Source organism: Papaver somniferum, chromosome 11 (genome assembly GCF_003573695.1).
Source record: "Papaver somniferum cultivar HN1 chromosome 11, ASM357369v1, whole genome shotgun sequence".
Taxonomy (NCBI): domain Eukaryota; kingdom Viridiplantae; phylum Streptophyta; class Magnoliopsida; order Ranunculales; family Papaveraceae; genus Papaver; species Papaver somniferum.
This window is the reverse complement of record NC_039368.1, coordinates 5,084,814-5,147,576: the sequence shown is the minus strand read 5'-3', so window position 1 is coordinate 5,147,576 and position 62,763 is coordinate 5,084,814. Positions and strand designations below refer to the sequence as shown.

At 36.3% G+C, this 62,763-nt stretch overlaps 3 protein-coding genes and 2 long non-coding RNA genes across 9 annotated transcripts; 2 read left to right on the top strand and 3 right to left on the bottom strand.

Annotated features, from left to right (window-relative positions):
• Window positions 1-12,164: 12,164 nt before the first annotated feature.
• LOC113321265 (major latex protein 146-like) lies at window positions 12,165-18,588 on the bottom strand. The gene is made up of 3 exons (XM_026569165.1): window positions 18,370-18,588; window positions 12,682-12,695; window positions 12,165-12,540 (listed from the first exon to the last, which is right to left on the bottom strand). The coding sequence occupies exons 1-3, from the start codon at window positions 18,555-18,557 to the stop codon at window positions 12,266-12,268; spliced, it is 477 nt and encodes a 158-aa protein (XP_026424950.1). The 5' UTR covers window positions 18,558-18,588; the 3' UTR covers window positions 12,165-12,265.
• Window positions 18,589-36,652: 18,064 nt separating this feature from the next.
• LOC113323973 (major latex protein 146-like) lies at window positions 36,653-38,376 on the bottom strand. The gene is made up of 3 exons (XM_026572318.1): window positions 38,218-38,376; window positions 37,039-37,261; window positions 36,653-36,927 (listed from the first exon to the last, which is right to left on the bottom strand). The coding sequence occupies exons 1-3, from the start codon at window positions 38,374-38,376 to the stop codon at window positions 36,653-36,655; spliced, it is 657 nt and encodes a 218-aa protein (XP_026428103.1).
• A 2,453-nt stretch (window positions 38,377-40,829) lies between these two features.
• LOC113321522 lies at window positions 40,830-41,729 on the bottom strand. The gene is made up of 3 exons (XR_003346724.1): window positions 41,672-41,729; window positions 41,517-41,587; window positions 40,830-41,407 (listed from the first exon to the last, which is right to left on the bottom strand). It is a non-coding gene; the product is annotated as an uncharacterized LOC113321522 (long non-coding RNA).
• Window positions 41,730-44,274: 2,545 nt separating this feature from the next.
• On the top strand, window positions 44,275-44,982 carry LOC113323972. Its single transcript, XM_026572317.1, has one exon. It carries the CDS (start codon window positions 44,275-44,277, stop codon window positions 44,980-44,982), a length of 708 nt encoding a protein of 235 aa, XP_026428102.1.
• A 5,476-nt stretch (window positions 44,983-50,458) lies between these two features.
• LOC113320767 lies at window positions 50,459-54,322 on the top strand. 5 transcript variants are annotated; one of them, XR_003346280.1, is made up of 7 exons: window positions 50,459-50,804; window positions 50,915-51,210; window positions 51,291-51,352; window positions 52,183-52,285; window positions 52,564-52,804; window positions 53,762-53,836; window positions 53,954-54,322. It is a non-coding gene; the product is annotated as an uncharacterized LOC113320767 (long non-coding RNA). The 5 variants fall into 5 exon arrangements; XR_003346281.1 differs by adding an exon at window positions 53,125-53,209 and having other exon boundaries at window positions 50,459-51,210; XR_003346279.1 differs by adding an exon at window positions 52,413-52,467 and having other exon boundaries at window positions 50,459-51,210.
• The last annotated feature ends 8,441 nt before the right edge of the window (window positions 54,323-62,763 follow it).

Here is a 62,763-nt window from a genome sequence, read left to right as displayed (position 1 = left end):
GTCGGTACCGACAGTATGTTCAAAGAGCAGCCATGGAAAAACGTTTTCCATGATTGTAGTTCGCGTTTGAATTTCCATGCCACGAACAATAATTGTTATCTTATAGGTTAAAAAAGCAATCAAAAAAAAGAAAAATAAAATCCACAAACAATAATGCAATACGCCTATACCTTCAAAAGTCTATGATATTGGTCGTATTATTGATATTGGTCGATTGACACAGCGTGAAGGTGCAAAGAAAGTCATAGATTATATTTATTTCAACACATGCAAGGATAAACAGTCATTATAATCTATAAATTTATGACTTTCGTTTCTCGGAGAACATCTCCAACAGTGGATCAAAATTTTAGATTTGGTTGCCAACTGGTAAAATAATATGGTCTTTTGCATATTCAGATCAGTTAGACCAAATTTGAATTTTTAAAAAGTGGGTAAACTCATATTTTCAAAACATAGATGCGTAAGCTCTAATTTGAAGACATGTTACAGTATTAGCTTAATAGTAATATTACTGGCATGGTAACGAAAAGTGTGTTTGAAAATATCGGTCGGGTACGTGTGATCGACAAAGATGATAGATATCACTGTAACTTGCAAATACCCATATAGTCTTTATTTTGAATCAAGCACACACATTCGCGTAGTGACATAGTACAAAGTACAGACCCAAATGAATGCTTCTCGCTTGAGATGGAGAATAAATATCATCTCTAAGTTAGTTTTTTTTGTTTGGTTATGAGGTGATTTTTTTTTTTTTTTCTTTTTATAAGTAACCGCCTTCAAAAAGGCTAACGATCCCCCTCAACAATCGGCATCGGTTAAATTGGAGGAACATACCAGTACATAGTAAAATTGTACGTTTTGGCCCATTTGGCAAGTTCATGAGCCACAAAATTACAGATACGTGGTTGAAAAGTAAACAAACAAGCTACAAGACTAGAAGAGAAAGACTGGATATCCATATAGATAGCATCCGTTTTAGAGTTTCCATCAAACATGCCAGCAGAAAAGTGATTGATCAAACTCTCAGCATCACTCTCAATAATGAGGTGAGTAAGCTTTTGCTCCACAACTTTTTTCAAAGCCTCCCAACTAGCTCTGGCTTCAGCTTCTTCAGCAGACTCCACTCCAAAGACAATAAAAGCACAAAAAGAGGCAGTGTTGGAGAAGTCCCTCATCACAAAGCCTGCACCATTTTCCCCAGAAAATTCATCATAAGCTCAATCAGTATTGCATTTTATCCAACCAGTCGGTGGGGGAATCCATTTGTACAAACACCAATAGGGACCATATGGGAAGCAAGGAGACTAAGTTTTCTAGTTAATAACATGGCTCTAGATCTCGTAAGAACATCAGTACAGTTTTCTTTGATGTTTTGAAAAACCAGGTTATTTCTGTTTTGCCAAAGGGACCAGAGAATAGCAACAAAAAAGCTTTGATCTCCATCAGAGAGATTAGAAACAGGATCCACTAACCATAAAGACATCCAATCAATAAAAGATTTATTGCTAAAATCTAAGTATTACCACAAAAGGAGGAGTGGAACCAAACACGACTAGCAAAGGGACACAGGAAAAAAGTACGCATAATCGATTCATGAGGGTCAGTACATCTAACACAATCAACAGAATTCATAGGCATTCTAATATGTAACACAGTTCTAACAGGTAATGAATTTCTGGTAGCTTTCAGGGTAAAAATTTGAATTCTGTATGGCACATTAGTTTTTCAAATGCGCTTCCACATAGTACTAAATGGGGAAGGCCTGAGCCCTCGAAGTCCCAAGTAAGAAAATTTAGAAGTAAATCTACCATTCTTTAAAAGATCTCAAGCCCTCCTGTCAGGAGTGCAAATCTGATTTAAGGGAATGGTGACAATCTTCTTAACAAAAGCATCATCAAAGTGGGTGTTTAGTCCGTTGACATCTCAAGATCTAGTAATAGGATTGATAAAGTAAGAAACTTTAATAGTTGGATCAGGAGGCATCAGAGGGTTAGGAACAACATAACCCAGTGAAGGAATCCATTTCTCACACCAAGGGTCAAGATGTGATCATCGCCAGCTAAATTTTAATATATTGACCATCTCCAACAATCCAGGTGATAAAGGGTTTAATGAGTTCCTTTATAGCATGAAGATATTTCCAGGTCCAAGAATAGTTAGCAGGATACTTAACATTTAAGAAATCTGTTCTGGGAAAATATCTAGCTTTAAGGGTAATGGCTAACAGGCAATCATGGTTCTCAATAATCCTCCAAGCATTTATAGCTAACATAGCAAGATTATTGACTTCAGCTTTCCTGAAAGCAAGAACTCCTTCAGACTTAGGAGAACAAAGAATATCCCAACCCAAAAGATGAAGCTTTATATCTTTTGGGTCAAGGGTCCACACACACACACCCCCCCCCCCCCCCCCCCCCCCCCACACCCCAAACTTTACATAAATGTGAATCCATTTTTTGCAAAGATGTTTAGGGATGGGAAAGGCACTCATTTGATACAGGGGTATAACTTAACCAATATGTTTAACCAAAGTGGTTCTAGCATCTTGGGAAAGAAGCTTATAGAGCCAAATGGAAATTCTAGCATCAACTGCTTGGAGAATACCCATATGGGTTTGAATTTTAGAGGCCTTAAAGGCAGTAGGAGTTCCCAAATATTTTTCTCTTAAATCCCTGTTACTAATGTCAAGGATACTAGAAAGATTTTGTTTTAGTTGTTCAGGGATTTTTTTACTAAACATAATACCATACTTGTCAAAATTAATTTCTTGATCAGAGGCCAAGCAGTATATTTGAAGATACTCTCTGATATTCTGGAAGTCTTCAATAGTAGCCTTAGAAAAAAGTAAGAAATCATCAGTAAAAAGAAGGTGTGTCATAGCAGGAGAGTTTTTGCACACCTTTATGCCTTCAACCAAACCTTTATGGAAAGAACATCAATGTAATAGGATAAGGCCTCAGAGAAAATAATGTAAAGGTAAGGAGACATAGGGTCACCTTGTCTTAAACCTCTTTCAGGTTAGATAAGACCAGTAGGGCTACCATTAAGAATAATAGGATAAGAAACAGTGGAGATGCACTGATTTATGAGTTTAACCCAATGGTCAGAGAGACCTATTTTTTCAAAAAAAAAATCAAGAAAAGACCATTCCAACTTATCATAGGACTTAGACATGTCAAGTTTGATGGCAAAAACACCAACTGCTTTATTATGATGATTGACAGCATAAATGTCCTCATTAGCTAGAAGGATATTATCATATATACTCCTTTTAGAAACAAAAGCAGTTTGGTTTTGGGAAATGATGTTATTCATAAAAGGTTTTAATCTGTTAGCTAGAGTTTTAGATAGGATTTTGTAACTGAAGTTACAAAGTCCTATGGGTATATATTGAGAAACCAACTCAGCTAGAGGGATTTTAGGGATGAGAGCTATGTTGGTATGATTTAAAACTTTAGTTATGTTACCTGTTCTAAAGCAAGTTTGAGTCATATTAACAACAGCTTCCCCCACAATATCCTAATGTTTTTGATAGAAAAGACCAGTAAAACCATCAGTCCCAGGGGTCTTTTTTCCTCCCATTTGGAACACAACATTCTTTATCTCTTCAGCAGTAAGAGGAGAATTTAGGTAGGAGTTATAAAGTTCATAGAATTTAACAGGAAGGTCAAAAAGGATCTCATCCTTGAATTGTTAAGGGTGTGAAGAATAGATTTCTCTTTCTCCTGAAGAGGGTGACTCTATGAAAATATGATGAGTTTCTATCACCTTCCATAAGCCAAACCTCTCAGGATTTATCTTTTCAGCAGAGTTCTTCCAGATTGTAAAGATATTCCAATCGCTCCGAGTCTTGAAAAGACACTAGAATCTATAGGAGTAGATGTCTGGGTTTCCACCAATTCCTCTTTAGTAGAGATATTAGTTTCTATGTTGCCAAAAGAGAATTTGTTCCAATCACGTAAGACTTTTTTGTATTTAAAAGTTTATCTTTAAGCTTATAGGCAGGAGATTCCACAACATTAATAGACCAAGTATTGGGTATAATGTCTCTACAAGTTGGATCCTCAATCCACATTGCCATGAAGTGGAAAGGCCTAGGCATATAAATATCATCATAATTTAAGCCAATATGCATAGGGAAATGATTAGGGGAATCTCTAGGCAAATTATTCACACAAATTTTAGGAAATAAAATCTCAGCAATAGGATTAATTAATAAGGCATCTGTCAAGTCGTTCAATAATAAGGTCAGGACCTTGTTGCATATTGTACCAAGTAAATATAGGGCCATAGAATCCAGGATCATGCAAATCGAAGGTGTCACAAAAATTTCTAAGGTTAAGAAAATCAAAATCATCAACTTCTGGACCACCATTCGTATCCTCAGTACCTAATAAAGCATTGAAATCACCTATAAAGAAAACTGGTTCATCTACAGGTAGATGAGGTAACTGGTATTGATTCTACCAAAAAGCTTGTCTAAAACTACTATTAGGTTCTTCACATATGAAATGTAAGTGACTAAGTTTGGAATGGATAATGTCAGTGGACATAACATAGATGTCCCTCAAACTAGAAGATAAAACATTGAGTTGAATTTCCTTTTTAAAGGCAAGAACAAGACAACCACTTCTTCCAATTCTTGGAACATTAAAGATGTAGGGGAAACCCATATTTCTTAGTCTTCTAGCAGCCAGATCATTATTCATTTTAGTCTCCGAAAAAAGATAATGCCAGGGTTAATATTTCTACATAACGGGCTAAGCTCCTTATTAGAAGTCTTTTTACCCAAACCTCTAATATTCCATCCAAGCACATCAACATTATTGACATGAAATAGATTGACATTGGTAGAAGCATTAAAAGGATCAATGATAGGAGGGGAAGGATTTGAGTTTACCTGAGTGGTGGTAGCAGAACCACCATCAAGAGTAGTGTCACCAGAAACACCATTTTGAGTAGTCTCCTGGGTAGAACTGAGATTCAGAGATGCAGCCACATGAAGAGAATTATTACGGATACTATCATTGCTTGGGGTATCATCAGTAGGAACATTATAAGTTCCATAAGGATCAACTAGGGAATGGGTATTGAGAGTGCAGTTGTTGAGGTTAATAGCAGGTTGATCTTCTAATTTGGTGATAGGAGAACAAGGTTTCGAGTAATCAGGTTCAAAGTTATCAGATTCATTTGAGATAACCACGATGCTAGCTAGAGTAGAATTGCTTGCTCTGATGCGTTTCCTCAAGTCAACTCTTGGATTGATCTTCCTTTTCAAATTGGACAGGCATCATGCTCAGCAGCTGAGGAGATAACTTCATCTCTATTTATGGCAGGTTGATTTATCGGAATAACAGCCTTTTTGAATCTACTAGAAGAGTTGGTGGTCCGAATCAGGCCCCAATTCGACGACTCAGTAGGAACATTTGAATTTTCAACTGTGACATCCTGAGTAGTAGATTTCTTGAAGAACTGGAAGGACATTATTCAAATGTGTTGAGCTTTGCTGGATAAGCCCAACATGAAATATTTTTAAGGCAGTAGATCGATAATAAAGGGACCCATGTGGAGACTGTTAGCTAAACCTTTTTGAACCACAATATCAATATTCTGAGCTAAATCTTTGGATTATCCTTTGGTGTTGATATGAGCATCAATAGTATCCATTTGAGTTTCTTGAACTACTTTAGTGGGAGACATGATAGTATCTTGGATCACCATGTTGGTACCAGGTGGAGATTGTTGAGACTCTGATTCTTTAGGCACCATTATCTTTGAGACAGCTAGGAGAACATGTTTGGAGCTTGAAGCAGCTTATTCTTGTAGAAGCTTATGTTTAGATTTTCAGGCTGGACAATTAGCATCTTTGTGATCTAATACACGACAAGAAGTATAGAAATATCTTAGGACTTTATAGTATCTGCATTCAATTAGAAAAGGTTGAGCTCTCCCTCAAGTGAAGAGAGGAATTCCAGTAGGTATATATTTCTGAACACACACTCTCACACATACTATAAAATTCTTCTTTAAGGTATGATTTCCATAAGGTGATTGAGCTTTTACTAATTCTCCAAGCTTGAGAGTGAGCTTTTGAGATCCTCAGATTTAGTGCATTCCTTTGGGATGTTGCATAAGATAATCCAAAAAATTCCCCAGTAAAAGAGACTTGATGATTTTATGGCCATCCATTAGGGGGAACAACTTTGAGAACCACAAGCATACCAAGGTCTCTGCTTATTAATCCTGTTAAAGTCATTCTCTGCCAAAAATCTGATAAGAACTTTGTTTCTCAATCCATTGAAAGTAGTAACAAAAGGTGTTTAAGCTAACGGCCATTGGTTACAGATATAGTAAGGAATATAAGAGGTAGGAATAAGAGTTTCACAACGAATGTAGCCAACAATACACCATTTCCAACTATTATCATTTTCAGCTAAGATGACTGTTTTATCTATGAAAACTGGTTCAGTTAAAGATGAGGGTAAGGTAAGTTTTTCTGCCATTTGGGTTGTGAGGTTTTGAATTTCAAGGTCTTCAGGTGAAGTTGTTATCTGAGATGGAGTGGATTCCATATAGATCATAATAGTGATGGTGATGATAGAATTTTTATCATAATAGTGAGAGTTGAAAATTGATTGGAAAGTAGGTGGATGGGGAATAGTATAAACTTATGTAAGATTCCCGTTTTTTGTATTTAAACAAAGAGCTTTTATCAGAGATACTAGATAACTTGGTACCCTTTTTTGGAGCAACAGAAAGGGACATATACTTCGATATCACGTGGGACTTGTAAAAAAGAGCCAAACCAAAGGTATACCAAATCAAATAAATTAACATTTTTCTTGTTACATAGTGTCTACACGTGAGAACGATGGATAGGAAGGTTGGTGAGTATTTAAGAGCTTTATCTTGGCATAGTTGGTGGACGAGAATATCATTGCACAACATTCCAAATGTCATGTACGTTATTGGGGATGGTAAAAATAAAAGGTGGTAATTATAAAATTGGGGTTTGTTGGGGTAATTATCAGATTTACTGGTATTGAGGGATGAGGTTTTTTTTTTAAGGTGAGAAACCAAGTTGACCTGAGCGGTATGGGTAATAATCCGACTGCTCGACGTACCCCAATTAGTAACGGTGCCTCTCAACAGGTGCTCCTTACTATGAATCTGCATAAAACCAACAGTTTTAATTAAAACCCAAATAAACTCTTCAAAATTAGGTGGCCTAACAATACGCCTCTTGATGGCAACCCCTGTAGTTGCAGAAAATCCTACAACCACATCCATATAAGAATCTAAATAATACACTAAGTAATCATGATGAAAATCATTCATTTACTCATTAAAATCTTAAAATGGATACAAGATAATACAATGACTTTACTCGTGACTATGCTGACATCATCAAATACGTCATCTCAGTTTTGCTATGTGCGATAATATTCGCTTGTATTAGATGATATATGTTTCGCATACATAATGAATGTGCGATATTTCACTCCTACAACCCCAGCAGGATTGAAGGCAAATGAAGCGTCTAAGATTAGACTTTGAAAATAGGATTTAATAGAGTAATGATGGTTTCTAAGGGGTTGTGCACGGATTGAAGTGGAGTGAATAGCCAAGCGACAAGACGCTTGACCAAATCCCTTAAAGTGCCATTTATGGTTAATCTACCACCTTTATTTAAAGGAGACATTGTGATAAACAGATTATTTTTCTAAATTAAACCAAAAATATAAATCAAAGAGAAAGAGTTTAAGAGATAAGGAGATGACCGATACTGCAAACAGTTCTATCGGTAGAAGTAACCCAATATCACCAACCGATTCTGATGCAATGTGAATGATAAGCACGTAACTGCCACATTTCATACCCATATTTGTATTATTTGGGACTCAATATTTTTGCTAACAACACTATTTTAGTGCTTTTACAAAAAGTACAAGCAATTCAGATTATCAGGAGCATAAACAGCGAAAGCATTGGCGTATGCGACAAAAATAACAAAATGTAGCTGGCCTGATATTTTCATATATCAGCAGAATTCGCGGCCAGGGAATGATACTAATGGAAACAGAGAATTATCTTTGTTTATTTGGTCGAGCACTTCACAAGTTATCTCTCGAGAAGCAACAACTTCGTTTCTTTTCAAGAGAGGGTTATGAGCATTATTGTTTTGTGAGTGATGCTACTGGTGGAGTTATTTTATATGATCTGGTTGCAACCGATGGTTAATGGGAGATGCAGATGGCGGAATATGGATGACTGCTGGTACCAGAAAATAAAGAATTACAGTGAGACTCTATCGCACGGCCAAAATAATATCTTGAGGAAAAAATAAGTCCTATTAACAGGAGAGGCTGACTAAGACCTCTACTTAGGGAGGCTTAATAAGACCTCACTAACAAACACCAAAGATACCTAAGCAAATTAGCATGCGATTTTATCTTTTGACAATTGTATTCGCATAAAAACATTTTATTTCTTAAGAGGACTCTATTCGCACGACTAACACAGTGCATGAATTCGCATATTCGCGTAAAGATATGACTTGTAATCACATAAAATTCATCCTTTTTCAACGGGCTCTTCTTTTTGAATAATGTATCATAAATGCGTTATTATCTAACATACAAAAAATAGAGGCAAGTATGGGAATTATAAAAAGAAGGTATTATTCGCATGTCTATAAAATAACTTTGCATAGAAACGAATTACAGAAAGAAGGTATTATTCGTATGTCTAGAAGATAACTTTGTATAGAAACAAGTTTGTTGTTCTTTAAGTGTGCAGCAAAAAAGGAATCTGAACAAAGACAAAAAGAAACTAAGGCTCATTCTTGGGAACTTCATCATACGAGCCAACAACTTCAGTAGTGGGAGTGGTACTTGGAACACAGGTCTTCGCAGGAGCTTCAGCGTGACAAATAACATGGGCTTCAATAAAGGGAATCGCTTCAGAATTTAGTACATTAGGAAGATCATTAACAACTTCATCATCCTTGGGATGATATCCAAGAAGAAGGATCTCTTCATCACAGCTATCGTAATCATAATCACAATCGGGTTCGGGAATAGCCCCGTTGTCAGAGATATCGAGAGGTTGCACTTATTCTAGAGGAAGCATGTTGGAAATACATATTTCATCCGCGAAAGCTTTATCCTTGAAGTGAGATTCACGTGCGACATCCTTTTGAGCGTTCTTCACATAAACCCTCATCATATGCTCGAGATATAAGCATCTTATTTCCTCCCTATTACGTGAAGCCGAAAGTGTGTAGGAGAGGTTCCTAAGATCCTTGTGAGCTTTTGCAAAGTCAGACCTTATCTTACGAACAATAAGTTGGTTGTGTTTCTCAGAAACTGCAAAAACAAAGAAGACCAAAACTAGTTTAGACATAATGAAATTGCACAAGACCAATAGTATGCAAGGGAAGTTAAAAGATTAAGAGAGGAAGCCATCTTGAAGTGACTACCTTCCATATGAGAAAGAAAATATTGGGACAAGGCAAGACCGCTATTTTTCATACTCTCCAAATGTTTATCAAAATCATCACCTATCATGCCTTCGAGACAGGAGCGAATTTTCTTCTCATCTTGAGCGAGAGACACATTTTTCTTTTGTAAAAGGTCATGCGAACTTCTCAATCGAGTGTGTTGTTCGTGAAGCTTATTCAGTTCTGCAGTCATTTTTATCTTGCTATTTATAACGTTCTCTTTTTCCAATGACACTTTCTTCATATCTCTGTCATATTGCTTCCGAAGGACGCGAAGGGAATCCTCTTGCTCAGCCAGGTTTGCCAAAGAGCAAGATTATTTCCGAGTAAATTCGACTTCTTTCTCAAAAAGGTTTTCTTTTCCTCCGTTAGTGTAATGTTTTCCTCTGATAAAGTTTGATTCCTTAAGGCAGCACTATACAACAACCCAGAAAGATTGGACATTTGGGAATTTAGGAAGTCATTCTGAGTACTAAGGACTTGGTTCTCATTTTCAAATTATCAATTTGGTCAAGAAAATACGAGTGGTTATTAATCAATTGATCTAATTGATGTTGCAATTCTTTATTATCCGTACAAGCATCCTCAACAGAATATTTATACTCAAATCTTTCCATGACTCGCTTCTGGTTTAAATCTTCATATTCACGCAAGCAAAGGCAAAGAAGGGAATATACATGCGAAAAGATACACGTAACGAAACTCAAAGTAAGAACGTAAAAGGATAAATTCATAAAGCAAGCGAGAGGCAAAAGTGCATACCTCTAATCTCTTGATTTTTTCTGCGAAGTTTCTCGGCTAAGACTTCTCTGGAATGAACATCAACTTTCAACTTGGCATTCTGGCGAGTAAGCTCTTGAATAATGGAACTAGATTCAGAAAAATCCCCCGACTTGAATGAAGCGGCGCCGAGATTCCAGGAAATCGCAGCATTGACTGAGGAGTCTAGTGCGTTCCTAGTTAACTTATCCGAAAGAGAATCACTCAATAGCTTGACAAAGGATTCACATAGGCGAAGTTAAGAGGGATCATTAGGAGCTGAACACGCGATATGTATAATATCAAGGAGAGGTCTAGTACTCGAACCAACAACCTCAGAGGCACCTGACTCAGAAACAGTAATATTCGCCTGAAGAAGAAGCAGCTGTGCGAAGAGGAGAAGTAGTTAATACTATACTCATGGAAGGAACAACTGAGGAAATCCTCGAAGTAGAAGAAATATAACATTCCATAGATAAGGGATGATCGAAGAGACAGAGGGGCATATCTTAAAATTATGCCATTACTTCCTCAGTAGAAAAGGTGATAGCTTGAGTAATGGCACCTAATTCCTGGGAGGTGGATGTCAATTCTAAAAAAGAAAAAAGATTTATAGGAGCTAAGACGATAAGGTCCTTACAGGGATTCTGAATGAAATCACCAGAGGAAGCAGAGGGTAACGAACATGCGAAAGTCTCCGCTTGAGAAGAAATAATGGATGGTGAACGGGTATTAATGTTCGTTTGATCAGAAGCGGCCGCATTCGCTTGAGTAGCAAGGACAATCCTCTCGGAAGACCTCTGTTATACTGATCTAGATTTATTTTTGAAACTCGGAATATCCATGCGAGTATCGATAGTAGGAGGTTGTCTACTTCTTCTAGACTTCTTCTCTCTCGCGTCATTCTGCGAATGACAACGCATATAAGAAACAGAGGAAACAATATTTTTTTAAGGAATAAGATGTTTCTTAATACCTTGTCATGCGAGTGATTCATCTTGAGAGATTTGTCAACTTCGGACCTTGAAGAAGAATTAGGGTCTGGAACGGTAAAACGGGCTCAATAGGAAGAATTTTTGCTGCAGAAATACCAGTATGAGAATTATCAGTAACAGCAGCAGTAGGACAATAACGGTGATATGGGAAGAACAGTAGCAATAGAATGACAATGGAGACGACCAGTTACAAACAACAACAAAGAGCATAATAAAAGAGATAAAACGAACCTTTGGGAGGAAGCCATGGAGTGCATACGGATAAAGAAAAGATGAAGATTCGGATGAGACGAAAACTCGAAGCGGTTTTGAAGAAGAAAAGACTAAAGAAAGAGAAATCTATATCTCACGGAAAGATTAAATAGGGAAGAAGATGACCGGCTGCACCAGGTAGAAGAGGAGACGTGCCGGTAGAAAAGTGGAAAAGTAAGAACGTGTGGACGGTTATGCCAAAAATCCGGAGACCTGTTGGCTAAAAGGAATATGAAAAGTTGATAGGGTGCGGAAAATCACATTGAAGATGTGAAGAGAGTCATTGGAGCAGTTTCTAAAAGAGCGAACTTCTTTCGCTCATAGCATATCCCAGATGACGGAGTCCATGACGTCACAAAGTCACGAATAAGATGTGGAACTTGTGCGAGGTCGAAGAGTTCGTGCGAGAAGGCCCATCCGAAAATAGGGGCTTTATTAGCTGTCTTCTGCTATGTAAATTCCTATATATAGGAGCAACCATCATTGTATTGGGAGAGTTGAGATAGAAATTTTAAGAGAGAGAAACTAATTTGTTCCCCAAGTTAGGGTTTCATCTCATATCTTTATATTGATTTATAAACTTAATAAAATCCTTTTAAGTGTTCTTCATTATGATTTCCTAGCTTATTTTATAGATTACTTGAGGGGTGTGGTAGTGGGATTTTCCGCTACTACAAGAACACTGACTTGAAAATGTAGATAACACACACAACCATTAGCCAATGACACACAGAGATACAGTTTCTATTGTTCATTCAGAGTCGCATAGGTGCTTGCTCATGTCTTCGATGACCTGATTGCAGAAAGGTAGATAAGCAATGGGAGCTGGAGAATCTTGGTTGATTTTCTCATACTCAATAGTCGATGTAACAACGCATCCATTTCCAGTAGGCTTTGGATTGGCTTCGATTATCAAATCAAACTTCTTGTAATCCTTCATCAAGTCTCCTTCAAATATACGGTGATGTAACGTTCTTGTTTCATCATTATGTGTTGTTTCCTCTACTGTATGAAACGTTTTACCCTCTGCGTATATGAGACAGACATTTTAATACCAAGTCGCGAAGTATAAGCCAAATCTAATTAAGCACCTATAATATTATTAAGGAGAACATGAAGTGCATATAAAAGTAAAATGATTAATTGCACTAGTGGGTCTATACATACCATGAATGAAGTTCCTGTTGGGTGCAATAATCAAAAACAAAGAAAAATCAAATAAGCAAAAGTTATTGATACTTAGCTCCTTTATAATGGAATGATTGCTTTGACGAAACGAACAAGCTCCCCGTATCTCCGCAACAGCAACAAGGCAAAACTTTGGAAAATAGAGTGAGTCACGTGTTCAACACGCTGTCCTTAAGACATTAGCGCCCGGCTACACTCAAGAGTGATGCTATAGCCCTCACAGGACGGATATCTCCAGGATAAAACACCCTAATACACCTACTACTAGCATATGTAGTAGATGCTCAACTTGAGCTTGGCAACTCCGAAAAAACCGTTAAGGAAAATCGCGAATGCTTAAAAACCGCTATAAAATATTTTCCCTTAGGGGTCCCTCTAAAATATAGAGCAACCCCTTTCCCATAGATTTTACAAAAGTAGTGAATTTCTTTATATAATTGACAAATACAACTTAAGAAGAAAAACTCCCCGATGTGGGACTAAAAGGTTTATATAGTTTCTTAAAACTACTAAAAATTGGAAACTCCACGATGTGGGACTAAAAAGTTTCATTCACAAAATAAAACAATAAATTATAATTTTTTATTAAAACTTTAAAAAATTATTTTTTTATTAATCGTTTTCCAACAATCCCCCACATGAATGAAAACTCAATAAAACATGAAAACACAGATAGATCTTGGTAAATAAACATCCCAACCTCACGATCCAAACAGACTGATCGTGCAAGTGTTGAAATCATACTAGTCATTTCTACGTCCTCTCCCTCACACAAAAGTGTGTTGACCCCAGGGTCATACTATGGATTGCATAAATCATAATAGTATTGAGAGCTTTCATCTTTAATTCTCACATGGTGAGACTATAGGTATCTTTCACCAAAGTGAAAAAGCATGAACTAGTGAACCCTTAGTGACCTTTAGGTCCTAAGTTCCAGTAATACCAAAACCATCAAAATGAAAATCACATAAAAAACGCAGGAAATACCATTTTAGGCAGAGGTGTCCATGAGGTCTTGAACCTTTGCTTAGTGAGATATTACCAGAATTACTTGCTAGAGACAGTGAACTATGTCTTGAACTGCTAGCATTTGATGTAATTCGTGATAACAACCACGGGTGATATCTCCAAGATTGCTGCCAAGCTCGTGCCGTTTTGTCCGTTTTGGCCCTGGACGTATCCTGTTTCTCAGAATGCTCTAGAGAATCAGCTCATATTCTCACAGGAAGCGACCCACTTCCTCATTCAGATAGGTGAGTTTCCATAAAGAGTGTTACTGCTACACCCCACTTCAATCTTAAATTGAAACTATAGAACTCATTAAGACTTATTAAAAAGTCATCCTCCACATGCAGTCACACTATCACGTCTACACCATAGGGAAGGGACAGAGAATGAAAATCTCTGATAGTGTTTACCTTTACCCACCACAAATTAGTTGTCTCATTCGAAACCTTGATCATGGGATCTCCAGTCAGCAAGGTTGAGTATCCTTCATGGCAAGTTTAATATATGAGCTTAAGCCCCAACCCCCTCGATGCATTTTTAACTATCTCTTTGTACAAACCTTTCGTCAAAGATTGCGCGATATTCTCCTTGGACTTTATCCAATCAATGGAAATAACGCCGATTGAGATTAGTTATTTCTTAGCTTTAACTATTATATTGGCTAACACAATGTATAGATATAGCTGGCACAGGCCTATGCCAAAGAGGAATGTCTTCTAAAAATCATCTTAGGCACTCGGCCCCCTCTCATGCTTTATCTAACGCAATACTCTCAGATTCCATAATGAATTGAGCGATATGTTTGTTTGGAAATCTTCCAACAACAAACCCACATGTTAGAGTGAAACCATATCCACTCGTAGACTTAGACTCCTCTGAGTCAACTATCCAGTTTGCATCATAAAGTCCCAAGGACAACAAGATACCTTTCATAAATCAAAAGAGTATTTTAGGTACCATAATACTCTACTCAGTGCATCTGAATTCTCTTGCTCTGGACTACAATTATATCCACTTAACTTACTCACAATATAGGCAATGTCTGGACTCTTACAGTTCATTAAATTCATCAGACATCCTATAACTTTTGAGTATTCAAGTTAAGATACTCCACTACCCTTATTTTTCTTGAGACTACAAGAATAATCGTACGAAGTACAAGCAGGTTTACAATCAGACTGATTGTATCTCTTAAGCACAACTCAACATAATGAGAACGACTAAGACTTATAAATGTTTGATTATCTTCTAATCCTCATCCCTAAGATTACATCAAAAGGGCCCAAGTCTTTCAAGTCAATGTTCTCATTCAGTGCATGTTTTTAGTGGAATTGATCACATCTATGTTTGTATCAAGCATATCATCAACATACAAGCATACAATTACACAGACATCCTTAACAAGTTACTTGTAGACATACTTGTCAGATTCATTAATTTAAATCCACTATCCATTATCACATGATTAAATTTTCCATGTCACTGTTTACGTGCTTATTTGAAAACCATACAAAGATTTTTCAAATTACAAACTTTGTATTCACAACCTTTCACTACAAAGTCTTCAGGTTGATCTATGTAAATTTCTTTACCTAATTCACGGTTTTAGAAAAAGCTGTCTTAACATCCATCTGATGTATCTCTACGTTCTTTATGGCAGCAATAACAATTAGTATCTCAACGGAAGTAATTTCCGTCACAATTGAATTAGAATCAAGGAAATCTACACCTTCTTTTAGTTTATAGCCTTTAGCTACCAACTTAGCTTAATATTTTTCCACAGTTTCATCTACCTATCGTTTCCTCTTAAAGACTCATTTACATCCCATGGTCTTACAACCTGGAGGTAAACTAGAAAGCTCCCAAGTCTGGTTCCAACGGACTGAGTCCATTTCACTAAATGAAGCTTCTTACCAGAATGGGGTTTCAGTAGATATTAAGGCTTCTTTACAAGTCTGTGGCTCAGACTAAGCTAGGCATGTTATGAAGTCGGTTTCATAAGAAGTCTCAAGTCTAATTATTTTACTTCTCTTAGGCTCAACATCAACTTCATCTTCCTTTAAAATAAGTTCTGACTATTTGAAGATAAATCTAGGGGATCAACAACACATCTCTAATGAGGTACAGGTTTAGAATAAACATGTTCAAAGAACTCAGCATCCCTAGATTCCGTAATAATATTCACACCAATGTCAGAAAAAATCAGAACACACAACCAAAAATCTATTTGTAGAAGTATACTCAATATACCCTATACGAAAACACAATCAACATTTTTGGTTTCAATCTAGTTCTTTTAGGAAGAGGAATTACAATCTTAGTCAAACGCCCCCACACTTTGACACATTCATAAGAAGGTCATCTACCGTTCCATAAACCATATGGAGTTTCATCTGATTCTTAAAAGGGTACTTTATTCAGGATATACTAGTTAAGAGGACTGCCTCCCCCCACAAGGCCGCAGGTAATCCTGAACTAATCAACATGGAAATTATCATCTCCTTAAGGATACGGTTGTTATGTTCAAGGCTTCTAATTGGTTTCCAACTTCAAGTTTATACATCTTAAGGCTTCTAAGGCGTCATCCTTATCCTAAGCAAGTATACAAGATAGTACCTCGTACAATCATCTACGGAAGTTATAACCATCTTTTACCACAGTGGTTTTGGGTTGAACTCATGTCAACTAGGCCTAACTGAATTAATTCTAAAGGCTTAGAATTACTCTGAACATTTGTGCTAAAAGATTTTATAGCATATTTTGATTCTTCACAGATTTCACTTTTGTGTTCAAAATCCAAACTAAATTTGGGTACGAAGCCTATGCTAGCCAGTTAAGCATTGACTTATAAGTTTACGGTTCCAAGTCTACCACGTAAAACAATCAATCACACAAAGATATCACAAGAATCAACTACGTTCACATCATCAGTTTTTCCGTTAAGCTTATATAGACCCAAAGTCCTATAACTCTTGCTTAAAAAATCACTGCCTAGTTACAACAAGTTTTCCAGATTCAATTAAGATCTTAAATATTTTTCCATCTACAACAGAACAAGATACAAGATTTTCGCATATGCTCGGAACATGAAAACTTCATTCAATGTGAGAATATTACAGATATGAGCTTCTGCTCGACCTTTTCCTTTTATGCAACCTCTATTGCATATGAGTTACTCAATAAGAGTTTCTCGACATCCCCTATCCTATGATAGGAGGTGAACAGGTCTCTGTTTCAACAAACATTCTTGGTGGCTCCAGAGTCCACCTACTGGTCTCTCACATTGGTTATTAAAATAACTTCCGACATCATGCCACCAAACTCGTTCTAGTTTGTTTCAACTAAATTAGCATTAACTTTCTACTTATTAAGGTTTTTATGTTGTCTACAATTTACTGCCGCGTGGCCAGAAATTTTACAAACATAACACTCACCCTTAACTAAAGTAATTCCGGATTCAGGTTTACGAAATATACCTTTATCATGAAGACCATGCTTAGAGTTGCGTTCGATGTTCTCACCTTTGCCATCTTTGGAAGATTTGTTTCCAACCACATGCGGCTATTAGCCATGTCCCTCGGAGATGACACCTTTATTCACAAATCACAATTCCAAATCAGAAAGTAAAATATGAGTTTTGAAGATAACATCTATATATACAAACTTCGTTTGAATCAGCGTTTCAAAAAACTCATGGTTACCCCACAAAAATTAATTTAGTTAACAACAATTTTCTGCTCGTCAGAATTTTTCAGAAACGTTTTTCTGTTTTGTAAAATATCAAAAAAAATACTTTTACAACTCCAAAAATTCTGAAATTTTATGCGGGTAACTATCAGGATGTCTACTACGTTTTGTCAAAAGGGTTCATCGAAATTCCTTTTAGATTAAAATATAAAATTGAAACTCTACAGCTGACCAGAAATTCGTTTTTGTTTTTTCACTCCACAATTAACATCCATGATTCACAAACCAATCAATCGTTTTCGATTATTACAAATGATAATGTCTTAAGATTGTTGGGTGCAATAATCAAAAACAAAGAAAAATCAAATAAGCAAAAGTTATTGATACTTAGCTCCTTTGTAATGGAAATGATTGCTTTGACGAAACGAACAAGCTCCCCGTATCTCCGCAACAGCAACAAGGCAAAACTTTTGGAAAATAGAGTGAGTCACGTGTTCAACACGCTGTCCTTAAGACATTAGCGCCCGGCTACACTCAAGAGTGATGCTATATCCCTCACAGGACGGATATCTCCAGGATAAAACACCCTAATACACCTACTACAAGCATATGTAGTAGATGCTCAACTTGAGCTTGGCAACTCCGAAAAAACCGTTAAGGAAAATCGCGAATGCTTAAAAACCGCTATAAAATATTTTCCCTTAGGGGTCCCTCTAAAATATAGAGCAACCCCTTTCCCATAGATTTTACAAAAGTAGTGAATTTCTTTATATAATTGACAAATACAACTTAAGAAGAAAAACTCCCCGATGTGGGACTAAAAGGTTTATATAGTTTCTTAAAACTACTAAAAATTGGAAACTCCACGATGTGGGACTAAAAAGTTTCATTCACAAAATAAAACAATAAATTATAATTTTTTATTAAAACTTTAAAAAATTATTTTTTTATTAATCGTTTTTCCAACAGTTCCATTCCTTGATACAGCCGGAACTCTTTCCATCTCCATTAATAACTTTGATGCTATCGTAATGATGAGGAACTGCCTTTTGTACATCTTCTGCGTGCTTAAAAATTTGATAATATTTATCAGCATCGCAATTGACCTCCAATCCAATTACAAGCTTCCCAACTAGACCGGAAATACCATGATGAGCCATTGACGGTTGATGGTTAATGTTACCTTTTTTTCTTTGTGCAGAACTATATATGGAACTATGGAAGGAGCAGGTGATAATGAGAACCAGTACTAGTTGAACAGGTTTATATAGGGAAAGAAATTCAAAGAATGCACGCAGCGTATGGTTATTGTGCGCTGCATAGGGGCCTACAACAGTGCTGAAACTTGATTAGTCTGTCTAAAATAGGCACATAATATGTGGATAAAGTGGTTCAACTGCATCTTAAATGGGAGCATATCAGTTCTAGTGAATGTTATAAACGCGATCTAATAAATGCTGAAATTGGACTGAACATTTTTGGGGCGACAAGTTGTGTTTAACAAAAGCAGATGATGAAACTGGTGCCAGTTATTGATTGCAATCAAAAATAGCCAACAGTAGGATATGACCATACTGCAAGTCTTAATTATCATAAGACCATACATTAAATATTAGGAGGACCATGCATGTTTAAGGTCGGTACCGACAGTATGTTCAAAGAGCAGCCATGGAAAAACGTTTTCCATGATTGTAGTTCGCGTTTGAATTTCCATGCCACGAACAATAATTGTTATCTTATAGGCTAAAAGAAGCAATCAAAAAAAAAGAAAAATAAAATCCACAAACAATAATGCAATACGCCTATACCTTCAAAAGTCTATGATATTGGTCGTATTATTGATATTGGTCGATTGACACAGCGTGAAGGTGCAAAGAAAGTCATAGATTATATTTATTTCAACACATGCAAGGATAAACAGTCATTATAATCTATAAATTTATGACTTTCGTTTCTCGGAGAACATCTCCAACAGTGGATCAAAATTTTAGATTTGGTTGCCAACTGGTAAAATAATATGGTCTTTTGCATATTCAGATCAGTTAGACCAAATTTGAATTTTTAAAAAGTGGGTAAACTCATATTTTCAAAACATAGATGCGTAAGCTCTAATTTGAAGACATGTTACAGTATTAGCTTAATAGTAATATTACTGGCATGGTAACGAAAAGTGTGTTTGAAAATATCGGTCGGGTACGTGTGATCGACAAAGATGATAGATATCACTGTAACTTGCAAATACCCATATAGTCTTTATTTTGAATCAAGCACACACATTCGCGTAGTGACATAGTACAAAGTACAGACCCAAATGAATGCTTCTCGCTTGAGATGGAGAATAAATATCATCTCTAAGTTAGTTTTTTTTGTTTGGTTATGAGGTGATTTTTTTTCTTTTTTCTTTTTATAAGTAACCGCCTTCAAAAAGGCTAACGATCCCCCTCAACAATCGGCATCGGTTAAATTGGAGGAACATACCAGTACATAGTAAAATTGTACGTTTTGGCCCATTTGGCAAGTTCATGAGCCACAAAATTACAGATACGTGGTTGAAAAGTAAACAAACAAGCTACAAGACTAGAAGAGAAAGACTGGATATCCATATAGATAGCATCCGTTTTAGAGTTTCCATCAAACATGCCAGCAGAAAAGTGATTGATCAAACTCTCAGCATCACTCTCAATAATGAGGTGAGTAAGCTTTTGCTCCACAACTTTTTTCAAAGCCTCCCAACTAGCTCTGGCTTCAGCTTCTTCAGCAGACTCCACTCCAAAGACAATAGAAGCACAAAAAGAGGCAGTATTGGAGAAGTCCCTCATCACAAAGCCTGCACCATTATCCCCAGAAAATTCATCATAAGCTCCATCAGTATTGCATTTTATCCAACCAGTCGGTGGGGGAATCCATTTGTCACAAACACCAATAGGGACCATATGGGAAACAATGAGACTAAGTTTTCTAGTTAATAACATGGCTCTAGCTCTCGTAAGAACATCAGTACAGTTTTCTTTAATATTTTGAAAAACCAGGTTATTTTTGCTTTGCCAAAGGGACCAGAGAATAACAACAAAAAAGCATTGATCTCCATCAGAGAGCTTAGAAACAGGATCCACTAACCATAAAGACATCCAATCAATAAAATATTTATTGCTAAAATCTGAGTATTACCACAAAAGGAGGAGTGGAACCAAACACGACTAGCAAAGGGACACAGGAAAAAAGTACGCATAATCGATTCATGAGGGTCAGTACATCTAACACAATCAACAGAATTCATAGGCATTCTAATATGTAACACAGTTCTAACAGGTAATGAATTTCTAGTAGCTTTCAGGGTAAAAATTTGAATTCTGTATGGCACATTAGTTTTTCAAATGCGCTTCCACATAGTACTACATGGGGAAGGCCTGAGCTCTCGAAGTCCCAAATAAGCAAATTTAGAAGTAAATCTACCATTCTTTAAAAGATCTCAAGCCCTCCTGTCAGGAGTGCAAATCTGATTTAAGGGAATGGTGACAATCTTCTTAACAAAAGCATCATCAAAGTGGGTGTTTAGTCCGTTGACATCTCAAGATCTAGTAATAGGATTGATAAAGTAAGAAACTTTAATAGTTGGATCAGGAGGCATCAGAGGGTTAGGAACAACATAACCCAGTGAAGGAATCCATTTCTCACACCAAGGGTCAAGATGTGATCATCGCCAGCTAAATTTTAATATATTGACCATCTACAACAATCCAGGTGATAAAGGGTTTAATGAGTTCCTTTATAGCATGAAGATATTTCCAGGTCCAAGAATAGTTAGCAGGACACTTAACATTTAAGAAATTTGTTCTGGTAAAATATCTAGCTTTAAGGGTAATGGCTAACAGGAAATCATGGTTCTCAATAATCCTCCAAGCATTTATAGCTAACATAGCCAGATTATTGACTTCAGCTTTCCTGAAAGAAAGACCTCCTTCAGACTTAGGAGAACAAAGAATATCCCAACCCAAAAGATGAAGATTTCTATCTTTTGGGTCAAGGGTCCACACACACACAAACACACACCCCAAAAAAAAAATTTACATAAATGTGAATCCATTTTTCTGCAAAGATGTTTAGGGATGGGAAAGGCACTCATTTGATACAGGGGTATAACTTGACCAATATGTTTAACCAAAGTGGTTCTAGCATCTTGGGAAAGAAGCTTATAGAGCCAAATGGAACTTCTAGCATCAACTGCTTTGAGAATACCCATATGGGTTTGAATTTTAGAGGTCTTAAAGGCAGTAGGAGTTCCCAAATAGTTTTCTCCTAAATCCATGTTACTAATGTCAAGGATACTAGAAAGATGCTGTTTTAGGTGTTCTGGGATTTTTTTACTAAACATAATACCATACTTGTCAAAATTAATTTCTTGATCAGAGGCCAAGCAGTATATTTGAAGATACTCTCTGATAGTCTGGAAGTCTTCAATAGTAGCCTTAGAAAAAAAGTAAGAAATCATCAGTAAAAAGAAGGTGTGTCATAGCAGGAGAGTTTTTGCACACCTTTATGCCTTCAACCAAACTTTTATGGAAAGAACATCAATATAATAGGATAAGGCCTCAAAACAAATAATTTAAAGGTAAGGAGACATAGGTTCACCTTGTCTTAAACCTCTTTCAGGTTAGATAAGACCAGTAGGGCTACCATTAAGAAGAATAGAATAAGAAATAGTGGAGATGCACTGATTTATGAGTTTAACCCAATGGTCAGAGAGACCTATTTTTTCAAAAAAAATTCAAGAAAAGACCATTCCAACTTATCATAGGACTTAGACATGTCAAGTTTGATGGCAAAAACACCAACTGCTTTATCATGATGATTGACAGCATAAATGTCCTCATTAGCTAGAAGGATATTATCATATATACTCCTTTTAGGAACAAAAGCAGTTTGGTTTTGGGAAATGATGTTATTCATAAAAGGTTTTAATCTGTTAGCTAGAGTTTTAGATAGGATTTTGTAACTGAAGTTACAAAGTCCTATGGGTATATATTGAGAGACCAACTCAGCTGGAGGGACTTTAGGGATGAGAGCTATGTTGGTATGATTTAAAACTTTAGCTATGTTACCTATTCTAAAGCAAGTTTGAGTCATATTAACAACAACTTCCCCCACAATATCCTAATGTTTTTGATAGAAAAGACAAGTAAAACCATCAGGCCCAGGGGCCTTTTTTCCTCCCATTTGGAGCACAAGATTCTTTATCTCTTCAGCAGTAAGAGGAGAATTTAGGTAGGAGTTATAAAGTTCATAGAATTTAACAGGAAGGTCAAAAAGGATCCCATCCTTGAATTGTTAAGGGTGTGAAGAATAGATTTCTCTTTCTCCTGAAGAGGGTGACTCTATAAAAATATGATGAGTTTCTATCACCTTCCATAAGCCAAACCTCTCTGGATTTATCTTTTCAGCAGAGTTCTTCCATATTGTAAAGATATTCCAATCGCTCCGAGTCTTGAAAAGACACTAGAATCTGTAGGAGTAGATGTCTGGGTTTCCACCAATTCCTCTTTAGTAGAGATATTAGTTTCTATGTTGCCAAAAGATAATTTGTTCCAATTAGGTAAGCCTTTTTTTGTATTTAAAAGTTTATCTTTAAGCTTATAGGCAGGAGATCCCACAACATTAATAGAACAAGAATTGGGTATAATGTCTCTACAAGTGGGATCCTCAATCCACATTGTCATGAAGTGGAAAGGCCTAGGCATATAAATATCATAATAATTAAAGCCAATATGCATAGGGAAATGATTAGGGGAATCTCTAGGCAAATTATTCACACAAATTTTAGGAAACAAAATCTCAGCAATAGGATTAATTAATAAGACATATGTCAAGTCGTTCAATAATAAGGTCAGGACCTTGTTGCATATTGGACCAAGTAAATCTAGGGCCATAGAATCCAGGATCATGCAAATCGAAGGTGTCACAAAAATTTCTAAGGTTAAGAAAATCAAAATCATCAACTTCTAGACCATCATTCGTATCCTCAGTACCTAATAAAGCATTGAAATCACCTATAAAGAAAACTGGTTCATCTACAGGTAGATGAGGTAACTGGTATTGATTCTACCAAAAAGCTTATCTAAAACTAATATTAGGTTCTTCACATATGAAATGTAAGTGAGTAAGTTTGGAATGGATAATATCAGTGGAAATAACATAGATGCCCCTAAAACTAGAAGATAAAACATTGAGTTGAATTTCCTTTTTAAAGGCAAGAACAAGACCACCACTTCTTCCAATTCTTGGAACATTAAAGATGTAGGGGAAACCCATATTTCTTAGTCTTCTAGCAGCCAGATCTTTATTCATTTTAGTCTCCGAAAAAAGATAATGTCAGGATTAATATTTCTACATGACGGGCTAAGCTCCTTATTAGAAGTCTTTTTACCCAAACCTCTAATATTTCATCCAAGCACATCAACATTATTGACATGAAATAGATTGACATTGGTAGAAGCATTAAAAGGATCAATGATATGAGGGGAAGGATTTGAGTTTACCTGAGTGGTGGAAGCAGAACCACCATCAAGAGTAGTGTCACCATAAACACCATTTTTGGTAGTCTCCTGGGTAGAACTGAGATTCAGAGATGCAGCGGCATGAAGAGAATTATTGCGGACACTATCATTGCTTTGGGTATCATCAGTAGGAACATTATAAGTGCCATAAGGATCAACTAGGGAATGGGTATTGAGAGTGCAGTTGGAGAGGTTAATAGCAGGTTGATCTTCTAATTTGGTGATAGGAGGACAAAGTTTCGAGTAATCAGGTTCAAAGTTATCAGATTCATTTGGGATAACCACGATGCTAGATAGAGTAGAATTGCTTGCTCTGATGCGTTTCCTCAAGTCAACTCTTGGATTGATCTTACTTTTCAAATTGGACAGGCATCATGCTCAGAAGCTGAGGAGATAACTTCATCTCTAGTTATGGCAGGTTGATTTATCGGAATAACAGCCTTTTTGAATCTTCTAGAAGAGTTGGTGGTCCGAATCAGGCCCCAAGTCGACGACTCAGGAGGAACACTTGAAGTTTCAACTGTGACATTCTGAGTAGTAAATTTCTTGAAGAACTGGAAGGACATTATTCAAATGTCTTGAGCTTTGCTGGATAAGCCCAACATGAAATATTTTTAAGGCAGTAGATCGATAATAAAGGGACCCATGTGGAGAATGTTAGCTAAACCTTTTTGAACAAAAATATCAGTATTTTGAGCTAAATCTTTGGATTATCCTTTGGTGTTGATATGAGCATCAATAGTATCCATTTGAGTTTCTTGAACTACTTTAGTGGGAGACATGATAGTATCTTGGATCACCATGTTGGTACCAGGTGGAGATTGTTGAGACTCTGATTCTTTAGGCACCATTATCTTTGAGACAGCTAGGAGAACATGTTTGGAGCTTGAAGCAGCTGATTCTTGTAGAAGCTTATGTTTAGATTTCCAGGCTGGACAATTAGCATCTTTGTGATCTAATACACGACAAGAAGTATAGAAATATCTCAGGACTTTATAATATCTGCATTCAATTAGAAAAGGTTGAGCTCTCCCTCAAGTGAAGAGAGGAATTCCAGTAGGTATATCTTTCTGAACACACACTCTCACACATACTATAAAATTCTTCTGTAAGGTATGATTTCCATAAGGTGATTGAGCTTTTACTAATTCTCCAAGCTTGAGAGTGAGCTTTTGGAGATCCTCAGATTTAGTGCATTCCTTTGGGATGTTGCATAAGATAAGCCAAAAATTTCCCCAGTAAAAGAGACTTGATGATTTTCTGGCCATCCATTAGGGGGAACAACTTTGAGAACCATCAGAACCACAAGCATACCAAGGTCTCTGCTTATTAATCCTGTTAAAGTCATTCTCTTCCAAATATCTGATAAGGACTTTGTTTCTCAATCCATTGAAAGTAGTAACAAAAGGTGTTTAAGCTAACGGCCATTGGTTACAGATATAGTAACAAATATAAGAGGTAGGAATAAGAGTTTCACAACGAATGTAGCCAACAATACACCATTTCCAACTATTATCATTTTCAGCTAAGATGACTGTTTTATCTATGAAAACTGATTCAGTTAAAGATGAGGGTAAGGTAAGTTTTTCTGCCATTTGGGTTGTGAGGTTTTAAATTTCAAGGTCTTCAGGTGAAGCTGTTATTTGAGATGGAGTAGATTCCATGTAGATCATAATAGTGATGATAAAATTTTTTATCAAATAAGATAGATTGTCTAGAGATTAAAATAAGAATTAGAAAATAAAAGATTCTTGTAGCAGCCTTATGATAGTGATATGGTCTTATCATACATATGTGAAGATGCAGCCAAGAGATGTCATCTAAGGTGGACTGATCCTTAAAACGGGAACTCTGAGAGAGTTGAAAATTGTTTGGAAAGTAGGTGGATGGGGAATGATGTAAACTTATGTAAGATTCCCGTTTTTTGTATTTAAACAAAGAGCTCTTATCAGAGATACTAGATAACTTGGTACCCTTTTTTGGAGCAGCAGAAAGGGACATATACTTCGATATGACATGGACTTGTAAAAAAGAGCCAAACCAAAGGTATACCAAATCAAAGAACTTAACATTTTTCTTGTTACATAGTGCCTACACTTGAGAATGATGGATAGGAAGGTTGGTGAGTATTTAAGAGCTTTGTCTTTGCATAGTTGGTGGACGAGAATATCATTGCACAATATTCCAAATGTCATGTACGTTGTTGGGGATGGTAAAAATAAAAGGTGGTAATTATAAAATTGGGGTTTGTTGGGGTTATTATCAGATTTACTGGTATTGAGGGATGAGGTTTTTTTGTAAGGTGAGAAACCAAGTTGACCTGAGCGGTATGGGTAATAATCCGACTACTGGACGCACCCAATTAGTAACGGTGCCTCTCAACAGGTGCTCCTTACTATGAATCTGCATAAAACCAACAATTTTAATTAAAACCCAAATAAACTCTTCAAAATTAGGTGGTCTAACAATACGCCTCTTAATGGCAACCCCTGTAGTTGCAGAAAATCCTACAACCACATCCATATAAGAATCTAAATAATACACTAAGTAATCATGGTGAAAATCATTCATTTACTCATTAAAATCTTAAAATGGATACAAGATAATACAATGACTTTACTAGCTCTCCAAATAAACTATCTCTCTCCTAATTTCTTGTCTAACACACTCTCTGAGATCTCTCTCATTATGATAGCCCTTCCCTTTATATAAGATTTTACATAGTGGATGACAGCTAATAGATCCCCTATTTTCGGAATCACTGTGTGTTACAGTCGCTCATATACATTCACTCAACTTCGCACAGCTCATCACACTTTACTCGTGACTATGCTGACATCATCAAATATGTCATCTCAGTTTTGCTATGTGCGATAATATTCGCTTGTATTAGATGATATATGTTTCGCATACATAATGAATGTGTGATATTTCACTCCTACAATCCCAACAGGATTGAAGGCAAATGAAGCGTCTAAAATTAGACTTTGAAAATAGGATTTAATAGAGTAATGATGGTTTCTAAGGGGTTGTGCACGGATTGAAGTGGAGTGAATAGCCAAGCGACAAGATGCTTGACCAAATCCCTTAAAGTGCCATTTATGGTTAATCTACCACCTTTATTTAAAGGAGACAGTGTGATAAACAGATTATTTTTCCAAATTAAACCAAAAATAGAAATCAGAGAGAAAGAGTTTAAGAGATAAGGAGATGACCGATACTGCAAACGGTTATATCGGTAGAAGTAACCCAATATCACCAACCGATTCCGATGCAATGTGACTGATAAGCACGTAAGTGCCACATTTCATACCCATATTTGTATTATTTGGGACTCAATATTTTGGCTAACAACACTATTTTAGTGCTTTTACAGAAAGTACAAGCAATTCAGATTATCAGGAGCATAAACAGCGAAAGCATTGGCGTATGCGACAAAAATAACAAAACGTAGCTGGCCTGATATTTTCATATATCAGCAGCATTCGCGGCCAGGGAATGATACTAATGGAAACAGAGAATTATCTTTGTTTATTTGGTCGAGCACTTCACAAGTTATCTCTCGAGAAGCAACAACTTCGTTTCTTTTCAAGAGAGGGTTATGAGCACTATTGTTTTGTGACTGATGCTACTGGTGGAGTTATTTTATATGAACTGGTTGCAACCGATGGTTAATGGGAGATGCAGATGGTGGAATATGGATGACTGCTGGTACCAGAAAATAAAGAATTACTGTCGACAAGACTGAACGGACAGAAGAATGGACTGGCAGACTTCATGTTAGCTGTAGCCGAGCCATAAATGGACAGCAGAACACTGGTGTTCGAGAAGGTGTTGGCTGAGTTGTTTACAATGAAACATGGACAGACAGAAGATGGAATTGGTTGAGGTGGTCCGTGCATGTGCTGGATGGATTCAGGAAAGTGGCAATGTGTACTGGTTTGGGAAATTGGTGTGCGTTAATGTTGGCTGTATGGAGCTGGTAAGTGCCCTTGCCGAAATGGAGAAGAATATGGAGAAGGCAAGGATTCGATTATCGCTGCTGGTGGTAGTCATTCCAAGGGTTTACAACAGCAGCGTTGATGGAGGTTTCCAGAGTTGCTTTGCGATCAGAAGATGGAAAGAAGGGTTCTGAATGTTGGGTTGGTTTAAGCTGTTCGCAAGAAAGAGAAGTTATGGTCAGTGAACCGGCTGAATCTTCATATGGCGTTTTGTTCGTGGAATCAATTCCTAAGAGGGAAAAGGAGAAGAAGATCTTGGCAGTATGAACTGGAGTTTGCTGTTGGCAGGGAAGAATAATGGTCACGGAATAGAAGGCTTGAGAGCAGTGGCCAAGATGGAGAGCTGAAACGTTGGGTGCAGCTAATGGTGATGTTGATTGAAGGCGTTAGAAGGCATGATTAGCTGGACTGGCTGCGCAATGGGGCAATCGACGCAAGGCAGTGGAGGAAGGTGTTGATTGGACGAGATGAAGTACTTGGCCTGAATAGTCGCTGGAGTTCTTTTCACATGGAAAGATGAACTGAAGATAGCTTCTGAATTTGAGTATGTGTGCAACAATGGAATTGGGGTTGTATTGCAGCCAATAAAACAGTGAACTAATTGAGATCCAAGCTGCTTTTTAAAGTCAGACGGGTATATATTGGGAGCAGTTGCTGGAGGTGAATTTTGTCTACGGATGTGAATAGAGAAGAGCAAGTTCAATCTGCTCAACAGTATGAAACCAACAGATTTCGGGAGTTGCAGGTGGCCGTGCTTAGAATTGAGCTTCGAACCAGGTGTTTGGCTGGACTTGAGAAGAGATCATTGGAAGGACATAGTTTGCGAAAGTGAGAAGACGAACTGGTGGAGTTGCTGATGCTACGCCTGCTTTGAGTTTTCGAATGATTAAGAAGGGGGTTCTTGGCACGCTCGGACACAATGGATGAGTTAAGAATTGGACGGATTTTAAAGGCCTGGATTTGCACGTCAGTTTCAGTGATATTGGATCGGACTTGGACATTATTGGCTAGATCTTGTTTCTTCGCAACGGAGAGATACAAGAAAACAGAAACTTGAGAAAGAGGGGGGTTGCGACAACAATAGGAGGATGCGTCTACAGAGCCGAACACAGGAAATAGGGTTTGAAATTCATTTTCTCCCTTTGCGTTTTTGATTAGCGATTTATTTATATTTATTTATAGTTTTTGAGAAAGCCATGTATGGCCAATCGATGTTAGGTTGAAAGGATGAACTTGTAGGTTATTTATTTTGTGTTCTTGAATAAGGTTTCTACAAAGTGAACTTAATGATAATGTTTGTGATTCTCTTTCAATGTTTTACCTTCTAGCTACATTTTTCATGTTATATGCCATGTATAGTCCATAGTTAGACTAGTAGAAGGACTCGTTGAACCTTAGCAATAATTGATTTATGAATATCTCTTGACTATTTATGCCATGTATACTTAGTGCTTTGGAGTTCTACTTTAAGGTGAGAACAGACAATCTTTTGGATAATGATAATTCTTGATGACGATTCTTAATGAAATATCTTCCATGTACTAGTAGCTAGGTTTGCTATTTTACATGAGTAAATTCTAGACCTTTGTGATTGAATTAATACAATTAACGTGCCTACAACGGATTCCCGGATCCCTAACACCCTCATAATCTTGGTTACCGTCTTTAGGATTGAATTCATTTTATTAATTTAGTTTTTTTTTTTTTGTTATTCTTTGAAAAATCAGAAATTCATATCTTGATTGTTTAGTCGATTAGGAATATTGGTTACAGTACTTTCACCTCTCCTCGTGGGAACGACCTGTACTTTCCTCTGTCTACATTGTAGACACCGTGCGATTGCGGTTATTTACATATAGGATAATCCCATATCCTATCAGCGACATGCAAAGAATGCAATTGAGGATTTAACAAGTTAATTTAGAGATGGAGAGTTTGATCGCTTTTCTAAATCTAGAGAAGACCAAGAAGAAAGAACAAGAGGAGAGAGAGGAATTTCAAAGGTTAAGGATTGAAAATGATGAGAAGTTTCAGTTGTGGATGAGGAAATTAGATGTTATACATGCTTGTTGACACATGGAGAGACTTCAGCGACGAGGGGACTGGAATTGTTCATGGGAGAAGACTCGCAGTGCAACTGAAAGTGATAGTGAAGATGAAGAAACGAATTATGAAGAAGAAGAGGAAGGGGAGAGCAGTGATGATTCGATGAAAGAGAGGTGAGAGAGCAAGAGAAGCAAAAAGAAGAAGCGGAAAAGAAAAGAATTTGAAGATGTGATGTACAAATGTTATCTCGCTGAAAAGAAGAACAACCCTCTCAAATTTTCTCAAACCATGTTGGAACCCCTAAACGTGGATTCTTACGTTATGGGTTAGACATTGATGGAGATCCTTTGTTTGCTGGTGAGATGGTGGTCTGCAGTGAAGCTGAAGATGAGGAAGATAAAACCGAAGATGAGGATCTCCAGGGTCCTTATACATCTTCGGATAATGATGATGGTACTGGTGCCTACTATGAATTTGATGAGTTGAAATACAACAGCGACAGTGATGGAGATTCTTGGTGATTGCCTTGTAAGTACTCTAAGATCCATTAGAACTAGAGTAATATGGTATCTTAATTACTGTATCTCTTGTGCATCTTCGTGAAAAATTGTGGGGATATTGACGGTACTTTGTGTTGCTGGTGGTAGTTTCTTTTGTTATTTCTTGTTGTGTGAATGTTGTTGGTGGAGATCTTAAAAAAAGTCCGGTAATTTTGGGTTTCAATTTGCATTGAGTGCAAATAACGGATTTCAGCAGGGGTAGTTGAATTTGTGATGATGGTTGAACTCTTTGTGTCAGGCAAATTGGTGAAGATGCAGATTTGATTTTGGTTTGGAGAAAAGAAGTTGTAGTAGAACTAATACCCTGTCGGATGATTAGATTTAATAATTGGCTTGCTCTTTCTTTATTTTGATGTAATTAAACTAGTTATGCTCTTCCGGTTATCTTTGTTGTTTTGAATATTAATGTTTAGTATTTCCTATTTGTGCGTAGACTTAGGACTGAAAGTGGTGATGAAATTTCACAAAGTAATGAAGAAACTGATGAAGAAATTGATGAAAAACTCTAGGCTATCAGGTATTACAGGACTAGACTTGCTAGAAAATAAGGAAGAACAAATTTTTGCAGATTTCCTACGTCACTATGACGTTGCAGACACTCTCTCTCTCTTTCTGTTGGTTTTGCTTTTGTGACTTTTTTTTTGGTGATTTTATTGTTGGGTGCAAATAAAAAATCAAAAGACGGTATTTAGGATACATGAAAATTTATGTGGGTGGTATATAAGATTATTGGGATGGGAATTCATGTGGATGGGAAATAGGAAAAGTGAAGGTGGGAAATAGGGAAAACCTAAGCTAACGTAACAGATAAAAATTACATTGCAAAGAAATGCAACTCACAAGAAGTTGTGAGAGCCCATAAAAAAAGCCTCAACATAATTAGCCCAAACAGAGCCCCAATAGAATTAGCCCTAGAAGAGCCCCATATAGAAGTACTAGAGAATATATTATACTGCTTTACTTCTTTTTTTTAAGGAGAATATCTCCTGTCATAATTATTGTAATGAGGAGATTATCTCCGCCATAACTTTTGTATTCCCAAAAGGGATACTATTGTTTTATATAATAAGAATCCTGGTGAATATAAATCACTAAGGAAGTTATCATCAAATCCAAGATGGTATCAGCCCCCCTACGATCCTATTTTTTCTAAACCATTAAAAATCAATGGCGAGGGAACAACTGAAGCTCACAGACATTGCTGAGGCATATAGTCCTATGCATCTACAGCAACCCGATGATGTTTTATACATGGATACCGGTGGTACGTCGCACCTCACTGCTGATCCAGGTAATCTACACAACGTTTTCAATTCTAGCAATGTACGATCTATCTTAGTTGGCAATGGCAATAGTATTCCAGTTACTGCTAGTGGTACCAAGTTCATAACCCTTCCCTCTCGTACTCTTCAACTCAAAAATACCCTTGTTGTTCCCGATATTTTCAAAAACTTAGTTTCCGTTCGTAAGTTCACCACTGATAATCGTGTGTCTGTTGAGTTTGATCCTTCTGTTTTTTCTGTGAAAGATCTGAGTTCGAGGAAAATTATCATTCGATGTAATAGTTCCGGGGAGCTCTACCCGATCACCAACTCTGCCGTGCCACCACAAATATCATCCCAGTCTTCCCCCATTTCTCTTGTTGTCTTTTCGCCAGATATTTGGCATAGCCGCCTTGGTCATCCCGGCAAGGCTGTTTTAGATGTTCTTCGTACAAATAATTATATTCATTGTAATAAGAATCAACATTCTAAACTTTGTCATTCATGTCAAGTTAGTAAACATGTTAGATTACCATTTTATGAATCAAATTCCATTACTTTTGCACCATTTGATATCATTCACAGTGATTTATGGACCTCTCCTTTACACATAGAGACCGGTTTCCGTTATTATCTTATATTACTGGATGATTTTACCAACTATCTTTGGGTTTATCCACTAAATTTTAAATCCCAAGTTTATGAAAAGTTCTTGGAATTTCGTTCATTTGTTCAAACTCAATTTGAATGTCAAATTAAATGTTTTCAATGCGACATGGGCCGCGAATTTGACAATTATTCCTTCCATACTTTTGCTCGTAACAATGGTCTTGTTTTTAGTTTCTCTTGCCCCCAAACTTCCTCCCAAAATGGCAAGGATGAACGCATGATTCGCTGTGTCAACGACATTACTCGCACTCTTATGTCTCACGCTTCCATTCCCCCTAAATATTGGGTTTATTCTCTTCATATGGATGTCTATCTCCATAATATTCTACCCACCAAAGTCCTTCATTATCAATCACATGTGTCTATTCTTTATCAACGCCAACCAACGTATGATCATCTTCGTACATTCGGTTGCCTTTGCTATCCAAATCGCTCCTCCACAACTCCCCACAAACTCTCCCCTCGTTCCACTAGGTGTATCTTTATTGGTTTTCCTACTAACCATCGTGGATACCGGTGCTTAGATCTCACCACACACAAAATAATCATGTCCCGTCATGTGACATTTGACGAGAGTGTTTTCCCATTTTTTAACCCTCCTCAAAACAACCCCCTGATGACGATGATGTGTCTCCTTCTTTTTTTAACTCCTCCCACAATAATCACCTCTCTTACCCATCCTCTAGTACTTCTCCTACTGTACACCAATCATCTCCTATACAGCCTACTCCACCTGACATCTACATCCCACCTCATCATCGCAACACATTATCTACTCCTCTCATCCAAACGTCTTTCTTCCCTCCTGCCACTTCCGTCCCCACTAAGTCAGCAGGCCCCATCACCATTTCTTCTTCCCCCAATACGTCAGTTCCCACTCCCACTCCCCAATGTCAGTTTCCACTCCCACCTCCATACCCCACTAACTCAGCAGCTCCCCTCACCTCTTTTTCTTCTTCTTTTCCCACTGCGTCAGATCCCACTCCAACCATTTCTGCACCATCCAATCATTGCATACAGCCTACTGATGTTAACCCCTCATCCCCACCAACCACTTCTTCCCCTACAGGAACCATTGTCCCTACACCTTCTTTCATACCTCCAATCACTAATGTTCCTCCAGCTCCTTCTCGCCCCACCACTCGCGCCTCCCGTGGCATCTTCCGCCCTGTCCATCGCCTTAATCTTCATTTCCAAACCCTTCGTCATATCTCTCCTCTCCCTCGTTCTCACTTGTATGCTCTTAAAGACATAAACTGGAATGCTGCCATGAAAGATGAGTACAATGCTATGTTGAAAACTAATACTTGGGAACTGGTACCACGACTACGTGACGCTCATGTTATTCGTTCCATGTGTCTCTTTCGTCACAAATATCATGATGATGGCTCGTTGCAGCGATACAAGGCTCGTCTAGTTGCTAATGGTAAATCTCAGCAGGTTGGGGTTGACTGTTTTGAAACGTTTAGTCCGGTTGTCAAACCAGCTACTATTCGTACCGTTCTTACTATTGCTACTTCGCGTTCTTGGCCCATACATAAGCTAGATGTCAAGAATGCGTTTCTTCATGGTGACTTGACCGAGACAGTATATATGCATCAGCCGTCGGGGTTTGTTGATCCTGATAACCCTGATTAAGTATGTCGACTACGTAGGTCTCTCTATGGTCTTAAGCAGGCTCCACGGGAGTGATTTCAGAGGTTTGCCAAGTTTATCACTAATTGTGGTTTTCGTGCTAGTGTTTGTGATCCCTCCCTCTTCGTTTATCAATCAGGTTCCGAGACGGCATACCTATTATTATATGTTGATGATATTATTTTAACTGCCTTTACTGATGCTCTCCTATGCCGCTTCATTGATTTGATGAAAAGGGAATTTGCTATGTCTGACCTTGGCTCATTACATCATTTTTTGGGTATTACTGTTACTCGTTCATCCTCAGGGCTATTTTTGTCTCAGTCGTTATATGCTCAGGACATCATTGCACGTGCGTCCATGACAAAATGCAATCCATTGGCTACTCCGGTCGACACCAATGCCAAGCTCAGTGCTACCTCTGGCCCTGCTCTCACGGACCCCACTTTGTATAGAAGCCTAGCCGGTGCTTTGCAGTACCTCACCTTCACACGGCCAGATATATCCTATGCAGTCCAGCAGGTATGTTTATTCATGCATGATCCTCGAGAGCCTCACATGCAGGCCCTTAAGAGGATTATTCGCTATCTTCAGGGCACAATTGATCACATATTATTTCTCTCGGTCTCCGCTATCTCTGGCTTAACAGCATACTCTGATACTGATTGGCGGGTTTTCCTGATTCACGTCGTTCGACTTCTGGCTTTTGTGTATTTCTTGGAGACAACCTCATCTCCTGGTCATCAAAACGTCAAGCAACAGTTTCTCGATCCAGTGCTGAAGCAAAATACCGGGGGGTAGCAAACGTTGTTGCTGAAACAACATGGATTCGCAACCTTCTTCTAGAGCTCCATCTACCTTTACGACGTGCTACTATCGTGTATTGTGATAATGTAAGTGCGATATATATGTCTGGAGATCTTGTTCAACATCAGCGCACTAAACATGTGGAGATTGACATACACTTTGTTCGTGAACGAGTTCGTATTGGTGATATTCATGTCTTGCACGTCCCGTCTGAAAACCAGTATGCTGACATCTTCACCAAGGGCCTTCCACCACAGCTATTTGTTCGTTTTCGTTCTAGTCTTAGCGTTCGCTCCTCTCCCGCTCAGACTAAGGGGGTGTATTAGAGAATATATTATACTGCTTTACTTATTTTTATTAAGGAGAATATCTTCTGTCATAATTATTGTAATGAGAAGATTATCTCCGCCATCACTTTTGTATTCCCAAAAGGGATACTATTGTTTTATATAATAAGGATCCTGGTGAATAGAAATCACTAAGAAAGTTATCATCAAATCCAAAAAGAAGTATCCACAGTTCACCTGAACCCTAATCCACCCTGGCTATGCCGCCAGGAACACCTTCAAATAGACGGTGATGTAATGTCCTTGTTTCATGATTATGTGTTGTTTCCTCTTAGCGCTCACCGCGCATTACCCTCTCCATGTACAAAATGACAAAAACAATCGTTTTAAGGTAAAATTAGAAGTGTATCAGTTCATTTGGCGTGCAATATTACTAGCGAGTAACTTTATGAAACAAAATGGGATACATTGGAATATATTGGATTTATATGCCAAGCACATAGCCCCATTCTTTTGATACATCCCGGAAGAATTCCATCTCCTTCGGTTACTTCGACGGCAGTGAAAAGGTGAGAAACTGTATTTCGAACCTCTTCATGGTGCTTTTATAAAACTTGTCAGCATCACATTGGACTTCCAATTCAGTTACAAGTTTTTCAATTAGCCCTGAGATACCATGATCAGGCACAGTAGTTCGCAGAGATTTTGTAAAAGGATACAGCAGGTGATAATGAAAATTGATATTAGTTGAACGTTATTTCAAATAATTATTAGAAGGACTAATCGACAAAATCATACTTGGAGCTAATCATTCTACTTGGATTGTCGTTATTTAACTTCTATTTAGGTACAAACATTTAAATGATATATATTGATTTATTTTTATATTACTGTATCGACATAGCAAATCAAATCACACATGATAGAACACCAAGAGCTTGTTTGTTTGCAGCTGACTCGGCGTCTGAATCTGAGTCAACCCCTGACTCGGACCGAGTCAGCAGTCAGACCGTTTGTTTTCCATTTTGAGTCAGATCTGACTCGACCTCTGACTCAGACATAACCCCTGACTCGGACTCATTTGAGTCAGGTAACAAAATACCCATGACTCATGGGACCAAACCACTGACTCACTTATTTCCGAGTCAGATGAGTCAGATCTGACTCAAAACAAACATATCGACTCAGATCCAGATGAGTCAGGTGATTTCACTCAGATCCAGATGATCCAGATCCAGACGACTCAGATGAGTCAGGAGTAAACAAACATGGTGCAAGTCGCTCACACTGAAAACGTAGATACAGGCCAAATATCTCCATTTAGCCATATACCGTAACAAACAATAACACACACTGATAAAAATGCACGTGAACATGTACACGTGCACGGTGAGCCCAGTAAACAATTGGGGTTCATGTAATGGTGAAAGTGATTTTTTATTCAGAATCGCATAGGTATTTGCTCATGTCTTCAACGACCTGAAGCCACAAAGGTAAATAAGCAAAGGGAGTTGGAGAATCTTGGTCTATCTTTTCATACACAACAGACCATGCCACAACGCATCCATTTCCAGTAGGTTTTGGATTGATTTCAATTATTGAATCAAGTTTCTTGTAATCCTTCATCAAGTCACCTTCAAATATACGGTGATGCAACTTTCTTGTTTCATCGTTATGTGTTGTTTCTTCTATCATGCAAATCGTCTTATCCCCTGCACGCAAGAAGAACTGTATTAATGCAAATTAAGTTGCCAAGCGTAGATCAAATCGAATAAGCGTATATGAAGTAAAATGATCAACTGCAACAGTGTGTTTATGCATACCAATGATAAAATTCCATTCCTTAATACAACCGGAACGCGTTGCACATCCGTCGATAACTCTAGCGCTAGTGTAAATATGAGGAAGTGCCTTTGGTACATCTTCTTGGTGCTTGAAAATTGCATATAATTTGTCAGCATCGCAATTGACATTCGATTCAATTGCAAGTTTCCCAACTAGACCTGAGACACCGTGATGAGCCATCAGCAGTTGGTGAATGTTATCCTGAAATTTGCGCAGATATATATGGAACTATACGGAAGAGTAGAGCAACTGACATTTACGGAAGAGTAGAGCAACTGATATTGAATCTATGTTGGTTGTACATGTTTATATAGATAAGGATCGAGGAGGATTCGTGGACACTCTTATACGTGCATTATCATATATATAAGAGGCGGAACCAGAAACTCTACCACCGGGAGGAAAAATATTTCGATGAAAGATAGCAAAAATGAGCTTAGAATCTCAAAATCTCAGAAAATTTAGGTTTGAGAACCGGTTTAGAAGGGTGTGCCATTTTCCCTTTAAAACTCGAACAGATTAATTTTTAAATTAATATTTTTTCTGATATCTTCCTTTTTTAAGACTCTATATTCATACTAAAAATAAACAATATCGGATACACCAAACTCCACCAGTTACCAATTTTAATTTCAAATGTTTACAGAGACACTGTGAGTTGTACTTGTTCTGACTTTTCTTTTACTTGTCTGGTAATATATTATATCCTAATATGGGTAGTATCAAAACACCCATTTTGAGCCAGCTCTATAGTGGGGGTACTAAAATTGTCATAGTTCTGTATATTTACTAGCTAGTCAATATCGGTCAAGTAACAGAGGAAGCGGTTCAACTTATGACGGTTCATGTAGACTAAACCAGAGAGTATAAAAATATCGTTTGGTGAACAGTGACATCAATCCATTCTTCGTAAGCTCGGTTATAAAGTTATTGGATTATGATACCCAGTACTTCCAAACTGGTCATCATTGAATTCTTTATCAATTAACAAATAAACAATCATGTCTACCCAGATACAAAGAATAATCAAGATGTCGCGCATCTTCATCATGTTACGTACCTACTAGTGTTACTTAATGTGCTGAAATAGTTTGAAATACTGTTCTTAAAAGTGATTATAAGGGAGCTGGAGAATCTTCGTTCATTTTCTCATGCACAATAGACCAAGTAAGAATGCTTTCATGCCCATTTGGCTTCAAATTAACTTCAATCGGTGAATCAAACTTCTTGTAACCCTTCATCAATTCTCTCCAAATACTCGGTGATGTGAAAGTCCTCATTTCATAGTTGTATGTCGTTTCCTCCTTGGCACTCATCGCTTTACCTTTCTGCATTTACAAAAGAAAACATACTGGGGTAAAATACTACAAAGTGATAAATCAGTGCATATGAAGAGTAATTACGTAGAATAAATCGGGAAACCGATGTCAGTATAGTGTTTATACATAAAATTGACTATAAAGAATACAATCCCATTCCGTTATATAACCAGACCGAAGTCCATTTCCTTAGATAACTTGGCGGCAGTGAAAAGCTTCAGAAATTTCCTGTGGAACATCTTCATATATGGTGCTTCCAAATTGTATAAACGTTAGCATCACAATTGACTTCTAAGGCAAAGTATGAGCGTATACGTTTTGATCATCCTTATAGAGGTAAGGATTTTGCAGCGGATGAGATGCCGAACAGGGGCTGCTGCTCAGGAGGCATTCAAATGGGCGGCAGAACTGGGGAGCAGGATAGAGATTGAGTCGAACTCTTGCAACCTAATAAATCTGACCAGGAAACTACATGCTGAGCTGATAAAACAAAGATTTCAAATCAAGGAAAAAGCAGTTAAATATTTTGAGATAGCTGCATGGAGTACCACAAGCTCCAACCGAAACTATCTAGCTTTAAATTTAGCAAACTTCATTTCATCATTTCAAATTGTAATATTAATAGACAATGGGAGGGATCAGAGATCCAAAACTTATTACAGCAAATCACGGGAGATTTTGCAGTAAATAATGGGGAAGGGGAATTAACAACATGGACGGATGGATTTCAGTTTAGAAGCAACAATATGTATGAGAACCATGGTCACCAAATGTTACACTAGAAGCTCCAGATAGCTTCACATATTAAGGACTAGGGTAGTCCGACTAGCAGGACCATACATGTATACTTCTAAGATCATTGATTGAGGACAGCAAATGCTAGACGGTCTATAGTAAGATTTGAAGAGCGGCCATGTCCAGGGTCATGAATCTTCACGGTGGTGTTTTTTTATAATCAATAGCATTCGCCTACTAGTATTAGCTGCCACATCCAACAGATCGCTAAGAGTATCTAGCATCTCGTTGCATTTTTACAGTTATAGAAATATATAAAAGACGGGGACAACAGCTGCTAGAATATATAAAAGACGTTTCAAAAAGCTGTTAGAAATATATTCTCAACACCTCCGACCAAAAAGCTGGACATTTTTATGTCTGGGGATAGATACTATACGTAATTGAAACTGGCGGAGCTAGAAAATCTTTTCTAGGGGGGCTAAAAATGTTTATACAAATATAGGGACTTTTAGTGGACTAAAACTGAATAACATATATGGTGGACTAAATATAAAAAATAAGATAAAACAAAAAGTTTTTCTACGGATTTTAGGAATTTAGGTGGGGCTAGAGTCAGGATTAGTCAATTTTTGGCTACGTCCTGGTAATTTGAAAGTATCCGAAGGATGCACATGATGATCCATATGGGACAAATGGTGAGATTTTTTTTCTTTTGTTTGGGAAATAAATTTATATATAGAAATGTTGCGTACATAAATTTGATGTACAAAACCCACATACAAGTTATAGAAAACCCACATTGATGTACGAAACTCACATACAAGTTATAGAAAACGGTCCGCGAGTTATAATCCCAAAGGTGTTATTATCCATCCACGAAGAACACATGAAAACAAAAGTAACAAAAACCCCAAAAAGCCAAAAGTAACACAAAACCCCCAAATTTTAATACTGGTTTCATCAAATTTTATTTTGGTTTCATCATAAAATTTGATGAAACCAAAATAAAATTTGATGAAACTAATATTGAAATTTGGGGTTTCTGTATCAAGTTTTAAAAATTTGGGTTTTTGTATCAAATTTTGTTTACGATGGAGTCTTAACGGATCATAATATTTAAGTAGGGTTTTTGTACCAATAGTTTGGTCACCTTGGATTTTTATGATTAGTTTTGTATAGAAAACCCAAAAATGGATGTAAACCCAACAGAAATACCCATAAACAAAAAAAACCAAAATGGAGATCGCAGTACAGAGGGATAGAAACCCACTCATATCCTAACTCGAATCCTACCCGAGCCCAAGGCCCAAAGAAAGAATCCCTTTGATTACTTTTTTTTGGCAAGTCCAGTTCCTTTGATTATAAATGATGAGATTTGTTATCAAGGGTTTTAAGTAGAATTACCTTGTTGAGAGGTAACAACGAGAGCGACTTTTCTGTCAATGAAATTGCAGATCAATTAAAGGACAAAATATAAAAACTGAAAAGAAAAGAAAAGAAAGAATGTCCGTATCGTGCAAAGAAATCTGCCAGCTCCAACTAGGTAAGGATCACAGACAGATTTTAGATGCTTACCGTATTTATGAAAGAACATGGATATAGCTAAATTATGTTCGTCATAAGGTCTTCCTTAACCAGGAAGTGTAGTTAAGTATACCACAAACAAGGTAATGTAAGTTACTGCGGAAAGTATTGCATATACGAAATTGAAAAAATGATACATATATTCATCCAATGAGGAAATAAACACACGTAGCATTTGTATATTCTTGTTATGTTATATGATATTGTTCATCTTGAGCATAAAAAAGTGAGTTAATGAGTATCAGAGACTTACAAAAGCTTCATCAGTTGAAATAGGTATATCCTTTGAGTGATTACAAAATCCTTCATTCCAGGGTGTTGTATCATACCACCCTTTATCTAACCCTTCTTCTGTGGGGGTAGGAAAAGACTCGAGAAACTCAATTTTGTAGTACCCAGGAGCGAAGTAAAGATATTCCTTCTCATGTTTCTCAGAGGGTTCAAAGAGCTGCTTGTGTTCCTCAGAAGATTGAAAGACCTGCTTGTGTTCCTCGGAGGATTGAAAGACCTGGTTGAGGATAGAAAGTCACGAAAATAGGGGTGTGGGTGAGGAACTTTGAGTTCCCAAGGAGGATAGATGGGAGTGCGGCCGTAGGGGTGAGGGAATTTGTAATCAACTTGGTTACATCCTATAGAACGGGGATCTGTAGCCCATTTCATCCAATCTGGTTCAGAATATTGCTCCTTCTCATGAATGGGCGGAGTACTGTAAAAACAGCATTTTGATAATCTAACATAATATATTGCTGAGAGGATATATATAAAAAAAAAAAAAAACTCTAAATCAATGATGGGAAAAGAAAAACCAAACTCACCTCATCGTACGTAAGACTTGTTTTTGACAAAAACCACAAATTTTCTTTTCAGCCTTTAACCTGCGCACAATCTTAAAAAGGAAGGAAATCAGAGCTAATAACATGAAACCCTAAATTTGATAAAAGAAAGGAAACCAACGATTTGAGACTGGAACCTGAATTTTTCAATTGATAGATGTTGAATCAATTAATTCCATTATTAAAGGGCTTTTTACAAACCTAGGCCTGGTTTTTTATGGTTTTTAAAACTAAGCCTCTTTTTTTATTTCTTACAAAATTAGGTCTTATTTGAACAAAATCGATGGATGGAAAGTTAGCACCGTTAAGTGGAAGTAAAAAGACTTTTTAGTCCTTTGAATTGGTAATTTGAACCCAACTAGACGGGTTGACTCTGTACACGTGGACTCGGGTATGCCAGACGGACTTTGTACGCGTCACCAATTCCTGATCCACATCAGCAACTGTGACACAACTCGATCTTCATTGATCATAGCCATGAGAAATGTTTGCAACAACCACCAACATCTATTTGATATCAATAACATCACCACAGCAATTCATGCCTGCAATTTTGTCCACAATTTCCTCCTTTCTCATCCAACTCCCACTGCATCACAGAATACTCAAATCCTTGAATTTCTTCCAACATCAATCTTTCCCTGAGATTATCTTTTAAATTCAAGTTCTTCGCAAACCCATGCTCAAACCATTATGCACATCTATGGCAAGAACAACACCAGACCAAGGCATATTTTTCCTATCTTAAATCACCCCCAAGATCAACCACAAACATCCTCTACTGCAATCACCACCTGCAGTTCCACACAAACCATTTTGCACATTCCCTGACTTTGTAAACTCAGCTTCAAAACCATGTCTCAGCTGACCACAACTCAAATCTCAGTTATAACACTCAGCTCATATATTCCATTACTTCCTTGCTTGCAGGTTGAGCACATATAACAAATCTTGCATGTGTTCTCAACTTTAATCCGCAATTATATTACTACTGCACCTGCAACAACCTCGATTCCTCAGTTGCACCTATCCATTGCTTAACCAGTCACCACTGTCTTAGTCTATTGCAGTTTAGCAATTGCAACAATCTCAGTTCTTCAATTGCAAGATGCTGGATGGAGGGATACAAGGAAGACAAGGCAGAAAAAGTTGTCCTAGTACTTCTAAAGAAAGGACACCAATACGCGTAAAAGATTACAGCTACATAACCATGACCATATCTGAACAACATTAAGTGTATCCTTCAATTAGACATCATTACCCTGCAGAAAATCATATAGTCCATCAGCATCAAAATACTACACGAACATATGCATCTAACAATCTCAGAAACATTTCCAGCATGCTGGACCTTACACAGCTCACTAGGTCATACTAATGGATATAATATAGGTTCATCTATGCAGCTATTCTTCGTTTTATGCATATAGTCATTTAGAGGCTTCACATTTCTTGTTCAATTTCTCTGTTTACTGTAAACACAACTAAAAACTAATTGCTTCTTGTTAAACTATAATTATTAAGAATGTCTGGGGAGAAATTCATAAGTACCTGATAGTAGAAAACAATTGGGTCCGATCGGAAACCTGGAAAAAGTAGTTACAAGGGCCTCCAATTCTTATCAGATGAACAGTCACACCACTTCTCTGCTTAGCAACAACAACCTCAAATCTCATCTCACTCCCAGTTTCAGATACTTATCACTGCCACCAGATCCATCTCATTCTTTCACCAACTTCACCTGCAGCAGCAGAAACTTCTCCTCTTTCTTCTTTGCTCAACAACAACACCATCTCGTCTGTGAACCTAAAATCATTTCAAATCGGATCCCAACTTCAACTTCAGTTAATTATCTCTTCTCTGTGAATTCAATTTCACCAAACCTTAATCTCCAATTTCTTGACCTAACCACCAGCACATTACCCATTTTTATTAAGCATCAACCACCAACCCATCTCCTATGATATGTAATAACTCTCGAATTCTCTATCAATCATAGCCGTAGATCCCATTTGTGCTTCTCGGATATCTCGGTTCACAGAACCCATATCGTCACTGTAATCTTCATCCATGGAAATCAAAATTCCATACAAACCCTCTTGATTTGAAAATAAAACCCTCTCTGAAAAACAATAGAAGAAGAAGGAAGATAATGAAATCTCGATCTCTCTCTTCTGTTATTAGATGCATTCTCCCGCGCACGACACGTGTGTCGACAACTACAATGTACGTCTATCCTGGCCGTTTAATAATCATCGAGATTTCAGCGTTCTAGATTTGGCTTTCAGATCCGCACACATGCAACTGACACACGTACGGGAAGGACATTTTAATAATCTAACCACATCAATGAAATATCGTTGCATGAGTAATTGACGACAAATTGGTGGGTCAACGCGATAAATTGACCGAGATAAAGAAAGTGGATGGAATCCGTTTGATAGGCTTAGATTTGTAATAAATAAAAAAAGAGGCTTAGATTTGAAAAAGAGGGTTCAAAACAGGCCTACAAGTGTATATATTCCATTATTAAACTAGGTATATCCTTTGAGGGAAAAGATAAAAACTGAAAACTCAGTTTTTCTCTCCTTTGTTTCGCTATTTTTCTTTCGTCGGTGCCGTCCGCTATCTCATAAATCTGTCTACATGCACATCCATATATATACAATATACTTTTTTTTTCTTTTGGAAAAAACAAAATTCATTCAACTGGAGTGCTGAGCTGAAGTTGACAAGGTTAATGAGAAACTTTCTCGGGGATTCTGATGCTTATAAAAGGAAAATGATGTGGGTTGCTTGGCCAACAATTTTTAAATCAAAGAAAATGGGTGGCATGGGTGTGAAGGATATGCAACTTACTAGAAAATCTTCGAAAGGTAAATGGATATGGAGATTTTCTAATGTGAAAAAGGCTTTATGGAGGAGAGTGTTGCAAAAAAGTTTCAACAATGAAGTTGATTCTCTGATTCCAGTTGATGATGGTAAACCTCACGGGAGGAGTATGTGGAAGACAATACTGGAATCCTCTGTATTTTTTAATGAACATATAGTGTTCAAGTTGAAGAACGGTAAAGGAATAAAGTTTTGGGTGGACAAATGGACAACTAATGGTCCATTGAAAGATAGATATCCTACAGTTTATAAAGCAAGTAGTCAGAAAACAGCCTTTATTGCAGACATGATACAGGAAGGGATACTTTGCTTGAAGTCTAAAAAAAATCTTTCTGCACATGAACAACTGGAGTGGGGTTTGTTGTGTAACGAATTGGGTCATGTACCTGAACTTGTTGATGAGGATGATGAAGTGTTTATTCTTGAATATTATACAGTGAAAAAGGGATATGAAGTTCAATTGCTGGATAATCAAGACTGCAAATTTTTTCAAATATTTGTGGAGAAAAGATATCCCTCCGAAGGTAAATTTCATGTTATGGGCAAACTTTCATAATTCACTTCCTACTTTGAGTATGTTGCAGCACATGAGAATTGATATTCAAAGTGATTTGTGTAATACATGTAAGAAGGAGGTTGAAAATTCTGACCACTTCTTCATTCACTGTGATTTTGTTAAAGAGGTATGAAAGTATTTCATTCAGTCTTGTCATGTGAGTAGTGGAACTTATGTGACAGTACTGAAATAGTTTGAATTTTGGAATGATGTTCGTTTACAAAGAAGATGCAGGAAAGTTTAGGATAAGCTCATATATGTTGGTATGTGGCATTTGTGGAATGAAAGAGACGCCAGAACTTTTGGTGGAAGGAAGAAAATGGTGGAGGAACTTTGTTTGAATATCAAACAGACTTTTATCCTATAGTTATTTGAGAGTGATGTTTTTAGAGGGTTTACTGTAAATCAAATATTATTCAATTGGGAAACAGTTCTACACATGTAGTTGGAGTGTGAATTGTTTTCCTGGCTTTGTATAGTTTTTCTTTTTCATTAATATAACCTTCTTTTTTTCGAAAAAAACTGGAGTGCTGAGCTAGCACTAAAGATACAACAGATATCCGCCTAAAACAAGGAGAGGAAAAAACAAGCGAAGAGAGTACATATTCGGAGAAATCCCTCTGACATGTTGAGACTAGTAATTATCGTTTAAAAACACCTCAATCACTACACCAAAACCAGGATTTTGTAACAGTGCAACCTGTCACGTTTATTTTTCAGTCACAGATACACCTGTGATAAATCCTGCAACAGTTATAACTGTTATTAAATTTTGTATTCGTGATAATAATTAGGAATACTAATTTTTTTTATTAGTCACAATAATATTTGTTGACAATTTTACAGACAATCGCAAGTATAATTCAAAGTGATGATTCAACCCAAATATTTCACCACATCTAAAACAACCCCAAAATTATAACACTTTGAATTTTACTTGTCATTAATTTTCCCACATTTGTACAAACTAACAATTATATTTCATTTCTATAAATCAAAATAATTTTTCTTTTTCTTTTTAATTTTCTTAATATTAGAAAACAGGATCAAGACCAAGTCAACAAGTCATGACTTTATAGAAATTTGATTTTGACATATCTGCTTCTTCCGAAGACGGTGAAAATTACCAGACTACCCTTATCGGAATATATGAAATAAAAATTCCGAAGATTGTGAATATGACCAAACTACCCTTATCGGAAATAAGTAAAGTAAATATTACAGACCGTGAAAATGACCACATTACCCTTACTGGAAATTAGTGTAATAAATATTATTGAGAGTGTGAAAATGACCATACTACCCTTTTTAAAATAAGTAAAGTTAATATTTCAGTCTGTGAAAATGACCATATTACCTTTACTAGAAATTATTGCAATAAACATCATGGAGACTGTAAAACGACCAAATTTTCCTTATCAAAAATAAGTCAAGTAAATATTATAGTCTGTGAAAATGACCATTTTACCCTTACTGGAAACAAGGTTAATAAATGTAACGGAGTCTGTGATAAGGGTAAAATGGTCATTTTCATAGTCTATAATATTTACTTAACTTATTTTTGATAAGGGTAGTGTGGTCATTTTCTTTGTCACCATGTTTTTTATTGGACTAATTTCTAATAAGGGTAATTTGGTCATTTCCACTGTCAGTGATATTTACTTTACTTATTTCCGACAAGTGTAGTCTGGTCATTTTCACAGTCTCCATAACATTTATGTCCCCTAAAGATAAAATGGTCATTTTCACATACTGTAATATTTAATTTACTCATATCCGACAAGTGTAGTCTGGTCATTTTCACAGTCTCCATAACATTTATTGCACTTATGTCCCCTAAGGATAAAATGGTCATTTTCACATACTGTAATATTTACTTTACTCATATCCGAAAAAGGTGGTCTGGTCATTTTCACAGTCTCCATAAAATTTATTGCACTTATTTTCAGTAAGGGTAGTATGGTCATTTTCAGTGCCTGTAATATTCACTTTACTTATTTCCGATAAGGATAGTCTGGTCATTTTGACAGTCTCCATAATATTTATTGCACTTATATCCAGTAAGGGTAAAGTAGTCATTTTCATAGTCTGTAATATTTACATTACTTATTTTTGATAAGGGTAGTCTGGTCATTTTCACAGTCTCCATAATATTTATTTCACTAATTTCCAGTAAGGGTAGTATAGTCATTTTCACCGTCTGTGTGATATTTATTGCACTTATTTTCAATAAGGGAAGTTTGGTCATTTTTGTAGTCTCCATAATATTTATTGCACTTACTTCCAGTAAGGGTAAAATATTCATTTTCACATTCTATAAGATTTACTTTACTTATCTTTGATAAGGGTAGTTTGATCATTTTCACTGTCTCTGCGATATTTATTGACTTATTTCTAGTAAGGGTAATATGATCATTTTCAAAATCTGTAATATTTACTTTACTGATTTCCGATAAGGGTAATATGTTCATTTTAACTGTCTCCGTGATATTTATTGCACTAATTCCTAGCAAGGGTAATATGGTCATTTTCACTGTCTGTGTGACATCTATTACACTTATTTCTAGTAAGGGTAATATGGTCATTTTCACAATCTGTAATATTTATTTCACTTATTTCCGATAAAGGTAATATTGTCATTTTCACTATTCTCATGATGTTTATTGCATTAATTCATAGTAAGTGTAATATGGTCATTTTCACTGTCTGTGTGATATTTATTGCACTTATTTCTAGTAAGGGTAATATGGTCATTTTCACAATCTGTAATATTTAGTTCATTTATTTCCGATAAGGGTAGTATGGTCATCTTCACTAACTCCATGATATTTATTGCACTAACGAATCTGATATATTTCGTCTTCAGTTTATCCGAATGAGAAACTCAGGTCTAACTCTAGCAATCTTTGAACCTGTGATGTTGGAATCTGATATATTTCTTCAGTTCATCCGAACGAGAAACTCAGGTCTAACTCTAGCAATCTTTGAACCTGTGATGTTCGAATCTGATATATTTCGTCTTCAGTTTATCCTAACGAGAAACTTAGGTCTAACTCTAGTCATCTTTGAACCTGTGATGTTCAAATCTGATATATTTCATCTCCAGTTCATCCTAACGAGAAACTTAAGTCTAAATCTCTAGTCATCTTTTGAATACGAAGTATAACGCTTATCTTTTGAATACAAAGTATAACGCTTATCTTTTGAACTTAAGGAAGTATAACGCTTATATTTCATCTCCAGTTCATCCTTACGAGAAACTTAAGTCTAACTCTGTAGTTATCTTTAAGTACGAAGAATAACGCTTATCTTTTGAATACGAAGTATAACGCTTATCTGTTGAACTTAAGGAAGTATAACGCTTATATTTCGTCTCCAGCTCATCCTAACCAGAAACTTAGGTCTAACTCTAGTCATCTTTGAACCTGTGATCTTCAATTCGACCCCAGTTCATCGAAACCAGAAACTTAGGTCTAACTCTAGTCATCTTTGAACATGTGATGCTCAAAACTGACATATTTCGTCTCCAATTCATCCTAATGAGAAGCTTAAGCCTAATTCTAGTCATCTGTGAACTTGTGATGTTCAAATCTGATATATTTCGTCTCCAGTTCATCCTAACGAGAAACTTAAGTCTAACTCTCTAGTCATCTTTGAATACGAAGTATAACGCTTATCTTTTGAATACGAAGTATAACGCTTATCTTTTGAACTTAAGGAAGTATAACGCTTATTTTTCGTCTCCAGTTCATTCTAACCAGAAACTTAAGTCTAACTCTCTAGTCATCTTTAATTACGAAGTATAATGCTTATCTTTCGAATACGAAGTATAACGCTTATCTGTTGAACTTAAGGAAGTATAACGCTTATATTTCGTCTCCAATTCATCCTAACCAGAAACTTATGTCTAACTCTAGTCATCTTTGAACCTGTGATGTTCAAATATGATATATTTCGTCCCCAGTTAAAATCGAAACCAGAAACTTAGGTCTAACTCTAGTCATCTTTGAACATGTGATGCTCAAAACTAATATATTTCGTCTCCAGTTCATCCTAACGGGAAACTTAGGTCTAACTCTAGTAATCTTTGAACCTGTGATGCTCAAAACTGATATATATTTCGTTTTTAGTTCATCCAAACCATAAATTTAGGTCTAAGTCTAGTCATCTTTGAACCCGTGATGCTCAAAACTGATATATATTTGGTCTCCAGTTCATCCTAACGAGAAACTTAAGTCTAAATATCTAGTCATATTTGAATACGAAGGATAACACTTATCTTTTGAATACGAAGTATAACACTTATCTTTTAAAATTAAGGAAGTATAACGCTTATATTTCGTCTCAAGTTCATCCTAACCAGAAACTCGGGTTTAACTCTAGTAATCCTTGAACCTGGGATGTTCAGATCTGATATATTTCCTCTCCTGTTTATCCGAATGAGAAACTCAGGTATAACTATAGAAATCTTTGAACTCGGGATGTTCAAATCTGATATATTTCGTCTTCAGTTCATCCGAATCAGAAACTCGGGACTAATTATAGTAATCTTTGAACCCGGGATGTTCAAATCTCATATATTTCGTCTTCATTCCATCCGAATCAGAAACTCGGGTCTAACTCTAGTAATCTTTGAACCTGGGATGTTCAAATCTGATATATTTCATCCTCAGTTCATACGAATTAGAAACTCAGGTCTAACTCTGGTAATCGTTGAACCTGGGATGTTCAACTATGATATATTTCATCTTCAGTTCATCCGAATGAGAAACCCAGGTCTAACTCTAGTAATCTTTGACCCTATGAGGTTCAAATCTGATAAATTTTATCTCCAGTTCATCCAAACGAGGAAGTCAGTTTTACCTCTGGTAATCTTCAAACCTGGGATGTTCCAATATGATATATTCCGTCTCCAGTTCATCCAAACAAGAAACTCAGGTCTAACTCTAGTAATCTTTGAACCCGTGATATTCAAATATGATATGTTTCATCTTCAGTTCATTCGAACAAGAAACTCAGGTCTAACTCTAGTAATCTTTGAACCTGGGATGTTCAAATCTAATATATTTCATCCTCAGTTCATACGAATTAGAAACTCAGTTTCAAATCTAATATATTTCTCATTTTTATGTTTCGTTTTTATTCTTGTTCATAAAGTATATTTTTTTAATTTAGTGTGGTATACGCTTCAAAATAATTGTAAACTCCTAAGTTTTTTCTTTCCAAAGTTATGGACCCCTACATTACGATGTCACATGGTTTGGTAAGTGATAAAATGCACCACCTAATTTAAAATAATGAGAGCCGTCCAATGAATTTTTTGTGACACCTGGTAATAAGTTAGCCATTCGATCTTTTGAAACTAATCAAATGGGTGTCACACTAATCGTCAAGGTCTACTGCAAAGTAACACGAGTTTTCTATATATTCTTAGAAGAGAGAGAAAATGAAAATAAAAAACTTAAATTTATTTTCCTTCTCCGCCTCTCCCTCTCCCCCACCCTATCTTCTTCTCCTGCGAATGAAACCCTAACTAAACAGACTCACCCTTCTTCTCTAGACTGAAACACTAACACACTAAATCGAAGTGGAGTTATTACTCTCGATCTGCTTCTCTTCAAATCTCTTTATAATTTCATGAAATTATTATTGTTTTATAATTTCTTGAAATTGTTTGAAGATGAAAACCCATCAAAATCTCTTTAGAAAATTGGAATCCATAACTTCATAATCAAATATTGAGTTTTCAGAATCAACAGCAAATCAACAAAACCCATTAATACCTAGGAGTTATGTTTTCCATCTCCTACATATTCAGACAAGTGAATGGATCTAATAACTTAGATTTATGTTTCAGTTGTTTTTTTAAATCGATTATGAGTTGTTTTTTGAGATATTAATTATAATTTTCTTTTTTGTTTGATTTCATCAGGTCTTTTGAGAAGAACGGGAAGAGGAGAAACCCTAAATTCATCAGCAGCAAGAACTGATGAATTCCTTGCTTCTAGTTTCAAATAAGAAATGGGTTAAATCGGTTTTACTTAGTGAAGCTACTCGTTATCTCATTGTATGGCACCCTTATCTTTCCTCTGAAACCCTAGCCTTGTACGAAAAACCTTGATATTTGTAAATCCTTTGTTTCTCAATAACTCTGTGGTTTATTACTCGTCTTCAAACCCTAATTTCTTATTACACATGGAAGACGTAAGAATTCAATTACTCATTCAGGTATACTGAAAATTAAAATTAGTTTGATTTTACAAATAAATTGCATTATTCAGCAGGGTCTAATTTCTCAACTTTTACAGATTTTTCTGGCTGTTTTGTGTGGTTTTGAGGCTCGACCCGTGTGTTTTAGGGTTTGATTTTGGTAATTATTTTATTTTTGCATTTTTTGATGATTTGATGTGTGGTATATGAAGCTAGCTTCTTGCTGTGTAATATTGTAAAAATGTGAATTATTTTCAAGGTTAAAGTGAGAAAAAAGTAAATTTTTTGGGTGGGTTTTCATATGGAGCAAGATTTGTAATTTAATTTTGTAGTTCTTACTTCTTAGGATATTATTGTCAGCAAGTAGCTTCCGTCGAAGCTAACCATCTATTGTGTTACCTAAGCATGGTTTTGTTCTGTTTTTGGGGTTGAAGTTAAGGTTTGAGCTTCGGTGGTATGTGTGGGTTATGCTGAGTTGATAATTATGAATGAAGGAGGGTCTAAAATTTGGAGGTTAAACTTATTCAATAAGTTGATGTTTCATTTGTACAGTTGTTCTTAATGCATTATCGAATACTACAACCTTTCTTTGCTTGCTTCCTAATATGGTTTTATGTTGTGTTATATTCATATACCTGGGTTGCTTTAAAGAGGGTTTTGAGACACATCTGTGGACTAAGATATCAATGAAGTGCATATGGTGTATGGTTCTTTTGATATATGTAGAAGCCATGGTGCTATTGTTTCCTTTTCATGTGGAAGAAAATTGTTGCGCAATAATTAGTTTCAAGTAGAGGAATTAGTTTGTGCCTTTTGCTCGGCCCATGAAGAAGAATTACCTTGTCAGCTTGAATTGTTTATTAATCAATGTTTTTTCCCCCTTAAGATTTCCTGAATGTAAAGATTTTACTGGTTTTCTTTCCCAAGTGTCGTAGATATTTGCTTAATGAATGAATATTTTGCTCAATTATTATTTTTTGTATGTTATAGGTCCTTTTGCCGAAGACATGTTTCTCCGGCAAGCAACAATAATGGGTCCCCCAGACAGTCCATACGCAGGAGGAATCCAGATTATCCATTTAAGCCACCAAAGGTAACTTTTCTGGATAGCCCTGTTTGATATTGATTTATTTCCCTGTAGAAAGGGACTTTTCTTGAAGGAATCTATGATTTGAGTGAAAAAGTGCGTCCTTTTTTAGATCTCTGGGTATCTGTGACAGGTGGTATTAACTCCTAGTTGTCCTTGCTGGAGTCTTATTACGTTCTTGTCAATTGGTTAGAGTTTACACTCATCGTACTTGTTTTTCTAATATTTATTGCACTTTCATGTCATTGATACAATTTGGTGTTCTATTTTCTGTGTTGTTGCAGGGGAGCCATCTAAATGACGTTGATTAGACTGTGAAGTGCTGAGAACTTGGGGTTGCAAAACATCCAAGCTTGTATTAAAATAGTGCAGTCATTTATGTTAGTATCTCTCCTTCAGCTCACATCAAGATTGGATATGATCATGTTCCGGTACCTCCAATGTAAACGAAGTTAACTCACTTGTCCAACTATTTCGAATATGAGATACTAAGAAGTTATTTATTTCCCACTTTTGAATGTAAAGGTAAGACTTGGACCTTAAACCTTGATTGCTGAAGCTCTATCAGTATTCTATATCGAAATTACTTGCTTCATCATATTAGTCTTAATCTATGTAACTCATGTTACTAGTAGAGAAAAGCATTGAATATATGTACAAGTTCTCATTCATGTAAGCTTTCAACTGTGACATTGGTTCTCATTCATGTAAGCTTTTTCTTTCAAGTATTATTCTGAGTCGAGACTTTTAAGATTATTTGTTTGATGATTTCAACTCCATAGTTTGATATTTTTCATGTTATTTCATTCTATAAAATCAATTTTCTTCGTGTTACTTGACTGCAGCCAACCTTTTCTTGAGAATTTTCAGTTGTATTGATCAAATAGGGCACTCTTGCAATGGCAGTGATGTTCTTAGTGTTTTGAATAGGTATGTCAGAGGAGTAGAGCTTAACATGAATCTGCAGTTAGCCTTGCTTCTGATCTATAGTTTTGTTTTACTGAAGTAAATTTTCATTCTGCATCCTTTATTTTTTGGGGTATTGGAACATGGTTGAGGGCTAGATACATTGTTCATTGGAGACACTAAATATGTTCTTATGTTTTCATAGTGATGCTTGTTGTGGTTTAGTAATGGTAGTGCAGTTGATGGCTAACGACTCTAGTGAGTGATGCTACTGTTGTCTTATCCAAACTGCCGTGTGGTATAGTAGTCACCTTTCGTTCAAAGAAAATAGATGGATAAAGTTAATATGATAGTAGGTATCGTATATTGTTGCTTTCAGATACTATGATTGTGCAAGATTGTGAGACCTGAGAAGTATGTATTCTTCCTATTGTAGGTATCTTACAGGCACCTTCAATAGTGTCCTTTGCATGTTCACATGAAGTGCTCTTCTGTTAGTGAAATACGGGGAACATGCAGTTGTTCCGATGAAATTAAAATTTCTCGAGAGTACTAATGACGTTGTTTCCATTGCAGGTTATAGGAGAACTTATTGGGGCCGTTAAGATAATGCATCAACAGATCTCAGACGCCTTCGGCAATGACTGTACGGTACATAGTTATAATGAGTTGATCATTATCACTTCAGATAATTAACTACTTGGTCTATTGAAAGCTTTGAATTTATAAAATTTCTAAGTAGCATAGTTCACTTGCATTCTTAAACAGGCATCAACAGTAGACTAAAACAAAATTCTCAAAGGTTGGGTCCATCTGGAGTTGAATGCAACTCCCCACTTGCACTCTGGATTTATTGAGAATTTGAGCTTTTTTATTATTTGGTTACAGCTCACAAGTGTTAGCTTTCAGTTATTTCTGGTTAAATTCATAATGAGCAGAACAATGATAATTTATGGAGAGTTTGTAGATCCTGAAATTGTAAGAATTGCATGTTTTGGATAGATTAAAAAAGAAGAATGGCCATGTGTGTTTCAGTTTTAATTGTATTGCAGGCCTGTGTTTCAGTTTTAATTGTATTGCAGGCCTGTAAATTGGAATCCCAAGTCCATAAAATGACCTGGGCTATCCATATTTTTTAATTTTTTAGTTACAAAATTGTCACGGTTAACTGTGATAAAAGAGAACACGTGTCACCTAAGATGTTATAAATGAAAGCAAAAAGAGGGCATACCTTGGGAGAGAATAGCAAGTAACAGTAAAAATGTTATACTGTTAGTGACAAAAATAGACACGTGTCCATTGAGTAGTTGTTGCTAAATTTAGGAACAGTTATATGTGTTACTACCACCGTAACTAAAGGTGACACAGTCCCTAGCTGAATTTTTGCTAATTAATTAGCTACACTAATAACTGTTGTTCTTTATGTGATTGTGAGGGACACATGTCGTCAACCTAATTGTTGTTATTCTTAGGTAACAATTATAACCGTTGGATTAATTGTTGCTACAGGACACGTGTCAAACCCTAAAATTAGGTCATTCGTTACTGTTTCTTTATGTAACGGATAACAAGGGTGACTTAAACCAATGAGTGTCACAGAAAAAGCGTTGCAACAAATTACAATAATTGTTAATAACACCGTTTCTCCTACAAATTTTTTTAGTAACAGAAATAACTAGTGACAAAAACCCGGATATGGTGTAGTGAATCATTCACGAAATCTGCAAACTTAAATTGTTTAAAAGATTCATGAACCATTTCCCAACTATATAAACAAGCCTTCACTGGAACAATAATCCGTTATTCCGTTTTTTGTTTTTTGCAGAAAACTCTATCGTTCCTCTCCTCTCAGATTTGTTGCCATACAACAAAGGGCAGGAAAAACTTTAGAAACTTAGTTGGTTCAATATGGAATTTCGACTGCCAAGACACAAGGAAGTCCATACATGAATCTGGCGGACTCCAATATAGCTCTAATAAGTCTAAGAAATGATCTGAGCCCTTCTTTGCAAATGCATAATGAATAAAGATGTGTGATATTAATTCATCTGTTTGATGACATAGACGACAGTTGATGTTTGTAATTGACGTACCTCTGTTGATGTTTGTAATTGACATACCTTTTTGATGGGATAGTTGAATTCCAAACTTACTTCGACGACATATTTCTTTGTATGGCTGCAGGTTGTCCTTGTTGTTGTTGTTGTTGTCCAACGATCATTTTGTAACATGAAAAAACTAAAAATTGTCCATTAGTCCATGTTAAACAAGTGTATGGGCTTCCAACTCAAAACCAATTGGAAATGAGTGGAGTGACCCATACAACTTATATAGAGGATCTAGGCTAAGGGTCTAAGCAATGTGGAACTATTTCTTCACACGCCTCGTCACGTGTAGGGCACTAAGTAGTTTGACTTGGCTCTACACGTGGACCTTCATACATCGTTTGACTAATACGGGTCACGCCGTTTGACGTGCCTACCTAACTCTGATACCATGTTAAAACAAGTGTATGGGCTTCCAACTCAAAACTAATTGGCAATGAGTGTAGTAGCCCATACAACTTATATTGAGGATCTACACTAAGGGTCTAACCAATGTGGGACTATTCCTTCACAGTCCCTGCAATCCATGACCTTGTATCCTCTTCTCTCCCTAAATTACCAGGATCCCAAATTGTTTAAATGAAGGCAGTAACCTCACTTCTATTTTCTTCTCTAAAACTCGACTTGAAACCCATATCTCATGCTGCTATTTGTGACCCATTGATGTTCACCATTTTGCGTATCACTCTTCCTTTCTTGCTTGACTTTCTCCATATTTTAGGAAAAAGATCATTCAAGGGTTGCGTTGTTATCCAACTATCCTTCCAAAAATGAACATTCTTACCCTTTGAAACTACTTGTTTTGTCCCCTTTTTCAGGACTTTCGATTGCTTGAGAATGTTTGTCCACAACCCGCACCCTTGAGTCTGATTAGTTTGTGGTGTATTTAATGCCTCTTCATCACCTCCAAACTTTTCGTAAATGATTCCACTCTATAGACTATTAATTATTTTCCATATCTCCACTCCCACTTAGTTAAGAGATCTTGGTTCATCAATCTTACACGCTTTACCTCTAACCCGAATATTTGTTAGACTTGCACACCTTTCTCCATAAGGCCCAGTGCCTCTTCTTTCCATTTTCCGAGTCTCCCCAAAGAAATCCACGCATGATATTTTCCATAGCTTTGGACACTGATGGTAGGAGTGCGAACAAAGGGAGATAGTATATGGGTATGTTTCTTAGGACATCCTTAAAGAAGGGTCAACATCCATCCTTTCGACAGATATTGACGTTACCATGAGGATAGCCTCTTCTTTATCCTTTCAATAACTGGATCTCAAATACTTGTCAACAATAGTCTAAAGCACAAACCTTTTTTTAAGCATCCACCGACCTTTTGATTCGTAACACAAATCTAGTATTCTATTTTTTCTCCTTAATGTTTCCATCCAACGGTAGAAAATGATCGAAAGTGAAACTGTAACAGAAGAGGGAGAAAGGTTAAAGATGAAACTATAAGAGAGTTAAAGATGAAATTGTAAGAGAATATGTAAATGTCTCTACCATTTATATTGGGAATGGTGGAGAAGTTCTCACCGTCCCTTGATATGGGAATCATGAGATATATATTGGGATTTTCTCCCTTTTATTGTGTTTTTATATATGCTGATGGAAGAAAATGTTTTATCTATGTTAGAGCATTGCTCAGTTGAACCCACCGAGCGTTGGTATGTCAAGTTTGGTTGTCATATTTTAGTGAATCAAAACTCATGTTAAGAGTCGCTTGATTATGTATTAGATTTAAACTTCGTATAGGTTAGCTTGAAAATATTAGGATATGAGACATTACAAGTATTGCGAAGTCTTGAAGATGTGAAAAATCAGGGAGCTACAATGACAACAATCATCCTTCCACTTGAGGTTAGTGATATTTGACTTGAACTGTTTTATTCCCTAACATATCTTTCAAGTCGTGCATATTGAAAACATAACTGCGAAGCATATATGAACTCTAGATAGACATAGTATTAAGGAATACAATACGAGTTTATTTCTTAACCATTAAACTTTGTAGATAAGACATCTCCAGAATTATTTGAATACTATTGTGATCATGTATGGGTATGAGGTGAGGATTTCATCCTAGGGAACAATGTTTACATGTGTTGTAAGGAAGTAAGTTCATAAAATTGTTTGTGAACCGAAAAGGAAATTGCCAGGAGTTATTGGTTTTGTTATTCATTGCATATCTTACGAACAACCAATATGTATGATAGAGTATAACCGCTCACAACTTGTTGTGTTCTTGGTAGAACTATTCACAAAGTCCTGACTTATGTATTGGTATAACTTTTATTACTAAAACCAATATTAAGTAATCACTGTGGTATGATAGGATTATGTCTGTCCTTGGGGAAAGGGAAACGATCCTAGTAAAGGAAAGGGAACTGATCCTTGTAAGTGGTGCAGTATATCAAGGGGAACCGATCCTTGTATGGGGTGCAGCAAGGTTTATAGCAGAAAGGGAAACCGATCCTATGGACATGTGCAACACATATAAGTTAGATACCATATATATGTGGGAAACCGATCCTAGTACCTAGTAAACCGAATCTTTAGGAAGCTAGTGTGACTATGCGTAATACTCACATGGAGGTAGATCTGAAACTCATTTTGGTAGAACCGTTAAACCCATGATTGTGATTGAATATTGGTTTGATCAATCACATAGTTCTTGAAAGTTAGATGAACCAATTCTAAACTTGTTTAGAAGTGTGGATAATCGGTTTCAAGGTTGTAAGTGTGAAAGAGAACTTACAAAGTAAAGATGACGACAAACTTTGAACACGTGTTGTGAATGTTTATTTCTATAATTGTTCAAAGATATTCCTTAACTGCTAAGGGAAGAGAATCCCAGGATCGAAACACAAGTAAGTTAATAATCTTTTAATTAAGGTTATTAATTTCATTTTGTAGGGAAATTATAGAATTAGTAATGTGCATTTACTAATTAGATTTTCCGAGAGATTTCGATCGTTATTTTTGGATAGAGCATTTCCAGGAATTATGGAAACCGAATTTGTGCTTTAATGAATATCTTGAGAATATTTTTGGTTTTGGAAATTCCTTGGTGTCCAAACTTCCTTGTCTATAAATACACGAAGTTTGCCTTTCTAGCAAACTAATCCTTTGTAACAACAGATTTACTCTTTTGTTGTTGTTACTGGTGTAGCCTCCTATCGGATAGGAGAGTAATCTTATTAGGTGAAATCTCTTACGGACTCTCATTTTAAAGTCTTCTTTGGGATTGAGAAGCTCTAGTGCGACCCGTTGGTGGGAAACTATAATTGCGGTTTATTTATGTTTTCGATTGATTTGATTGACTAATGGTGGTTGAAATCTGATTGCACCTAGTTTGGTTATTCTTGAGCATATTCTCTTCTGATATAAGATTCAATCAAACTATTTCAGAGTTTCCACAGGGATCTTTAGACTGTTGTTTAGTTCTAAAGACGATCTTGTGATAATCCATTGTTGACAGACTCCGTTCTGTGCGTGATTGATCACAAGCAATTCAAGTGATTGTGTGTAGTTTTTTATTAAAGATTTAAGAAGATTTGAAGACAAAGAAGATATTGAAGATATGACTTGGGTTTTACAATCTTTGGTGTGCACAATACTTGTTTCGGTAAAAGAGGATCCAATTAATAATCGGTTTATCCTTGTGGTAGATTGGATTGATTAATTGAGTAGATAGGCATCAACACGTTTCTTCTGATTAAAGGTGTTGTTGGCTTAATCTTAATCGATTACCTTTGGGTGATTGAACATAAGATATATCTAGACCTGACGAAGGAGTTTATGTTGAGATAAACGGAAGATCCTTTGTCCGAATCATATCACTTGGTTGAATAGAGTTGATACCAAACGGATTTCTTGTTCCTTTACTGTTTGGAATACGAACCAAAGGGATTGATCCAAGTACGTGACTTATTTATAAGTTGGAGGCGTGGGAACAGACGGAACTAGGTGAACTATAAGGTTAGTTACTTGGTCTCAACTATACGAAGTTAGTGTAATTTTGTGTAGCGACTTAATCCTGAGAGTATTCAATTCTGGACTAGGTCCCAGGATTTTCTGCATTTGCAGTTTTTCTCGTCAACAAAATCTTGCTATGTCATTTACTTTTATTTTCCGCATTATAATTGTTTTTTTTATAACTGAAGTAAATTACACAAACGTTAATTCCTATTTACTTGATAAGCAATCCTATTGTTTTTGGTTATGTCTGAACCTTTGTATCAAGTAAACATACTTCGTTGTTGTATTGTCTCGATCTCGTATCCATAGACGATCACACAAAGTGTGAACCGATTAGTTGTATTGTCTCGACTCAGTCCATATACAATCACTTTCGGAGAAAGGACTTATAGGTAGGAAAAGTTTTAGCTTGAGGTATATTTGGGGACCCTCGCCTTTTCAATTGGTATCAGAGCAGGCAAATACGAAAAGATCTAACAGTCCGTGTTTGGTGCGATCCAACCTATAAGAATGAATCTAATGAGTGATTCAGTTAACGTTCCACCAAGATTTAATGGAACTAATTATCCATTATGGAAATTGGCTATGAAGGATTTTCTTCAATCCCGAGATTTTAATACATGCATATTAATCGAAGACGGATACCAACATCCGATAGATTATTCGGAGTCAGAATTCAAACGATTAGCATGGTATAGTCTTAAAGAAGGGATTATTTCAAAACAGAATTCTGATGGTTTAAATGCCATTATACATGCAGTTAGTGATGATCTTCTTCATCATGTGCTGTCTTTCAGAACTTCTAAAGAAGCATGGGATATTCCTGAAACTGTATTCGAAGGAGATGAATCTGAAAAAGAAGCTAGACTTCTCACCCTTTCATTTGAATGGGAACATATCCATATGGATGATAACGACACCTTCGAGGAGTTTAACTCTAAACTTTCTGAGATTATTAATGCATCTTTTCTCCTTGGAAAGGCAATATCTGAAAAAGGAAACAGTTTAGAAAATTCTAAGATCGTTACTATCCAGATACGAGTCTAAGAAACATGCCATAATAGAAGTAAATAATTTTTCTACACTTTCTCAAAGCTCTCTTGTAGGAAAGTTAAAAATCTTTGATAGAGAAATTCTGCTGAAGAATGGAACTTAGAAAAGTTGATAAAAGGTTATGACACCTGTTGTAAAAGAGCTTGAGTCAACTATTGTGCTTCTTGCGAAACGCATTAAGAATATTTTATATAGCGATAAAAGTATTCCTGATACATTATCAGTTCACCATAAAAAGGTTAATGATGAAGTTCAATGCTTCAAGTTCCGTAAATTCGGACATATGGCAAATCACTGTCCCAACAGAAAAACTAGAAAGTGCAATAGGGTGTATGTCTCCACCCTTCATGATATTCCAGAGGAAGAATTAAATGAAAAAAATATCTAATTGCAATGCACTTCTTTCTAACTCTAATTGTAATGATTCCCGTGAGTACAATCAACTCCTAGAGCAACTTGAGTTGGGAATCAAGGAAAATGAAAGGTTAAGCCTAGATATGGAAAACCTTTTGAAGTCCATTTCAGATAAACCATGTATGGTAGAATCTGACCCAAAAATATTGGGTGAAATACCAAGAGATTCGGAAACCAGTTTTTCTGATGACACAACAAGTTCTTCATGCAAAGAAAATAATCTCGCTACAATCTTTTGCGAAATCAAATTTATCCAAGCCCTTCGAAAAGGGATAAAGAAGACTCGTAAATTGTTTGCTTTCAAAAATTGATTGCAAACTCTCGAAATTACAAGAGAGAAGAAAAACTGAAGGGAACACAGTTCACTGTGTTAACAAATCATCTTAAGGATGATTCTGCTAAAAATGGTGAGGATTATTCTCACCTTGACACTCACTGATGGTGTTGAGATTTGCATCCTCACTTGTTTCCAAAAATTTTGGTTGTGAGGAAGCATAAATCTGGGAAAGTTATTCATGTTTGTTTCTTTAGTGAAAAATATTGAATCTTCCTTATTTTTGGGAAAGAATAATTTCGGTTCCTTTAACCAAATTTTTTATGTATAGTCCTTGTTTTTCTGCCATCTTATAAATCTTTTTCATGTCCGAAAGAAGATTGTCATATTTCAATGGAGAAATCGGAAAAAGAAAAATCATCTTTTGGTGAACTAGCACTCTGTGCATCAGTTTCGACAGAAACTCATGATGTTCCTCTTCATGATAACTCTCAAGACTCTCTAAGGAAAAAGATTCAATCTGTTAAAGGTTGTATAAGGTATCATGAACTGATGATAAAGGATTCAAAAAAAGTACTAGCAAATCTTCATTCTCAACTGCTGGAGATGAACATATCTACTGAAAAAGGTAGTACTCAAAGGAATTTGAATCCAGTTTTTAAAATCAACCTTCATTAGAAATGAGAGAGTATAAATGTATAATATAAATCAATTTGTGATTTTTTTCATTGATTGTATTGGTTTATTATGAATAAAATTATTTGATTGGTAATTTTTCTTGTGATAGTTTTCGGTTTACATAGCCTGTGCTTAATTGCTTTTATCTTATTTCTATATATGTTTATGGGATGTTTGATTTAGGTTTCACTACCTTAATATTCGATATCATATATTGTGAACCCTTATGGTTTGGGTGACTTTTTGATTTAGCAGGATTAAGTTCTATCCCTAGTAGGTAGGCTTTATCAAAGGATCATGAGGGGTTCTAATAAAAACAGTATGTGAAAAAGTCACAATATGTTGAATCGGTTTTGGTTTATCATAAAATCATATGTGTTTCGACAGTTTCAACCTTTCTTGCAATTGTTAAAACAAGTTTTCAAACTTTCTCTGGTAAAGGTTGAGGTGAGTTGTTATTATTTTGTTTATGCATAAGGATGACAACGTGGTGATATTTCGATATCAATTCTCCCTGGACGAAGATGATATCATATTGGAAAAGTGGATGTGAAATCTGAGGTAACAATCTTGTTAGTTAATTGTTTTCCTGTTTCAGAAAAGCCTGAGTTTATGTTATATATATTTGTTACTTTTGCTTAACAAAATTTAGGTTCAATTGATATTTATTCCATGATGTGTGTGTGGATGTGTGTTTCAATTAGTTCCTGTTAAGAAAAACTATTGTTATCTTGCTTTATTGTGTGGTATCAATCGTTTAGGCTTACAAAATTTCGGTACAATTGATGTGTGTGTGATTCAATTGGTTCCGGTTTAGAAAAATTATTGTTATCTTGCTTTTGTATGGTATCAGTTGTTTAGGATTACAAAATTTCGGTGCAATTGCGGTGCTTTTAATGTCTATATTGTTTCAATTGCTTCCGGTTGAGGTGAATAATTATGCAAGTTGATTTATTTTGGTTTGTATGAATTATTTATGGATTAACAAAATAATATGTGTACAAGATGAGTTGTTTAGTCCAATTCTATTCCGGATAAGAAACTAAGTTAATTCTGATCTTAGTTTGTCT

Coding starts and splice junctions, on each gene's coding strand:
- LOC113323973 (XM_026572318.1), bottom strand. CDS start 38,376: ATGAGTGCCAAGGAGGAAACGACATACAACTATGAAATGAGGACTTTC. Junction 37,262..38,217: donor GCATTCTTACTTGGTCTATT/GTGCATGAGAAA, acceptor CGCAAATTTCAG/GATAACATTCACCAACTGCT. Junction 36,928..37,038: donor GGAATGGAATTTTATCATTG/GTATGCATAAAC, acceptor TCTTGCGTGCAG/GGGATAAGACGATTTGCATG.
- LOC113321265 (XM_026569165.1), bottom strand. CDS start 18,557: ATGGCTCATCATGGTATTTCCGGTCTAGTTGGGAAGCTTGTAATTGGA.
- LOC113323972 (XM_026572317.1), top strand. CDS start 44,275: ATGAGAAACTTTCTCGGGGATTCTGATGCTTATAAAAGGAAAATGATG.